Raw genomic sequence first — 72089 nt, 5'->3', positions numbered from 1 at the left:
AAGCCTGAAGCAATTAAAGGGATTAAACCTGTTTTTCAATCTTTTCAGAAAACAGGCGTTATTGTTCCTTTTGAAAATTCACCTGTGCTTACTCCATTGTTTCCTGTTAAAAAGATTAAAGATGCTGGCCAGCCAGATGAATGGCGTTTTGTACAGGACCTCCAAGCGGTGAATGCTGCAGTTCAGCCACATGCTCCTACTGTGCCCAACCCACACACTATTTTGTCTCAAATTACATCAGATGCACAGTTTTTCTCAGTGGTTGACTTGTCGCCAGTGCACCCTGATAGCCCATTTTGGTTTGCTTTTTAGTTTGAAGGGAGATCTTGGACTTTTACCCGGTTATGCCAGGGGTACTGTGAAAGTCCCACTATTTACAATGCTGCCCTCAAAGCTAGTCTGGATTCACTTCAATCAACCACAGGCTCTGCTCTTTTGCAGTATGTGGATGACATCCTTTTATGTAGTCCATCTAAACAACAGTGTGAAAAAGACCAAATGACTCAAATAACTTTCTTGCTTTCAAAATCTTTCCTCTAGTGACGCTGACTTAGAGAGGGATGAAGATAATCATGTTTAATTGTTCATGTTTTGATTGTTTATCATTGGACCCTTTATTACTATGATGCCTGCATTTTAAACTCACGTTGTGTGCAAATGCAGGCTGATGTTTTACAGATAAAGTTATTATTTTCCTTGTTTCTTTTGGGTTGATTAATACAATGGTATTATTATAATCAAAAGGGAGGAATGTAATGGAAAATAATTCTTATATGCATTGTATTGAGTGTTACTGTGTATAACCTGCAAATGACCGAGCTGCAAGGTACCACCCTGCCCTGTTTTCTTAAATTCATCTTTACAATGGTGGGCTTGTTATAATGAGATAGCTGCACTTTAGGGGGGACAGGGTTAGGCTGGTATTTACGAGTGTGTCTGGGTAACCTCAACTGATGGTTGGGGAGGAAAGTTAAAAGAACAATCAATTATACCCAAAAACAGATGACGTGATGAGCGGGCAATATAACTGTGTGTTTTTGCTTCAGTGGTCAGAGCAACTCTGTATTCTGTACTGTGTTGTTCTCTCTTGCAAGATATTATTATTAAAGTCTCTTATCTCCTCACAAGAAAATAACTGACTCCCCAAATGCAAGTGTCAGGACAAACGATCAAACTTCTCCAAGCTTCAGTCTGCAGAGAAGTACAAGACAGGGTTGCTCACTTTCTCCCTCACTTTTTGCTATTTTCATCAAACCTTTAGCAGCTGCTATCAGACAAGATAGAAATATTAAAGACATCCAACCCCAAAATATTGAGCATAAAATAAGTCTTTATGCTGATGATGTATTACTTTTCCTTCAGAACTCACAGACGTCTCTCACTCACACGATCACACATAAATAAATTCTCAGCACTTTCTGACTACTCTATCAATTGGTCTAAGACCACAGTTCTGCCCATTAACTGTAGGGTCCAGAATATACCTGCGATCACTTTACAGTCAGGAAATATTAGATATTTAGGCATAAACATTTCCTCCAGGCTCTCAGAGCTAACAAAGCTAATTTATGTGCAATTATTAAAGACAGTAGAGGACAATCTCTCTCGTTGGAAGTCCTTACCTATATCACTTATGGGGAGAGTTACAACCATTAAAATGATGATACTACCAAAAGTTATCTATTTGTTCTCAATGATCCCCATAAAACCAACCTGCTACTTGGTTTAAGTCACTAGATTCATGCATCTCCAAATTTCTGTGGAAAAACAAACCACCACGTATTAGTTTAAAAACTCTACAGAAGACCAAGGACAGTGGTGGATTAGATTTACCTAATTTTCAGCACTATTCCTTAGCCAATAGGTTACGGTATATATCAAAATGGTTTAAACCTAGCCCAATAGATGAACATGGATAAATATAGAACAAGCATTGTGTGATAATCTGGAAATCTCTGACCTGCCACTTATTAGTCAAAACGTAAAAAATCACAAATGTTTCAAAAGCATTAACATCAGCACCTCTCTGACAGCCTGGTGGGAATTTCTTAAAATAACAAAGTCTTCACTTGTCCCGTGTAAGCTTACACCCATCTGGAACAATCCTGACATCCTGCAAAACAAAAAAATGCTAAACTTTACTCTCTGGAAGATCAAAGGAATCAAACATCTGGAACATATAATCCAAAATGGACATTTTATTTCATTTGATGAGCTCATATCACAACATGAGATAGGCAGCAATAAATTCCTAGAATATCAACAACTTAAGTCTATAATAACAAAGAAATATATCCTCCACCAACCAGACTTACAACTCCCGATTAGGGTAGCAGAATTTCTAAGCATCTGCACCCCAAAACTACTATCAAAAATATATAAATTATTGTCTAAGATAGATGACACAATGTCTCTACCGTCCTCAAAATGGGAGGCAGATTTATCCATCAGTTCTAGTCATAGCTTCTGGCCACAAATATGTTTGAACACCTTCAGAATGACTCAAAATCCTAATTTACAGCTCATACAATACAAAATTCTTCATAGAACACACTATACAGGACAAAGGATGTTCAGGATGGGTCTAACACACTCAAACATCTGCTCACATTGCACAGATAACACACCTGATGATTATGCACACGCTTTGTGGTTTTGTGCGCCTGTCCAGAAGTTCTGGCTTGAAGTCTGTGCGGACCTATCAACATGGCTAAAGTGTAGCATTCCTGCATGCCCCACACTGTGCATACTGGGTGACTTAGACAACATCAACGTGGAATTTAGCTTAGCACACATGATCCTCACAGTGTTATGTATAGCAAAGAAAACTATTCTCATGAACTGGAAAGCGAAGAACAATCTGTGTATTAACCAGTTTAGAAATTTTCTTTTAGATTATATTAGCATGGAAACAATGTCTGCCTCCTCAAAACATCAATTGGCTGAATTTAATTCTCTCTGGTCCCCTCTGATTAGCTTGATCACATAGTGTTGGTGGTGGGTTGCTGTCCCGTCGCTCTGGGCGGTTGGGTGTGTGCTGGGGGGGGCTGTGTGGCTTCGGGCGTCTGGTGGTCTCTCGGGTCGTGGGGACCGGGTTGGTCATTGCTGGGGGGGACTGTGTGTCGGGCTTGGAGGGCAGTTTTGGGGGCTTGCGGGTGGGGCTGTCTTGCGGTGTGGGGCGGGGTCCCTTAGGGGCCTTGGGGTGGTGGCTGCTGGCTCTGTACCGGGTGACCGGGCCGCTCTGGCGTGTGTGGTGGAGCTGGGCCTGGACCTGGTGGCTTGCCGCTGCCTTGCGCCCGGGGCGGGGCCCTGCCTGTGCCTGGGGGGTCTGGGTTGCCCTCGACATGCCACAATATGCGTGGGTTGGTGCAGGTCCTGGTGCCGGCCTTGTTGCTCTGGGAACTCCAAGGTGTCCGCAGGTGGTTATTTTCTTTAGGGTGTTGGGGCGTGCGGTGAGGGGGTATGTGTGGGGGTGTGCTTTTCCCCTGTTGGGGGGGGCCTGGGGGGGCCTGGGTGATGGTGGGTCTCGCTGCTGCGACTGGTGTGACCGGGTGATTTGTTTGTTTGTTTGTTTGATTTTTGTTGTTGTTTGTTTGTTTTTGTAGAGGTCCTCCGGGGTGGGGTTGGGTTGAGTGGGGTGGGGCGGGATGGGTTCCTTCTGGGGGTACAGTAGCTCCCGGAATATGGTGACTGCAGGCCCCGAGCCTGGTGGACATCAGGCCCTCCTGCCCTGTGTTGGGTCCCAGGTAGCGGGGATGCCTATTGCAGCCAGTCTCTGGCTGCCCTCTCCGGGGTGGGAGGGACCAGGAGGATGAATTAATTATTCTGCTAGTTTATATATTGTAAACATAAACAATAAACATTTATAAAACTTCCCTTGGCAAAGCAAATCTGTTTGGCATAAAGGTATTCAGATTACAATTCTGCTGACATAATGCACAATTCCGGATTTTGATATAAAATGAATTCCTTCACTCAAACCAAGTTAAAACTGCTTTTTCCTTCATATTTATCCATGTCTAAATAGCTTTAAACAAAAAAGAACGTTGTACTTTGCAGGATAGGAAAGAACAACACTAAACCTTTAGGAATCTGAGAATAAGCTTATTTTCACGAGTTCTACACAATTTCGGATTTTGATATAAAATGAATTCCTTCACTCAAACCAAGTTAAAACTGCTTTGTCCTTCATATTTATCCATGTCTAAATAGCTTTAAACAAAAACGAACGTAGTACTTTTCAGGATAGGAAACAACAACACTAAATTTTTTCAGGAATCCAAGAATAAGCTTCTTTTCACGAGTTCTACACAATTCCGGATTTTGATATAAAATGAATTCCTTCACTCAAACCAAGTTAAAACTGCTTTGTCCTTCATATTTTTGCATGTCTAAATAGGTTTCAGGCATAAAATTCTTCATATTACCCTGTATGTGAAAGAAGCATACTTGTGATGGAGCAATACACTCCTTTTGGGTAACCTAAACTGATGGTTGGGGAGGAAAGTTAGAAGAACAATCAACTATCAACCAAAGACAGATGACGTGATGAGCGGGCAATATAACTGTGTGTTTTTGCTTCAGTGGTCAGAGCAACTCTGTATTCTGTACTGTGTTGTTCTCTCTTTCAAGATATTATTATTAAAGCCTCTTATCTCCTCAGAAGAAAATAACTGACTCTGTGCGTTACTAAATTTCCACCACAATTTTGGCGTCACGAACAGGATCCCTCGACTGGTGTCTCTGGACCGGATCGCAGTGCATGGCCAGCCTGGACTGAAGTAGCTGTTCCAGCCTCATACCTCCAAGGCCTTTTCTGAGAGAGAGGACTGGCAGGTCCTTTTCTTGAATACCAGCGCTGGGATCATTTTTGAAATATGATAGTCTGAGACGATAGGACTGCTTTTTAGTTTTTATTTGAATAAAAGAGTGTTTCCCGGTTGTGTCATTAGTGAGACAGAGATTTCATGGGTAAGTGAAACTTTTGAAGCAGTCCGAAGAAGTGTGAAGTACTCCGAAGAAGTGTGAGTACAGATTAAGGTCCTCATTGGAGACGTCCTTTGAGTGAAGGAATATATTTCCCCATTCCAAGTCTGAGAATGGGAAACAGTAGGTCTCAGACTTTTGACCCTACCGGGGGACCTAAGCATGATGAAATGAAAAAGACATATGGTCCAGAGGTTTTCCACCTGAAGGTTCTTTTAGTATGTTAGAAATAAGAAAATTAGAAGAAAAGTTTTGCAAATATGAGAAAGAGATGAAGCAAAAAAAAGAAAATTAAGTTTATATAAGAAGTAAGAAAGGTATAGAATTTTGGAAAAAATAAAGTGTATTAAGAGAAAGAAAGGAAAATGTTAAACAAATGCCATGACGGAATGATGATAATAATTTAGTATTAGCTGTGCCGGATCCAGACCTGGACTCCTGCCCTGCAACAACAACAGCCAGCCCTGCCACAAGCCTCTGGCTCTCGGGAAGAAGGGACTTCTTCCATCCTCCCTCGGGAAGAAATTCCATCATTCTCACAACATCAGTTACATAGGTCTGATGATGAGGAAAAGGAAGACGTTTGGTTCTCCAGCGTACCTGCCCAAGAACTTTTAACGCAAGTGACAAAAATCCTTTACCCACAATCTGGACTTCAGAGATCTAAACGTGAGAAAAAACAAAACCAGATTCAAACCATGCCTATGGTTAAAGTTGCAGTTCCCACTGGACCATTACTGGTTTATCGACCCTGGACTGAGACTGACATCATGGAAGCATAACAATGCTTACCAGATCCAGAGATTTCTGGACCCCATTTTGCTGACGAGTTGCGAGATTTCTGCGCGCAATCTGCCCGACTGGGGTTGAATTGCGTCGCATATTGGCAAAAAAGTTCAAACCGACCGACCTCTGCAAAATAGAGGCCAGTATGCTACAACTGGATTTGCGACCTACCAACAGTGAACGAGGACATAATGATAACGCTCAATATGAAGCAGCCATCCAAAGACTGTGTCAAACCATCACCACTCAATTTCCAACCAAAATCAATATATCCCACATTTACACCTGCAAACAGAAACCCGGTGAAGGGACTGATGATTTTGTACACCGCATCCTTGAGGAAGTCAGCAAGCACAGCGGTCATCAGAGACCAAGGGATTTGGGTAATGAATCAGGACCATGGGAGAGTATTGCATGCAATGCAATAATTAAAGGCCTCATGCCAGATGTCGCCACTGAAGTAAAGAACATTTACGTGGGATGGTGTGAGGGTCCTCGTTTGGCTGACGTTCGCCGATATGTTTGCCATGCTCATAACCAAGTTGAGACGCGTAAGACAACCAAAAGGGACAAGTGTGAAAAGGAGCTGCATTTGGCAGCCATGACCATGTATTACGCAGTTGGTGTAAAAAGAGGACGAGGCCGAAGTTGAAAGAGAGGAGGGAGAGGAGGTCGAAATGGGCCACGCCAGAGCTATGATCCGAATATTTGTTTTTACTGTGGCCAGACTGGACACTGGAAGAAGGACTGTCCACAGCTGAAAAGTGATGAAATTGGGCAAAAGGCTGACTGAGGGTGGGAGGCAGGTTCTGGACGTCACGCGGCAGCGGAGCCTCCACTGATGGGTGATAGCACAAACACACTCACACATTTTTCCTGCTCTGTGTAGTGAAGAAACGCTTGCCGACTGTGATTCACGTAGTAAAGTTTTGCATGCTATTTCCGTCCTAGAGCAAAGATATTTCTTTCAGAATATAGGAACTTATGTTCATCAGTAGTGACGTCAGGGGAGTTTGATTGTCCTCCAAAGTTAAGTGGAAACCACGTTTACTGTATGTCTGCCTCAGGCCAGGTTGTGAAGGAGAAAATGACAATGCCCATTGCGTGTTGTCACTCCCGATGAGCTCTCCTTCAAACACTCATTTTTGTTATCAGAGTTGTGTCCCATTAACCTGATGGGCTGTGATCTCATGTGTAAATTAGGCATTATTTTAACTTCTACACCAGAGGGTGTTAAGGTTATGTTACAGCCTGACAAAGTTTTCACAGCAGTGCAGTTTGATTCATCGGCACTTACATATGCTTATGAGTGGAAACTTCCCAGCTCTCCTTTTTCACAACAACTAGTGGAAGAAGCAAAAGCGTTAGTTTCACCCCTTTCTGATTTCATGCAACCTACTGATTTGCACTGCACATCACACATTTCTTCGGGGCCTGACAATGACTATGAGAAGAAGTGAAAAAATATGTGCGCCTACTTTATTGGCTGTGTCGCTCACTCCAGAGCACTTCGATTTTTTTAATGTTTGTGGTACTCGCCCTCACATTTCCTTGGCCAAACGTACACACTGGCAGTGACAAGGTGTGGGAGAGTTTGTTGCTACATGTCAGAAAGAAATGGAGTGGACCGTTTCACCTGCTGATCCAAATTTGATGTTTTCTGAACGATTGTCAGCATACAAAAAAAACATTTTTGAGTACAATGCATTGTCAAAGAACTGTGGACTTAATTCCTACCACAGAATCACATTTTGAAACATGTTTTTTATCTGAAACAGATTTGTCTTCGATACCCATATTGGCTGAAGTGCCCAATGATCTTTGGGCTAAGAGCAAATATGATGTGGGGTTGATAAAAGGCTGTGAACCAGTAATTGTCACCCCTAAATCAGACTTTTGTCCATGTAAAAAACAATACCCTTTTAAGCCTGAAGCAATTAAAGGGATTAAACCTGTTTTTCAATCTTTTCAGAAAACAGGCGTTATTGTTCCTTTTGAAAATTCACCTGTGCTTACTCCATTGTTTCCTGTTAAAAAGATTAAAGATGCTGGCCAGCCAGATGAATGGCGTTTTGTACAGGACCTCCAAGCGGTGAATGCTGCAGTTCAGCCACATGCTCCTACTGTGCCCAACCCACACACTATTTTGTCTCAAATTACATCAGATGCACAGTTTTTCTCAGTGGTTGACTTGTCGCCAGTGCACCCTGATAGCCCATTTTGGTTTGCTTTTTAGTTTGAAGGGAGATCTTGGACTTTTACCCGGTTATGCCAGGGGTACTGTGAAAGTCCCACTATTTACAATGCTGCCCTCAAAGCTAGTCTGGATTAACTTCAATCAACCACAGGCTCTGCTCTTTTTCAGTATGTGGATGACATCCTTTTATGTGGTCCATCTAAACAACAGTGTGAAAAAGACAGTGAATCTGTTGAAACATCTTCCTTCTTATGGCCATAAAGCCAGCCTTTCTAAGTTACAGTTTGTACAGGACGAAGTCACCTTTTTGGGTCATGTGATTTTTAAGGATGGGCGCTCACTTTCTCCTAAACGTGTTGCTGCAGTTCAGATCATTCCTAAACCGGTTACTAAAAAACAGCTTATGTCATTCTTAGGTATAACATCTTACTGCAGGAACTTTATTCCTAACTACTCTTTTCTCGAAGCTCTCTTAGGTGCTCTTATCCATGGTAAAGGCAGCTGCAGTTCTGACATGCAGCTCCAGCCTTTAGTCAGCTTAAGCTGGCTCTTCAAACAGCACCAACACTTGGCATTCCAGATCCTCATAAACCTTTCATACAGGCAGTTGATGAGAAGCATGGTTGTATGACATCTGTTCTTATGCAGGAACATGGGGCAGGCAAAGGCCAGTGGCTCATTTCTCAGCAAAACTGGACTCTGTGACTGCAGGCCTGCCTGGTTGTCTTCGTGCTGTTGCAGCTGCAGAGAAAGCTGTCCTGGCCTCCCAAGATATTGTGGGCTACGCTAATTTGACTGTTTTGGTTCCTCATGCTGTTGCCTTTATTCTTCTCGAGCAGAAAACTTCACATCTTTCAACTGCTCGTTGGCTCAGATACACCTCTGTGATATGCCAAATGTCACTGTTAAACGTTGTACTGTTCTGAATCCTGCTACTTTGCTTCCGACTCCTGAGGATGGGGAGCCTCATGACTGTGAAGCTGTTTTGGAACAAGTTTGTACACCCCGACCTGATCTTTTAGAGACTCCTCTTCCAAACTCTGACATGATTCTTTTTGTAGATGGATCAGCTTTGCGTGATCCAGCCACAGGTACTAACTGTGTTTGGTTTGCAGTATGTTCTTCACATGACACTTTGTTGTCTGGTTCTCTTCCTAAACATTTCTCTGCTCAAACTACTGAGCTTATTGCACTTACTGAAGCTTGTAAGTTGGCAGCTGGTAAGTCTGTCACTATTTACACAGATTCCAGATATGCTTTTGGTGTTGTTCATGACTTTGGTGCGCTGTGGAAACACAGGCATTTCCTTAAATCAGATGGTAAAACTATTCTGAACTCCAAGCAGGTTTCTGATCTTCTTGATGCGATCCTTTTGCCTACAGCAATCTCGGTCTGTAAGTGTGCGGCTCACACTAACTCAGACGATCCTGTTGCTTGTGGCAATGCCAGAGCTGATGCTGCAGCTAAGCAAGCAGCTAAATCTTTTCCTGTTTTCGCTTCCCTCTCTTTGCAGGCAGAAGACTCCCTCACAGATCTCCATGCTTTGCAAACTTTTGCCTCTGCAGATGAAATTTGGTCCTCTGGACGCATTTGGTCCTCTGTGGGTGCAACTCATATGGATGGTGTTTGGATGGGACCTGATGGTAAACCCTGTCTACCTAAACACTTTTTTCCTCATTTTTCAAAATTGACACATGGGTTGGACCATGTGTCAAAAGGGGGGATGCTGAATGCACTCACTGCTCAGTGGTTCACAAAAGGGTTCAGTTCATATGCGCAAAAATACTGTCAGTCATGTATGGTTTGTGCCACACATAATGTAGGAAAGGCATTACACACATCGCAAGTTGCACACCCTCCACCAGAGAAACCTTTTGAACATTTGATGATGGATTTTGTTGAACTCACACCAGCTGAAGGAAAGAAATATGCACTAGTAATAGTGGACGTGTTTAGTAAATGGGTTGAAGTTTTCCCTGCAAAACATGCAAACAGTAATGCAGTGACTAAAGCACTGCTAAACAGAAATCATTCCTAGATGGGGCATTCCAGAGAAGATCAGCAGTGATAATGGCACACATTTTGTAAACACTGCATTGACTGAGGTTGGTAAATTCCTGGGAATAACCTTGCGCACACATTGTGCTTATCATCCACAGAGTGGAGGTGCTGTGGAAAGAGAAAATGGTACATTAAAGTCCAAGTTAGCCAAATGTTGTGAAGAAACAGGTCTGCCATGGACAAAATATTACCTATTGTGCTTACCTACATGAGAATGAGAATCAGAGCTCAAGTGAATCTCAGCCCATTTGAAATTTTATTTGGCAGACCTCCTAACCTGGGATTGGGACCTGTAACCAGACCCCTCCCTTCCACAACTGTTTGTGATGATGCTATGTTGTCTTACTGTCGAAACCTTTCCACTGTTCTATCTCAAGTTTCACAGACAGTAAAAGCAGCCCTTCCAGCCACAGAAAACACACCACTCCAACCAGATGACAGGTGGTGAAGGAACTTCGCAGGAAACATTGGAAGTCCAAACGTTGGCAAGGCCCGTTCCAGGTGCTACTGGTCACTCATACAGCTGTTAAAGTTGCAGAGAGAGCAACCTGGATTCATGCCAGTCACTGTAAGAAGGTACCAGAACCAGTAGATGACTTCCACCCTGACATACATCAGCCTAACCAACACGCCCGGAAGGACAAAGATAAGAGTCAGCAGTAAAAGCTGTACTCCACCGGTGTGTTAAGTGCTAGTAACCTCTGACACCGAAGATTGAAACATCCTTACTGAGACCTGCGATGAAGATGATCATACACATGCTGTGAACCATGGAAGAAACTGTTTGTTGTTTGTATTTTCTTATTTGTAACCAGCATGTGCACATTGTATCTTGATTTCACAGGAAGCAATAATACAGGGCTGCTGTATTTTTCCCTGTGTGAAAGGCCTCATTGTATGTATCTCACCAAATGATTCAAATGACTCAAAGAACTTTTTTGCTTTCAAAATTTTTCCTCTAGTGACGCTGACTTAGAGAGGGATGAAGATAATCATATTTAATTGTTCATGTTTTGATTGTTTATCATTGGACCCTTTATCACTATGATGCCTGCATTTTAAACTCACGTTGTGTGCAAATGCAGGCTGATGTTTTACAGATAAAGTTATTATTTTCCTTGTTTCTTTTGGGTTGATTAATATAATGGTATTATTATAATCAAAAGGGAGGAATGTAATGGAAAATAATTCTTATATGCATTGTATTGAGTGTTACTGTGTATAACCTGCAAATGACCGAGCTGCAAGGTACCACCCTGCCCTGTTTTCTTAAATTCCTCTTTACAATGGTGGGCTTGTTATTATGAGATAGCTGCACTTTAGGGGGGACAGGGTTAGGCTGGTATTTACGAGTGTGTCTGGGTAACCTCAACTAATGGTTGGGGAGGAAAGTTAGAAGAACAATCAATTATACCCAAAAACAGATGACGTGATGAGTGGGCAATATAACTGTGTGTTTTTGCTTCAGTGGTCAGAGCAACTCTGTATTCTGTACTGTGTTGTTCTCTCTTGCAAGATATTATTATTAAAGCCTCTTATCTCCTCAAAAGAAAATAACTGACTCCCCAAGTGCAAGTGTCAGGACAAATGATCAAACTTCTCCAAGCTTCAGTCTGCAGAGAGGTACAAGACAGGGTTGCCCACTTTCGCCCTCACTTTTTGCTATTTTCATCGAACCTTTAGCAGCTGCTATCAGACAAGATAGAAATATTAAAGGCATCCAACCCTAAAATATTGAGCATAAAATAAGTCTTTATGCTGATGATGTATTACTTTTCCTTCAGAACTCACAGACGTCTCTCACTCACACGATCACACTCATAAATAAATTCTCAGCACTTTCTGACTACTCTATCAATTGGTCTAAGACCACAGTTCTGCCCATTAACTATAGGGACCAGAATATACCTGCGATCACTTTACAGTCAGGAAATATTAGATATTTAGGCATAAACATTTCCTCCAGGCTCTCAGGGCTAACAAAGCTAAATTATGTGCAATTATTAAAGACAGTAGAGGACGATCTCTCTCGTTTGAAGTCCTTACCTATATCACTTATGGGGAGAGTTACAACCATTAAAATGATGATACTACCAAAAGTTAACTATTTGTTCTCAATGATCCCCATAAAACCATCTGCTACTTGGTTTAAGTCACTAGGTTCATGCATCTCCAAATTTCTGTGGAAAAACAAACCACCACGTATTAGTTTAAAAACCCTACAGAAGACCAAGGACAGTGGTGGATTAGATTTACCTAATTTTCAGCACTATTCCTTAGCCAATAGGTTACAGTATATATCAAAATGGTTTAAACCTAGCCCAATAGATGAACCATGGATAAATATAGAACAAGCATTGTGTGATAATCTGGAAATCTCTGACCTGCCACTTATTAGTCAAAACGTAAAAAATCACAAATGTTTCAAAAGCATTAACATCAGCACCTCTCTGACAGCCTGGTAGGAATTTCTTAAAATAACAAAGTCTTCACTTGTCCCGTGTAAGCTTACACCCATCTGGAACAATCCTGACATCCTGCAAAACAAAAAAATGCTAAACTTTACTCTCTGGAAGATCAAAGGAATCAAACATCTGGAACATATAATCCAAAATGGACATTTTATTTCATTTGATGAGCTCATATCACAACATGAGATAGGCAGCAATAAATTCCTAGAATATCAACAACTTAAGTCTATAATAACAAAGAAATATATCCTCCACCAACCAGACTTACAACTCCCGATTAGGGTAGTAGAATTTCTAAGCATCTGCACCCCAAAACTACTATCAAAAATATATAAATTATTGTCTAAGATAGATGACACAATGTCTCTACCGTCCTCAAAATGGGAGGCAGATTTATCCATCAGTTCTAGTCATAGCTTCTGGCCACATATATGTTTGAACACCTTCAGAATGACTCAAAATCCTAATTTACAGCTCATACAATACAAAATTCTTCATAGAACACACTATACAGGACAAAGGATGTTCAGGATGGGTCTAACACACTCAAACATCTGCTCACATTGCACAGATAACACACCTGATGATTATGCACACGCTTTGTGGTTTTGTGCGCCTGTCCAGAGGTTCTGGCTTGAAGTCTTTGCGGACCTATCAACATGACTAAAGTGTAGCATTCCTGCATGCCCCACACTGTGCATACTGGGTGACTTAGACAACATCAATGTGGAATTTAGCTTAGCACACATGATCCTCACAGTGTTATGTATAGCAAAGAAAACTATTCTCATGAACTGGAAAGCGAAGAACAATCTGTGTATTAACCAGTTTAGAAATTTTCTTTTAGATTATATTAGCATGGAAACAATGTTTGCTTCCTCAAAACATCAATTGGCTGAATTTAATTCTCTCTGGTCCCTTCTGATTAGCTTGATCACATAGTGGTGGTGGTGGGTTGCTGTCCCGTCGCTCTGGGCGGTTGGGTGTGTGCTGGGGGGGGCTGTGTGGCTTCGGGCGTCTGGTGGTCTCTCGGGTCGTGGGGAAATACAGCAGCCCTGTATTATTGCTTCCTGTGAAATCAAGATACAATGTGCACATGCTGGTTACAAATAAGAAAATACAAACAACAAACAGTTTCTTCCATGGTTCACAGCATGTGTATGATCATCTTCATCGCTGGTCTCAGTAAGGATGTTTCAATCTTCGGTGTCAGAGGTTACTAGCACTTAACACACCGGTGGAGTACAGCTTTTACTGCTGACTCTTATCTTTGTCCTTCCGGGCGTGTTGGTTAGGCTGATGTATGTCAGGGTGGAAGTCATCTACTGGTTCTGGTACCTTCTTACAGTGACTGGCATGAATCCAGGTTGCTCTCTCTGCAACTTTAACAGCTGTGTGAGTGACCAGTAGCACCTGGAACGGGCCTTGCCAACGTTTGGACTTCCAATGTTTCCTGCGAAGTTCCTTCACCACCTGTCATCTGGTTGGAGTGGTGTGTTTTCTGTGGCTGGAAGGGCTGCTTTTACTGCCTGTGAAACTTGAGATAGAACAGTGGAAAGGTTTCGACAGTAAGACAACATAGCATCATCACAAACAGTTGTGGAAGGGAGGGGTCTGGTTACAGGTCCCAATCCCAGGTTAGGAGGTCTGCCAAATAAAATTTCAAATGGGCTGAGATTCACTTGAGCTCTGATTCTCATTCTCATGTAGATAAGCACAATAGGTAATGCTTTTGTCCATGGCAGACCTGTTTCTTCACAACATTTGGCTAACTTGGACTTTAATGTACCATTTTCTCTTTCCACAGCACCTCCACTCTGTGGATGATAAGCACAATGTGTGCGCAAGGTTATTCCCAGGAATTTACCAACCTCAGTCAATGCAGTGTTTACAAAATGTGTGCCATTATCACTGCTGATCTTCTCTGGAATGCCCCATCTAGGAATGATTTCTGTTTAGCAGTGCTTTAGTCACTGCATTACTGTTTGCATGTTTTGCAGGGAAAACTTCAACCCATTTACTAAACACGTCCACTATTACTAGTGCATATTTCTTTCCTTCAGCTGGTGTGAGTTCAACAAAATCCATCATCAAATGTTCAAAAGGTTTCTCTGGTGGAGGGTGTGCAACTTGCGATGTGTGTAATGCCTTTCCTACATTATGTGTGGCACAAACCATACATGACTGACAGTATTTTTGCGCATATGAACTGAACCCTTTTGTGAACCACTGAGCAGTGAGTGCATTCAGCATCCCCCCTTTTGACACATGGTTCAACCCATGTGTCAATTTTGAAAAATGAGGAAAAAAATGTTTAGGTAGACAGGGTTTACCATCAGGTCCCATCCAAACACCATCCGTATGAGTTGCACCCACAGAGGACCAAATGCATCCAGAGGACCAAATTTCATCTGCAGAGGCAAAAGTTTGCAAAGCATGGAGATCTGTGAGGGAGTCTTCTGCCTGCAAAGAGAGGGAAGCGAAAACAGGAAAAAAATTAGCTGCTTGCTTAGCTGCAGCATCAGCTCTGGCATTGCCACAAGCAACAGGATCGTCTGAGTTAGTGTGAGCCGTACACTTACAGACCGAGATTGCTGTAGGCAAAAGGATCGCATCAAGAAGATCAGAAACCTGCTTGGAGTTCAGAATAGTTTTACCATCTGATTTAAGGAAATGCCTGTGTTTCCACAGCGCACCAAAGTCATGAACAACACCAAAAGCATATCTGGAATCTGTGTAAATAGTGACAGACTTACCAGCTGCCAACTTACAAGCTTCAGTAAGTGCAATAAGCTCAGTAGTTTGAGCAGAGAAATGTTTAGGAAGAGAACCAGACAACAAAGTGTCATGTGAAGAACATACTGCAAACCAAACACAGTTAGTACCTGTGGCTGGATCACGCAAAGCTGATCCATCTACAAAAAGAATCATGTCAGAGTTTGGAAGAGGAGTCTCTAAAAGATCAGGTCGGGGTGTACAAACTTGTTCCAAAACAGCTTCACAGTCATGAGGCTCCCCATCCTCAGGAGTCGGAAGCAAAGTAGCAGGATTCAGAACAGTACAACGTTTAACAGTGACATTTGGCATATCACGTAGCACAGAGGTGTATCTGAGCCAACAAGCAGTTGAAAGATGTGAAGTTTTCTGCTCGAGAAGAATAATGGCAACAGCATGAGGAACCAAAACAGTCAAATTAGCGTAGCCCACAATATCTTGGGAGGCCAGGACAGCTTTCTCTGCAGCTGCAACAGCACGAAGACAACCAGGCAGGCCTGCAGCCACAGAGTCCAGTTTTGCTGAGAAATGAGCCACTGGCCTTTGCCTGCCCCATGTTCCTGCATAAGAAAAGATGTCATACAACCATGCTTCTCATCAACTGCCTGTATGAAAGGTTTATGAGGATCTGGAATGCCAAGTGTTGGTGCTGTTTGAAGAGCCAGCTTAAGCTGACTAAAGGCTGATTCAGCCTCAGGAGTCCATGGAACACGATCAGCTGACTGGAGCTGCATGTCAGAACTGCAGCTGCCTTTACCATGGATAAGAGCACCTAAGAGAGCTTCGAGAAAAGAGTAGTTAGGAATAAAGTTCCTGCAGTAAGATGTTATACCTAAGAATGACATAAGCTGTTTTTTAGTAACCGGTTTAGGAATGATCTGAACTGCAGCAACATGTTTAGGAGAAAGTGAGCGCCCATCCTTAGAAATCACATGACCCAAAAAGGTGACTTCGTCCTGTACAAACTGTAACTTAGAAAGGCTGGCTTTATGGCCATAAGAAGGAAGATGTTTCAACAGATTCACTGTCTTTTTCACACTGTTGTTTAGATGGACCACATAAAAGGATGTCATCCACATACTGCAAAAGAGCAGAGCCTGTGGTTGATTGAAGTTAATCCAGACTAGCTTTGAGGGCAGCATTGTAAATAGTGGGACTTTCACAGTACCCCTGGCATAACCGGGTAAAAGTCCAAGATCTCCCTTCAAACTAAAAAGCAAACCAAAATGGGCTATCAGGGTGCACTGGCGACAAGTCAACCACTGAGAAAAACTGTGCATCTGATGTAATTTGAGACAAAATAGTGTGTGGGTTGGGCACAGTAGGAGCATGTGGCTGAACTGCAGCATTCACCGCTTGGAGGTCCTGTACAAAACGCCATTCATCTGGCTGGCCAGCATCTTTAATCTTTTTAACAGGAAACAATGGAGTAAGCACAGGTGAATTTTCAAAAGGAACAATAACGCCTGTTTTCTGAAAAGATTGAAAAACAGGTTTAATCCCTTTAATAGCTTCAGGCTTAAAAGGGTATTGTTTTTTACATGGACAAAAGTCTGATTTAGGGGTGACAATTACTGGTTCACAGCCTTTTATCAACCCCACATCATATTTGCTCTTAGCCCAAAGATCATTGGGCACTTCAGCCAACATGGGTATCGAAGACAAATCTGTTTCAGATAAAAAACATGCTTCAAAATGTGATTCTGTGGTAGGAATTAAGTCCACAGTTCTTTGACAATGCATTGTACTCAAAAATGTTTTTTTGTATGCTGACAATCGTTCAGAAAACATCAAATTTGGATCAGCAGGTGAAACAGTCCACTCCATTTCTTTTTGACATGTAGCAACAAACTCTCCCACACCTTGTCACTGCCAGTGTGTACGTTTGGCCAAGGAAATGTGAGGGCGAGTACCACAAACATTAAAAAAATCAAAGTGCTCTGGAGTCAATAAAGTAGGCGCACATATTTTTTCACTTCTTCTCATAGTCATTGTCAGGCCCCAAAGAAATGTGTGATGTGCAGTGCAAATCAGTAGGTTGCATGAAATCAGAAAGGGGTGAAACTAACGCTTTTGCTTCTTCCACTAGTTGTTGTGAAAAAGGAGAGCTGGGAAGTTTCCACTCATAAGCATATGTAAGTGCCGATGAATCAAACTGCACTGCTGTGAAAAAAGGCTGTAACATAACCTTAACACCCTCTGGTGTAGAAGTTAAAATAATGCCTAATTTACACATGAGATCACAGCCCATCAGGTTAATGGGACACAACTCTGATAACAAAAATGAGTGTTTGAAGGAGAGCTCATCGGGAGTGACAACACGCAATGGGCATTGTCATTTTCTCCTTCACAACCTGGCCTGATGCAGACATACAGTAAACGTGGTTTCCACTTAACTTTGGAGGACAATCAAACTCCCCTGACGTCACTACTGATGAACATAAGTTCCTATATTCTGAGAGAAATATCTTTGCTCTAGGACGGAAATAGCATGCAAAACTTTACTACGTGAATCACAGTCGGCAAGCGTTGCTTCACTACACAGAGCAGGAAGAATGTGTGAGTGTGTTTGTGCTATCACCCATTAGTGGAGGCTCCGCTGCCGCGTGACGTCCAGAACCTGCCTCCCACCCTCAGTCAGCCTTTTGCCCAATTTCATCACTTTTTAGCTGTGGACAGTCCTTCTTCCAGTGTCCAGTCTGGCCACAGTAAAAACAAATATTCGGATCATAGCTCTGGCGTGGCCCATTTCGACCTCCTCTCCCACACGTCCATGTCTTCGACTTCGGCCTCGTCCTCTGTTTACACCAACTGCGTAATACATGGTCATGGTTGCCAAATGCAGCTCCTTTTCACACTTGTCCCTTTTGGTTGTCTTACGCGTCTCAACTTGGTTCTGAGCATGGCGAGCATATCGGCGAACGTCAGCCAAACGAGGACCCTCACACCATCCCACGTAAATGTTCTTTACTTCAGTGGCGACATCTATATAATATTGTCTGGGTCCCGTTAAAACATGTATTTTTCCCATCTAATTCCTTGTTTGCTTTAAAAAGAGTATTCCCCATTTTCTATCCCTTCAGTAGCCAACCAGTTTGTATGGAGTACACTGGAGCAACTTGACTGATCAGTAAAACACTGCTTTTGTTGTCACCGCAAGGCTTCCCCCGTCAGTTGTTTCACTGAGACACTACTGAGTAACTACAACTCAACACAGTTTATACACATAACATTCATATACATACTAACAAACAAACAAACAATAATTTATCGCAATTTTCTCATCTCTGTTTGAACGTACACCCAGGTAAATATTCCTGTAGTCTTCTCATACCGACTATGGACCCATTCATTGTTTAACTTCACTGTTTTGCAAATCCTAATTGAATATTACACATTGACATTGAACTTTACTGGATAAGCAGGTCTTCATTGCATTCAGCAGCCTATATGTGAGCATCTATGTGTAAGCTGTTCTTCTTTGCATTTATCAGCAGCAAGCAATTCTTCACTGCACATGCATATGTAAATAGTAAAACAATTCCAATGTGTTAGCGAAACCTTCTATATCACAGTGGTTTCTAAGATCTATTTTAAGTTCTTTGCCATCAGTGAGATGACATAGTTTACAAAGTGTGTCAAATTATCACTGAAGATCTTTTCAGGAATTTCAAATCTAGAAATGAGTTATTTTACGCGTGATTTTGCTACTGAGAGTGCATCTGCTTGTGCACATGGAAATATTTCAGACCATTTGGTAAAAACCTCTGTTGTCACTGAGCAGAATCGTTTCCCTTAACATTAATTTAGTTCAATGAAATCTACACAATAATGAAATAATGAAATCCAAACAAATATGTTGAAAAAGATACACTGGCTTAGGGAATTATCTTCGTTTTGGTCTTAGATTGCCCTGTGGAATGTATTTTGCACATATTTGACCTGCTAGACAAAACTTTATTCATTTATTTATTCTAAAAAAAAAAATTCAATAATTAGTAAAACCATATGCTGTAAAAACCTTGTTCATTATTGCTTCCATCCCTCCTGTTGAGACATGACATGGTCCGTGGCTCAATACTGCAGCATATTTAAACAAATTCTTTGGCAGTATGGTTTTCCTTCCGGTCATTCATACGAGTCTATTGTAGATGGCAATTGAATAACATCTAATAATGCTAAAATATTTGTAGTTTATACATTTAGCTGTGGATGTCAACATACCTGTTTTTCCAATGCTGTGTTAACACATGTACAGTTGAGAAGGCATACTGACTGTCAGTGTAAACGTTAACAACCTTTTTGTTATTTAATTTACAAGCTTCAGTTAAAGCTACCAATTCGACTGCTTGAACAGAGTAATTTTTTGGTAGTGGTTGTTTTAAGAAAACTTCAGTTTCTGTTACTACTGCAAATCCTGTAGCATTTGTGCCATCAGGGTTTTTTGCTTGACCTGTTGAATAAATATAGTTATTTCTGCATTTTCATAACGTATATCAGTTAAGTCTGGCCAGGGTAAAACACTGATGGTTATTTCTGACATGCAATCATGAGGCTTTCCATCTGTGGGGTAGGTAGCAGTGTGAATGGATTAAGTGTAGCACATCTCTCGACAACAAGGTGTGGCTGTGAAAGAAGAACTGTTATGTAGGAGAGATGTCTGGTAAAGATATTTTGTTAAGTAACCATATCACAGCCACTGCATGAGGTACCTTAAGTTTTAATGGGTGAAATAACACCATTATTGTTGATGCCTGCACTGCCAATGGCTTCTGGCCATTGATTCAAAAGTACGATCTCGTCCCTTTTTCCCCCTTTCAGTGGACACTGGCCCCTAATTACCGCAATTCAGCAGGGGGTCTTTCATTAGGAGTACTGGACTCCCCCGTGCACGGTTTCAGCTCCGACCCTGGAAAGCGGAAAAAACGTTGAGATCTGGTTTGAGGACCCAATTGTTGAGAAAAGTCTCTCAATGAGACTCAGAGTTGCTGGAGTCAGTTAATGCAAATGTTTAATCTTGCAGCAAGTTCAAGAATGTGTGTGTGTATGGGTGTATGTGTGCGAACGTGTGTGAGTTTGTGTGTGTTAGAGTTTAAAGAACCTGTTATCCACAGGCAGGTCTTAACTAGTATGGCACAGGTCCAGCCTGTCTCATCTTTTTTGGAAGGTCCAGCGCTCGGCCGTAACCCTTCTGTCTGTTTGGACTCTCACATACATCCGGTTAATCATAGAAAAACGAGAACAAAACTTTTTAGCCCCTTAAATTCATAAAACAGACATGGTGCAGTTATTTCCATTCTAGAAAATAAGAGTAATCACCACCATTCCTATAAATTCTGGATATTCTAACAATCTGAATCTTTTTTAAATGTTTGATGAAGCCCTTTGCTGTTCTGTTTAGAGACTCAGCTGATCATAAACCAAGTTTTGCTCTTGAACCAAGCTTCTAAACTCTTCACCTTTTTCATTTCTCAGTTAGTATTCACTTTAAAATTGATTAAAAGAAAAATTAAATGAATGCCTATCAACAAATGTGGGATCTAAACTCTAGTGCTTTCTCTAAAATAATTTCCTTTCTCAATTCAGAAATGTGTGTGTGTAAGTCACAACACCCGTGACACCAAAACGGCTTTCTTTTCTCTCTTTTCTCTACACTCTGCACTGTGAGCACACACACCAAATCAGAAAGGCTTTTTTCTCTCTTTTCTACATTATGGACTGTGGGGACAGTCCATAATGTGTGCCAGGGCGTTGTCTCACGTATTAGATTATGCTTAAGATACGAATGGGTTTATCAGTCACATCAGAATCCATACATACTGATCCTCCCGTAATAAAATGGTCGGATCTTATCAAACACACTTTGTTTCTTGTGACAAGTCAGCGAAACAGCGTATACACGTCAAGACACTGAATCAAGTTTGCCACAAGAACTCATAAGTTTGGCAGTATTGCTCTGCCGTCAGCAATCATACACCCATTTTATTTTCATGAGACATGTGCAGGCACCTGTTCATCTACTGTTCTATCACTATGAATTAGTTTATCTATTATCAATAAGGATACTTCTACAACTACTATCAAAGTATGTCCGGACTTCTTATGTTGTCAGTTGCTATATATGAATAAGTGGGTTGCTACTGAAAAGCATTAAGCATGTCACACAGCCCAAACATATAACATTTCAGGACATACCACACAGTTAACAACCACAGTGAAGCGTGTCAAAGCCCAAACATGTAACATTCAACAGGACACTTACACAACACATTCAAATCAAACAGTCAGACAACATACAAGAACATATACCCCAGCCGGCATTGCTCCCTGCCTATTTTCCTACAACTCACTATGTGTGCGCACACCTTTATTCACAAACTCTTCAACTTATACTCTTTTACCGAAGCTGCTACAGCTCGATTGGCCAAATACCCTTAGATCCTATTTCGGTGAATTTGACATCTGCCTTGTATGTAACAGATTAGCGGTTTAGCAGTTTTAATTTAGTTTGAGTGAAGGAATTAATTTTATAGCAAAATCCAAAATCGTGAAGAACTCATGAAAGTAAGCTTATTCTCGGATTCCTGAAACTTTAGATTTGCTCTTTCTTTTACTGCAAAGTACAACGTTGAGCAGCACTAATGAGTTGTTTCTATTTTTGGCAGGCTTTACCTTTGCGGATGAAGCCCTTTCTGTCTGTGCAAAAGAAATCTTGTTACTGTGCAGAGTGACTTCTCTGAGTAGAGTCGCCTTACTTGTTGCGACTGTGCCGATGTTCGAAGCTGGAGTGCAAAGTTGTTGCTTGAATGGTGCTCGCTGGAGCGTGTGGTAGTGTAAAGTTATACCATTTAAAAGGGCTGAAGAGTGCTCAGTGCAGCGGGTGGGCGGAGGTGCAAAGTGACACTATGGCCATAAAAAGAACACCGCTACAAGTGCGCATTGTGCCAGGAAGGGCCCTCGGACGTGAACCAGTGGAAAGTTATCGCTTCTCGGCCTTTTGGCTAAGATCAAGTGTAGTATCTGTTCTTATCAGTTTAATGTCTGATATGTCCTCTATGCGAGGACTACATATTAAATGGATTTTTATCAATAGGAGTTGAAAAAGGAGCTTGCTCCGTTCACTCCAAGCATCGACCCGGTACTGCAGTGCAGCTGGGAACGGTGCGCTCTCCTCTGCTCTTGTGAAAAAGCAAACAGCGGTGCAGGATGGAAGTTTCAGGAAGCCTAAGATGAAACTTTCTTTTAATCTGCTGAGAAAAGAGAGTGAATGCGAAGCAGACTTTAACACGGCTCTGGGAGCGAGCCGAGTGCGGGCTAACCGGGACAATTGCTTGAAAGAAACGCGACACCGAATGAGCAGTCAGAACAAAGCCTCAATACGGTGTTCCTGTGTTGTTTGTGGCTGCCTTGTCTTTTGCACAGAGTAAAAGACAAGGCAGCCATCGAATAGGGCCCGATTGTTCCTACTTGGTCAGCCGAGGAGCAAGGGGGGGAGCAAGCGTCTCAACCAAGCAAAGCTCACCATGGGGAAGGTGGCTATGCCAACTAGCCTGATGCCCTGCTCCCGCAGTGATGGATAATCGTACACTGGTTTCTCTTCATAATGTACAAGTCTTTCGCCTTTTACTAAAGACTTCCGTGGAGAGCAGCACTAATGAATTGTTTCTATTTTTGGCAGGCTTTACCTTTGCGGGTGAAGCCCTTTCTGTCTGTGCAAAAGAAATCTTGTTACTGTGCAGAGTGACTTCTCTGAGTAGAGTCGCCTTACTTGTTGCGACTGTGCCGATGTTGCTTGAATGGTGCTCGCTGGAGCGTGCGGTAGTGTAAAGTTATACCATTTAAAAGGGTTGAAGAGTGCTCAGTGCAGCGGGTGGGCGGAGGTGCAAAGTGACACTATGGCCATAAAACGAACACCGCTACAAGTGCGCATTGTGCCAGGAAGGGCCCTCGGACGTGAACCAGTGGACAGATATCGCTTCTCGGCCTTTTGGCTAAGATCAAGTGTAGTATCTGTACTTATCAGTTTAATATGTGATATGTCTATGCAAGGACTACATATTAAATGGATTTTTATCAATAGGATTTGAAAAAGGAACGGTGCGCTCTCCTCTGCTCTTGTGAAAAAGCAAACAGCGGTGCAGGATGGAAGTTTCTTTTAATCTGCTGAGAAAAGAGAGTGAATGCGAAGCAGACTTTAACACGGCTCTGGTAGCGAGCCGAGTGCGGGCTAACCAGGAGAATTGCTTGAAAGATACGCGACACCGAATGAGCGGTCAGAACAAAATCTCAATACGGTGTTCTTGTGGTGTTTTTATAAAATGCGGTGTAAAAAAAGGTGTGAATGCCCCATAGAAAACTAAAAGGTGGAGCGGAAGTGTTCGGCTGCAAGAAGGTGTGAATGTCCGACTATATTTGGTGAAAAGCAGGTGAAGCAAGGTCTGAATGCCCAACCTTACATCATCAAAAGCAGGAGTGGATGTGTTCGGCTACAAGAAGGTTTGAATGTCCGAGCATAGTTTGTAAAAAGCGGGTAAGAAAAGGTTCGAATGCCCGAACATACACCATCAAAAGAGGGAGCGGAGGTGTTCCGCTGAAAGACGGTGTGAATGTCCGACCATAGTTGGTAAAAAGCGGGTAAGAAAAGGTTCGAATGCCCGAATATATACCATCAAAACGGAAGCGGAGGTGTTCGGCTGTAAGAAGTTGTGAATGTCCGACCAAAGTTTGTAAAAAGCAGTTAAGAAAAGGTTCGAATATCCAACCAAACATAATCAAAAGTGGGAGCAGAGCTGTTCGACTGCAAGTAGGTGTGAATGTCCACCCATAATTCCTGAAAAATGGGTAAGAAAAGGTGCGAATGCCCAACCATACATCATCAAAAGAAGAAGTGGATGTGTTCTGCTACAAGAAGGTTTGAATGTCCGACCATAGTTTGTGAAAAGTGGGTAAGAAAAGGTTCGAATGCCCGAACATACACCATCAAAAGAGGGAGCGGAGGTGTTCCGCCATAAGAAGGTGTGAATGTCCGACCGTAGTTGGTTAAAATACCCGACTGTACACAATCAATAGCGGGAGCGAATGTGTTCGGCTACAAGAAGGTGTGAATGGCCGACCATTTTTTGTAAATAGCGGGTAAGAAAAGGTGCGAATGCCCGACAATGTATGATCAAAAGAGGGAGCGGAGGTTTTCGGCTAAAAGAAGGTCTGAATTTCCAACCATAATTTGTAAAAACCGGGGAAGAAAAGGCTCGAAAGCCCGACTATACACCATCAAAAGCGGGAGCAGAGGGGTTCAGCTGCAAGAAGGTCTGAATGTCCATCAATAATTGCTAGAAAAAATGAAAGAAAATTTTCGAATATCAAACTGCACATGATCATATGCGGGAGAGGAGGTGTTCAGCTGCAAGAAGGTGTGAATGTCCACCCATAATTCCTGAAAAATGGGTAAAAAAAGGTGCGAATGCCCAACCATACATCATCAAAAGCATGTGTGAATGTCAGATCATAATTTGCAAAAACCTGATTGTGTGCAGCTGAACACCTCTGCTCCCGCTTTTGATGGTGTATAGTCGGGCTTTCGAGGCTTTTCTTCAACGGTGTTTACAAATTATGGTTGGAAATTCAGACCTTGCAGCCGAACACCTCCGCTCCCTCTTTTGATCATACATTGTCGGGCATTCGCACCTTGTCTTACCCGCATTTTACAAACCATGGTCGGACTTTCACACCTTCTTGTAGCTGAACAACTCCGCTCCCGCTATTGATTGTGTACAGTCGGGTATTTTAACCTTTTCTTACCCGCTTTTTACCAATTATGGTCGGACATTCACACCGTCTTACAGCGGAACACCTCCGCTCCCTCTTTTGATGGTGTATGTTCGGGCATTCAAAACTTTTTCTTACCCACTTTTCACAAACTATGGTCGGACATTCAAACCTTCTTGTAGCAGAACACATCCACTTCTTCTTTTGATGATGTATGGTTGGGCATTCGCACCTTTTCTTACCCATTTTTCAGGAATTATGGGTGGACATTCACACCTACTTGCAGTCGAACAGCTCTGCTCCCACTTTTGATTATGTTTGGTTGGATATTCGCACCTTTTCTTAACTGCTTTTTACAAACTTTGGTCGGACGTTCACAACTTCTTACAGCCGAACACCTCCGCTTCCGCTTTTGATGGTATATATTCGGGCATTCGAACCTTTTCTTACCCGCTTTTTACCAACTATGGTCGGACATTCACACCGTCTTTCAGCGGAACACCTCCGCTCCCTCTTTTGATGGTGTATGTTCGGGCATTCGCACCTTTTATTACCCACTTTTTACAAACTATGGTCGTACATTCAAACCTTCTTGTAGCCGAAAACCTCCACTCCCTCTTTTGATCATACTTTGTCGGGCATTCGCACCTTTTCTTACCCGCTTTTTACAAACTATGCTCGGACATTCAAACCTTCTTGTAGCCAAACACATCCACTCCTGCTTTTGTTGATGTATGGTTGGGCATTCGAACCTACTTGTTGCCCGCTTTTCATTAATTATGGGTGGACATTCACACCTTGTCGCAGCCAAACACCTCCGCTACCTGTTTTGATCATGTATGGTTGGACATTCGCACCTTTTCTCACCCGCTTTTTGCAAACTATGGTCGGCCATTCACAGCTTCCTCTCCACCATACTTGTATGGTGGGATATTCACACCCACTTGCATCCGAAGACCTCCGCCCCCACTTTTGTTGATATTTAGTCGGTCATTCACACCTTACCCGTTTTCTTGCCGCCAAACACCTCTGATCTCGCTTTTGATGATGTAAGATTGGGCATTCAGACCTTGCTTTTCCTGCTTTTCACCAACTATATATATAACATTCACACCTTCTTGCAGCCGAACACTTCCGCTCCACCTTTTAGGTATCTATCACACCTTTTTTTTCACCGCATTTTATAGATTATGGTTGGAAATTCTCAACCACTCATCCGAAGACCTCTCCTCCCGCTTTTGTTAATATATTTGAACTTTAGTCAGACATTCACACCTACTTGCAGCCGAACACCACCTCTCTAGCTTTTGATGATGTATGGTCCGGCATTCTTACCGTTTCTAACACATTTTTCAGCAATTGTGGTAGGACATTCACACCTTCTTGCAGCTGAACACCTCTCCCACTTATGATCATGTGCGGATTGATTTTCGAAAATTTTCTTTCAGGTTTTCTAGCAATTAAAAATGGACATTTAGACCTTCTTGCAGCTGAACACCTCCGCTACCGCTTTTGATCATACATTGTCAGGCATTCGCACCTTGTCTTACCCGCTTTTTACAAAATTTAGTCGAACATTCACACCTTTTTGCAGCCGAACACAGTTTTTTGCAGCCGAATTTGGGCATTCGAACCTTTTCATACCCACTTTTTACCAACTATGGTCGGACATTCACACCGTCTTACAGCGGATCACCTCCGCTCCCTCTTTTGATGGTGTATGTTCAGGCATTCGAACCTTTTCTTACCCGCTTTTTACAAACTATGCTCGTACATTCAAACCTTCTTGTAGCCGAACACATCCACTCCTGCTTTTGATGATGTATGGTTGGGCATTCGAACCTACTTGTTGCCCGCTTTTCATTAATTATGGGTGGACATTCACACCTTGTCGCAGCCAAACACCTCCGCTCCCTGTTTTGATCATGTATGGTTGGACATTCGCACCTTTTCTCACCCGCTTTTTGCAAACTATGGTCGGCCATTCACAGCTTCCTCTCCACCATACTTGTATGGTGGGATATTCACACCCACTTGCATCCGAAGACCTCCGCCCCCACTTTTGTTGATATTTAGCCGATCATTCGCACCTTACCCGCTTTTGGCAAACTATGGCCTTCTTGCAGCCAAAAACCTCTGATCTCGCTTTTGATGATGTAAGGTTGGGCATTCAGACCTTGCTTCACCTGCTTTTCACCAAATATAGTCGGACATTCACACCTTCTTGCAGCCGAACACTTCCGCTCCACCTTTTAGTTTTCTATGGGGCATTCACACCTTTTTTTACACCGCATTTTATAAAAACACCACAGGAACACCGTATTGAGGCTTTGTTCTGACCGCTCATTCGGTGTCGCGTTTCTTTCAAGCAATTCTCCTGGTTAGCCCGCACTCGGCTCGCTCCCAGAGCCGTGTTAAAGTCTGCTTCGCATTCACTCTCTTTTCTCAGCAGATTAAAAGAAACTTCCATCCTGCACCGCTGTTTGCTTTTTCACAAGAGCAGAGGAGAGCGCACCGTTCCCAGCGGCACTGCAGTACCGGGTCGATGCTTGGAGTGAACGGAGCAAGCTCCTTTTTCAATTCCTATTGATAAAAATCCATTTAATATGTAGTCCTCGCATAGACATATCACATATTAAACTGATAAGTACAGATTTTTTTTTTTTTTTTTTTTTTTTTTTTTTTTATTACAAAACTTCCAAGAAACATTTAGAACAACATGACAAACCAATCAAAGCAATGCTTTACATGTCCGACACAAAAACCATACAAACATAAGAAACAACCACAAAGAAACACTACCCGCTCATGAAAATAAAGTCTTCCATCGCTCTCTTGCAGCGTGATACCCGTACTTTTCCTCCTCCATTCTTCTCATGCGTCCAATCTCTGCCCTCACCCTTGCCACCACCCTTCCCACCTGCCAGTCCACATTGTTTTTAATCAACGCCATCCTTGCATCCCACAGCGCCACCTTTCCCATAGACAGAACCAACCATAACAGAAAACCCTCCCTACCTTTCCCCCTTAAACCCAAGCCCAGCATTATCATGTCATACTTTAAAGACCCCAATCTTGGAAAAAAAAGAACCAACTCAACCCACACTTTTGTTGCAAACCCACATTCCCAAAACACATGCTCAATTGTCTCATCAGCCCCACACCCCTCCCTTGGGCACAAACTCCCCCGTGTCAACCCGTGTCTATTTAAAACTTCCCTGACTGGCAACCTCCTGTGTAAGGCGAGCCAATTTATATCCCTCGCCCTGTTTGTGAGACCTTTCTGCTGTGTGAAAACCCACCCTTGTTGCCCCACCCCATACACCCCCACCGGCCCCCTTTTTTCCACCAGAGCCCTGTACAGGCGCCGGTGACTGAAGCACAGGTCCCCCTCCTGACACTCTGGGTGCTTTTTCCCCCAGCATACCACCTGCCTATAATACGGGGGTAAGACATCCCCCTTTGGCTTTCGATTGTCCCATAACACCAATCTCCTGAAGGGGAATGACAACCAAAACAGCAAAAGTGCCTGAAAATGATGGCCACTGGTCTGTTGCACAGACCTGCACAAAAAGGAAAAGAAAACCACATCCAACTTAAGTGGGATGTCCGGCACACCCCTCCCTCCCATCCGAACTTCCTGGTACATCCACTCCCTTCTCACATATTCATACCCCCCCCATACAAAGGAAAAAACATCTCTCATGAAACTTCTCCTATATTGAGGAGGTAAAGGAAAAACATACGCTAGGTATACCAAAAATGGCAAAATATCAGCCTTCAAAACCAGCACTCTACCACTTAAGGAAAGTTGCCGGGATTTCCACAGCCCCATCCGCGAACGGGCTGCAGCCAGACGCCTTCCCCAATTTAATTCTGCACTCCCCTCTCCCTGAAACTCTACCCCCAGGACTCTCACTGGGCCCTGGCACTGGGGCAGACCAGCTAGGCCTCCCACCCTACCAGCCCATGGTCCAAAAAACTTAATGGTGGACTTCCCTAAGTTCACTTTGGCCCCCGACACTATCGAAAAACTCTCCACCACTTCCAACAGCCGTGTGACCGACCTCTCTGTTGTCAAAAAAAAGGTCATGTCATCCGCATACTGCATCACTGTCAACTTGTCTGGACCTGCTCCAGGAAGGTGCAGACCCACCACACCCGGGTCCCCCCGCACCACCGCACCCAGCGGCTCCATGTAAGCCACAAAGAGCAGCGGGGAGAGTGGGCATCCCTGCCTCACCCCAGTTCTCTGTGCCACCACTGTACCCAAGTGCCCGTTCACCATAACTCTGCTCCCCACCCCCTTGTACATGATCTCCAACCACTCTATGAAACGGGGCCCAAATCCCATCCTCTCCAAAACTGCAAAAAGAAACCTGTGGTTCACCCTGTCAAACGCTTTCTCCATATCTAACCCCACCAAACTCATATTGATCCCCCGCTCCTCCACCCAATGAATACAGTCCCTCACCAATCCCAGATTCCACTGTATTAGCCTTCCCTCCACCCCACACGTCTGATCCTCATGGATTACATGAGGTAGAGCCTTCCGAAGACGACCAACTAGGACTCGAGCCACAATTTTGTAGTCCACACAGAGCAACGTGATCGGCCTATAGCTTTCCATTCGCTCCCTGTCCCCTTTCTTATACAAGAGAGATATGACCCCCTCCCTCATTGTTTTCCCTAAGCCCCTCCCTTCCAAAACAGATTTAACCACCTCCCACACATCCCTCCCCAAAATCCCCCAAAAAAACAAAAAAAATTCCTTGGGCAGCCCATCAATCCCAGGCACCTTGCCTGATGGCAGCCCCTTCATGGCCTCCTCCACCTCTGCCATGGTCACCGGGCCCTCCATCCCCTCAACTATATCTCCAGGAACCCTTCTCTGCAGAGACCCTAAAAACCTTCCCAGGCCATCCTCACCCACAGCCCCCTCCCCAAAAACTTCCCCAAAAAACAGAGAAGCTACCTCCACCATCTCCAGTGGGTCTGTCACAGAACCCCCACCTTTCCCACGCAGCTGCGGGATACATGCCCTTGCCTGGGCTGTCTTAACCTGCTTGAAAAAGTAAGCACTGCAGCGTTCCCCCAACTCAAACTTCTCCTTTCTACACCGAAATAAAAACACCCTAGCCCTCTCCCTAAAATAAATCCCTAACTTACCCTTTACCGCTTCAACTGCCTCCCTATCCAGCGTCTCCCCCTTATTCCCTGCTGTCACCAAAAATTGTAGTCTCCTCTGTAAGTGCACAAACTCCCTTCTCCTCTCCCGTGCTCTCACTGTGCTATATGAGATCGCCAATAGGCGAGTATTGTGTTTTACCCCCTCCCACCAGTCCACCACTGATCCGAAACAAGGCTTAAGCTGTTCCCACACCCCATAATGGAAAGAAAAACTTTTCCGGAAAGCCTTTTCCTTCAAGATTTCACAATTTAGCCTCCAAAACCCCCTCCCAAAAAGGGGTGCCTCCACCTCAAAGGTCACCTGGAGTTGGCCGTGATCTGTGAACCAGAGGGGCGACACTGCAGCATCTTTCACCTCCACCACCTTTGGCAAAAAAACAAAATCTATCCTACTGCGTGAACCCCTAGAATTTGACCATGTGAATCCTTCCCCTGACCTATCCACCACCCTGAAACTATCCTGTAAATTAAAGTCCATCACTACATCCCTCAAATAAGGCAAACTAAAATCCCCAATGCCTTCAAAAGAGACATTAAAATCCCCCCCCACAACCAAAACCCTGTTGGTAACACAAACATCAGGCAACGCCAAAAAAAGATCCCTCCGTCCCTGTGGTTCTGCTGGGGCATAAACAGTGATGAACCGAAAATAGACCCCCCTCCAGTCCGCATCAACCACTAGTACCCTCCCCTGTACCACAGAAAAACTCCCCGACACATGAAAATCCCTATCCCCAAATAAAATACCCACCCCACAAGAGTGAACCCCTCCCACCCCCCACCTTGAAATCCCCCTCTTCCATCCATCAGAGAAGACCCTTACATCTCCCCCATCCCTTAAATGAACCTCCTGTAAAAAACAAACCTGGAAAGGGACCTGGGCCAAATAATGAAAAATCCCCCCCCTCTTCCCCTTATCTCTCATCCCCCTCACATTGACTGTTAAAACTGTAAAGGTCCCTTTCAGGCCTTCTCTTTCTCTCCCAGTAGGCCCTCGGAACCACTCCCCACAGACCCCCCCGATCCGTAGACCTCGCACTCCTCAAGGTAGGCCACACTGCTGGGCGACCTGGCCTCAAAAACAGAGCGTGACGAGCTCAGGGGTGAAACAGCCCCCCCCTCCCCTGGCCCAGTCCCCCCATCTATGTTATCAGCCCTCGCACCATCTTGGGTGCCCCCGGAGGCCCCGCCCTCCCCTTCCGCACCCCTGCTTACTCCTTGATGCCTCTCGGAGGCTGCAGGTACCCCCTCCATTACATCAGACCCCCTGCAGGAACCCTTCGGCCCCAAGTCCACACCCAATGACCCCGAATGTCCTGGTGAAGTCGAAGGCACCTCTCCTTCACACGCACTGTCCATCGACTGAACGGCACCCTCTCGCTGTTTCTTCCTCCTCCTTCTTCCCTTCACCTGTGTTTCAGCACGGACCGCTTCAGCTGAGGACTCTGTGTAGTCCTCACCTGAAGAGACCCTCTGCCTCCTCACTCCACCAATCGCTGCCATCACCATCTCCACCGTCTCCTCCTCCGAACTCGCCGCACAATCTGCCCAGGATCCTGTCAGCGGCAGACAGTCTCCAAAGCTCACCATAACACTCACACCTTCACGATCACCTCCCAAGTCCGATGGGTCTGCCGCTCCTTCGACGTTGCCCTTCCCTGGGACATCTCCATCTGCCATGAGCCTTTCCCCAGCCGGCGAGGCTGCGGCCGCCTCCGCAATCCGGACAGCAGCCCCCGTCCCAAGGCCCATCTTTGCCTCGTGGACCTCCTGACGCAACTCCACCTGCGGCCTCTGCTTCCGGATCTCCAAACCTCCAGCCACTGTGGCGTATGTGCGGGTACGTTTGGGGCAGTCCCGAAGCAGGTGCCCCGCATCCCCGCACCCATGACAGTGCCGGGGTGCATCACAGGTGGCAGCACCGTGCCCACTTCCCCCACAGTTCCGGCAGCAAACTTGGACGCAGCCTGTCGCCAGGTGTCCAAACCTGCGACATTGTCTGCAAAACAGTGGCTGCCCGGAGTAAAAAAGAAATCCCCTGTCCGCCCCAATTGAAAAGTATGCAGGGGGGTGCTTTAATCCGTCCATGCTGTCTGGATCCTCCCCCAACAGCACCCTGAACTGCCTCCGACCTGTCCAGATCCCAAAACTGTCCCGCAGATATTTCGGCTGCATGTCCACTTTCCCGTACCTCCTGAGGAACCCAGCCACTGCCTCGTCCCCGACGTATGGGTTGTAAACGTGGATAGTCACAATCCTCAAATTCCTCTGGCAAAGAGGCACCACTCTGAACCTGGAAAAGGGCTCCATCTCTGCCTTTTCCTGAAATGTTGCTTGGATCTGATCGTACTGCTGCTGGCTGTTCAAAGTGAGATCATATCCCCCATCGGCTGTGTTCCATTGCAAACAGAAAATCTGTGCCGGATCAACTTTCAAACCTGCGACGATGACAGTTCTGACGAACCACTCCCGATCTCCAAAATGACTTTTCTTGTCTTTTAAAACAAACCTCAAAGAATTTCGCAGACCAGCATAAAATGCTGTCTGGGATGGATGTTTAATGACCATTTTTCCTCCAAAAAAAAAAAAAAACGATACACCTAAATCATCCAGGCTCCTTACATCGCTTGGCTCTGGTAACTTAAACCACTTACTGCACTTGATCTTAGCCAAAAGGCCGAGAAGCGATATCTGTCCACTGGTTCACGTCCGAGGGCCCTTCCTGGCACAATGCGCACTTGTAGCAGTGTTCGTTTTATGGCCATAGTGTCACTTTGCACCTCCGCCCACCCGCTGCACTGAGCACTCTTCAACCCTTTTAAATGGTATAACTTTACACTACCGCACGCTCCAGCGAGCACCATTCAAGCAACATCGGCACAGTCGCAACAAGTAAGGCGACTCTACTCAGAGAAGTCACTCTGCACAGTAACAAGATTTCTTTTGCACAGACAGAAAGGGCTTCACCCGCAAAGGTAAAGCCTGCCAAAAATAGAAACAATTCATTAGTGCTGCTCTCCACGGAAGTCTTTAGTAAAAGGCGAAGGACTTGTACATTATGAAGAGAAACCAGTGTACGATTATCCATCACTGCGGGAGCAGGGCATCAGGCTAGTTGGCATAGCCACCTTCCCCATGGTGAGCTTTGCTTGGTTGAGATGCTTGCTCCCCCCCCTTGCTCCTCGGCTGACCAAGTAGGAACAATCGGGCCCTATTTGATGGCTGCCTTGTCTTTTACTCTGTGCAAAAGACAAGGCAGCCACAAACAACACGGGAACACCGTATTGAGGCTTTGTTCTGACTGCTCATTCGGTGTCGCGTTTCTTTCAAGCAATTCTCCCGGTTAGCCCGCACTCGGCTCGCTCCCAGAGCCGTGTTAAAGTCTGCTTCGCATTCACTCTCTTTTCTCAGCAGATTAAAAGAAAGTTTCATCTTAGGCTCCCTGAAACTTCCATCCTGCACCGCTGTTTGCTTTTTCACAAGAGCAGAGGAGAGCGCACCGTTCCCAGCTGCACTGCAGTACCGGGTCGATGCTTGGAGTGGACGGAGCAAGCTCCTTTTTCAACTCCTATTGATAAAAATCCATTTAATATGTAGTCCTCGCATAGAGGACATATCAGACATTAAACTGATAAGAACAGATATTACACTTGATCTTAGCCAAAAGGCCGAGAAGCGATAACTGTCCACTGGTTCACGTCCGAGGGCCCTTCCTGGCACAATGCGCACTTGTAGCGGTGTTCTTTTTATGGCCATAGTGTCACTTTGCACCTCCGCCCACCCGCTGCACTGAGCACTCTTCAGCCCTTTTAAATGGTATAACTTTACACTACCACACGCTCCAGTGAGCACCATTCAAGCAACAACTTTGCACTCCAGCTTCGAACATCGGCACAGTCGCAACAAGTAAGGCGACTCTACTCAGAGAAGTCACTCTGCACAGTAACAAGATTTCTTTTGCACAGACAGAAAGGGCTTCATCCGCGAAGGTAAAGCCTGCCAAAAATAGAAACAACTCATTAGTGCTGCTCAACGTTGTACTTTGCAGTAAAAGAAAGAGCAAATCTAAAGTTTCAGGAATCCGAGAATAAGCTTACTTTCATGAGTTCTTCACGATTTCGGATTTTGCTATAAAATGAATTCCTTCACTCAAACTAAATTAAAACTGCTAAACCGCTAATCTGTTACATACAAGGCAGATGTCAAATTCACCGAAATAGGATCTAAGGGTATTTGGCTTATCGAGCTGTAGCAGCTTCGGTAAAAGAGTATAAGTTGAAGAGTTTGTGAATAAAGGTGTGCGCACACATAGTGAGTTGTAGGAAAATAGGCAGGGAGCAATGCCGGCTGGGGTATATGTTCTTGTATGTTGTCTGACTGTTTGATTTGAATGTGTTGTGTAAGTGTCCTGTTGAATGTTACATGTTTGGGCTTTGACACGCTTCACTGTGGTTGTTAACTGTGTGGTGTGTCCTGAAATGTTATATGTTTGGGCTGTGTGACATGCTTAATGCTTTTCAGTAGCAACCCACTTATTCATATATAGCAACTGACAACATAAGAAGTCCGGACATACTTTGATAGTAGTTGTAGAAGTATCCTTATTGATAATAGATAAACTAATTCATAGTGATAGAACAGTAGATGAACAGGTGCCTGCACATGTCTCATGAAAATAAAATGGGTGTATGATTGCTGACGGCAGAGCAATACTGCCAAACTTATGAGTTCTTGTGGCAAACTTGATTCAGTGTCTTGACGTGTATACGCTGTTTCGCTGACTTGTCACAAGAAACAAAGTGTGTTTGATAAGATCCGACCATTTTATTATTGGAGGATCAGTATGTATGGATTCTGATGTGACTGATAAACCCATTCGTATCTTAAGCATAATCTAATACGTGAGACAACGCCCTGGCACACAATCAAAAAAAAAAGAGAGAGAGCGGTTTTGTGTCCCCACAGTCCTTTCTGATTTGGTGTGTGTGCTCACAGTGCAGAGTGTAGAGAAAAGAGAGAAAAGAAAGCCGTTTTGGTGTCACGGGTGTTGTGACTTACACACACACATTTCTGAATTGAGAAAATAAATTATTTTAGAGAAAGCACTAGAGTTTAGATCCCACATTTGTTGATAGGCATTCATTTAATTTTTCTTTTAATCAGTTTTAAAGTGAATACTAACTGAGAAATGAAAAAGGTGAAGAGTTTAGAAGCTTGGTTCAAGAGCAAAACTTGGTTTATGATCAGCTGAGTCTCTAAACAGAACAGCAAAGGGCTTCATCGAACATTTAAAAAAGATTCAGATTGTTAGAATATCCAGAATTTATAGGAATGGTGGTGATTACTCTTATTTTCTAGAATGGAAATAACTGCACCATGTCTGTTTTATGAATTTAAGGGGCTAAAAAGTTTTGTTCTCATTTTTCTATGATTAACCGAATGTATGTGAGAGTCCAAACAGACAGAAGGGTTACGTCCGAGCGCTGGACCTTCCAAAAAAGATGAGACAGGCTGGACCTGTGCCATACTAGTTAAGACCTGCCTGTGGATAACAGGTTCTTTAAACTCTCACACACACAAACTCACACACGTTCACACACATACACCCATACACACACACATTCTTGAACTTGCTGCAAGATTAAACATTTGCATTAACTGACTCCAGCAACTCTGAGTCTCATTGAGAGACTTTTCTCAACAATTGGGTCCTCAAACCAGATCTCAACGTTTTTTCCGCTTTCCAGGGTCGGAGCTGAAACCGTGCACGGGGGAGTCCAGTACTCCTAATGAAAGACCCCCTGCTGAATTGCGGTAATTAGGGGCCAGTGTCCACTGAAAGGGGGAAAAAGGGACGAGATCGTACTTTTGAATCAATGGCCAGAAGCCATTGGCAGTGCAGGCATCAACAATAATGGTGTTATTTCACCCATTAACACTTAAGGTACCTCATGCAGTGGCTGTGATATGGTTACTTAACAAAATATCTTTACCAGACATCTCTCCTACATAACAGTTCTTCTTTCACAGCCACACCTTGTTGTCGAGAGATGTGCTACACTTAATCCATCCACACTGCTACCTACCCCACAGATGGAAAGCCTCATGATTGCATGTCAGAAATAACCATCAGTGTTTTACCCAGGCCAGACTTAACTGATATACGTTATGAAAATGCAGAAATAACTATATTTATTCAACAGGTCAAGCAAAAAACCCTGATGGCACAAATGCTACAGGATTTGCAGTAGTAACAGAAACTGAAGTTTTCTTAAAACAACCACTACCAAAAAATTACTCTGTTCAAGCAGTCGAATTGGTAGCTTTAACTGAAGCTTGTAAATTAAATAACGAAAAGGTTGTTAACGTTTACACTGACAGTCAGTATGCCTTCTCAACTGTACATGTGTTAACACAGCATTGGAAAAACAGGTATGTTGACATCCACAGCTAAATGTATAAACTACAAATATTTTAGCATTATTAGATGTTATTCAATTGCCATCTACAATAGACTTGTATGAATGACCGGAAGGAAAACCATACTGCCAAAGAATTTGTTTAAATATGCTGCAGTATTGAGCCACGGACCATGTCATGTCTCAACAGGAGGGATGGAAGCAATAATGAACAAGGTTTTTACAGCATATGGTTTTACTAATTATTGAATTTTTTTTTTTAGAATAAATAAATGAATAAAGTTTTGTCTAGCAGGTCAAATATGTGCAAAATACATTCCACAGGGCAATCTAAGACCAAAACGAAGATAATTCCCTAAGCCAGTGTATCTTTTTCAACATATTTGTTTGGATTTCATTATTTCATTATTGTGTAGATTTCATTGAACTAAATTAATGTTAAGGGAAACGATTCTGCTCAGTGACAACAGAGGTTTTTACCAAATGGTCTGAAATATTTCCATGTGCACAAGCAGATGCACTCTCAGTAGCAAAATCACGCGTAAAATAACTCATTTCTAGATTTGAAATTCCTGAAAAGATCTTCAGTGATAATTTGACACACTTTGTAAACTATGTCATCTCACTGATGGCAAAGAACTTAAAATAGATCTTAGAAACCACTGTGATATAGAAGGTTTCGCTATCACATTGGAATTGTTTTACTATTTACATATGCATGTGCAGTGAAGAATTGCTTGCTGCTGATAAATGCAAAGAAGAACAGCTTACACATAGATGCTCACATATAGGCTGCTGAATGCAATGAAGACCTGCTTATCCAGTAAAGTTCAATGTCAATGTGTAATATTCAATTAGGATTTGCAAAACAGTGAAGTTAAACAATGAATGGGTCCATAGTCGGTATGAGAAGACTACAGGAATATTTACCTGGGTGTACGTTCAAACAGAGATGAGAAAATTGCGATAAATTATTGTTTGTTTGTTTGTTAGTATGTATATGAATGTTATGTGTATAAACTGTGTTGAGTTGTAGTTACTCAGTAGTGTCTCAGTGAAACAACCGACGGGGGAAGCCTTGCGGTGACAACAAAAGCAGTGTTTTACTGATCAGTCAAGTTGCTCCAGTGTACTCCATACAAACTGGTTGGCTACTGAAGGGATAGAAAATGGGGAATACTTGTTTTAAAGCAAACAAGGAATTAGATGGGAAAAACACATGTTTTAACGGGACCCAGAAAATATTATATAGATGTCGCCACTGAAGTAAAGAACATTTACGTGGGATGGTGTGAGGGTCCTCGTTTGGCTGACGTTCGCCGATATGCTCGCCATGCTCAGAACCAAGTTGAGACGCGTAAGACAACCAAAAGGGACAAGTGTGAAAAGGAGCTGGATTTGGCAGCCATGACCATGTATTACGCAGTTGGTGTAAACAGAGGACGAGGCCGAAGTCGAAGACGTGGACGTGTGGGAGAGGAGATCGAAATGGGCCACGCCAGAGCTATGATCCGAATATTTGTTTTTACTGTGGCCAGACTGGACACTGGAAGAAGGACTGTCCACAGCTGAAAAGTGATGAAATTGGGCAAAAGACTGACTGAGGGTGGGAGGCAGGTTCTGGACGTCACGCGGCAGCGGAGCCTCCACTAATGGGTGATAGCACAAACACACTCACACATTTTTCCTGCTCTGTGTAGTGAAGAAACGCTTGCCGAATGTGATTCACGTAGTAAAGTTTTGCATGCTATTTCCGTCCTAGAGCAAAGATATTTCTCTCAGAATATAGGAACTTATGTTCATCAGTAGTGACGTCAGGGGAGTTTGATTGTCCTCCAAAGTTAAGTGGAAACCACGTTTACTGTATGTCTGCATCAGGCCAGGTTGTGAAGGAGAAAATGACAATGCCCATTGCGTGTTGTCACTCCGGATGAGCTCTCCTTCAAACACTCATTTTTGTTATCAGAGTTGTGTCCCATTAACCTGATGGGCTGTGATCTCATGTGTAAATTAGGCATTATTTTAACTTCTACACCAGAGGGTGTTAAGGTTATGTTACAGCCTGACAAAGTTTTCACAGCAGTGCAGTTTGATTCATCGGCACTTACATATGCTTATGAGTGGAAACGTCCCAGCTCTCCTTTTTCACAACAACTAGTGGAAGAAGCAAAAGTGTTAGTTTCACCCCTTTCTGATTTCATGCAACCTACTGATTTGCACTGCACATCACACATTTCTTTGGGGCCTGACAATGACTATGAGAAGAAGTGAAAAAATATGTGCGCCTACTTTATTGGCTGTGTCGCTCACTCCAGAGCACTTCGATTTTTTTAATGTTTGTGGTACTCGCCCTCACATTTCCTTGGCCAAACGTACACACTGGCAGTGACAAGGTGTGGGAGAGTTTGTTGCTACATGTCAGAAATAAATGGAGTGGACCGTTTCACCTGCTGATCCAAATTTGATGTTTTCTGAACGATTGTCAGCATACAAAAAAACATTTTTGAGTACAATGCATTGTCAAAGAACTGTGGACTTAATTCCTACCACAGAATCACATTTTGAAGCATGTTTTTTATCTGAAACAGATTTGTCTTCGATACCCATGTTGGCTGAAGTATCCAATGATCTTTGGGCTAAGAGCAAATATGATGTGGGGTTGATAAAAGGCTGTGAACCAGTAATTGTCACCCCTAAATCAGACTTTTGTCCATGTAAAAAACAATACCCTTTTAAACCTGAAGCAATTAAAGGGATTAAACCTGTTTTTCAATCTTTTCAGAAAACAGGCGTTATTGTTCCTTTTGAAAATTCACCTGTGCTTACTCCATTGTTTCCTGTTAAAAAGATTAAAGATGCTGGCCAGCCAGATGAATGGCGTTTTGTACAGGACCTCCAAGCGGTGAATGCTGCAGTTCAGCCACATGCTCCTACTGTGCCCAACCCACACACTATTTTGTCTCAAATTACATCAGATGCACAGTTTTTCTCAGTGGTTGACTTGTCGCCAGTGCACCCTCATAGCCCATTTTGGTTTGCTTTTTAGTTTGAAGGGAGATCTTGGACTTTTACCCGGTTATGCCAGGGGTACTGTGAAAGTCCCACTATTTACAATGCTGCCCTCAAAGCGAGTCTGGATTAACTTCAATCAACCACAGGCTCTGCTCTTTTGCAGTATGTGGATGACATCCTTTTATGTAGTCCATCTAAACAACAGTGTGAAAAAGACAGTGAATCTGTTTAAACATCTTCATTCTTATGGCCATAAAGCCAGCCTTTCTAATTTACAGTTTGTACAGGACGAAGTCACCTTTTTGGGTCATGTGATTTCTAAGGATGGGCGCTCACTTTCTCCTAAACGTGTTGCTGCAGTTCAGATCATTCCTAAACCGGTTACTAAAAAACAGCTTATGTCATTCTTAGGTATAACATCTTACTGCAGGAACTTTATTCCTAACTACTCTTTTCTCGAAGCTCTCTTAGGTGCTCTTATCCATGGTAAAGGCCTCCAGTCAGCTGATCGTGTTCCATGGACTCCTGAGGCTGAATCAGCCTTTAGTCAGCTTAAGCTGGCTCTTCAAACAGCACCAACACTTGGCATTCCAGATCCTCATAAACCTTTCATACAGGCAGTTGATGAGAAGCATGACATCTGTTCTTATGCAGGAACATGGGGCAGGCAAAGGCCAGTGGCTCATTTCTCAGCAAAACTGGACTCTGTGGCTGCAGGCCTGCCTGGTTGTCTTCGTGTTGTTGCAGCTGCAGAGAAAGCTGTCCTGGCCTCCCAAGATATTGTGGGCTACGCTAATTTGACTGTTTTGGTTCCTCATGCTGTTGCCATTATTCTTCTCGAGCAGAAAACTTCACATCTTTCAACTGCTCGTTGGCTCAGATACACCTCTGTGATATGCCAAATGTCACTGTTAAACGTTGTACTGTTCTGAATCCTGCTACTTTGCTTCCGACTCCTGAGGATGGGGAGCCTCATGACTGTGAAGCTGTTTTGGAACAAGTTTGTACACCCCGACCTGATCTTTTAGAGACTCCTCTTCCAAACTCTGACATGATTCTTTTTGTAGATGGATCAGCTTTGCGTGATCCAGCCACAGGTACTAACTGTGTTTGGTTTGCAGTATGTTCTTCACATGACACTTTGTTGTCTGGTTCTCTTCCTAAACATTTCTCTGCTCAAACTACTGAGCTTATTGCACTTACTGAAGCTTGTAAGTTGGCAGCTGGTAAGTCTGTCACTATTTACACAGATTCCAGATATGCTTTTGGTGTTGTTCATGACTTTGGTGCGCTGTGGAAACACAGGCATTTCCTTAAATCAGATGGTAAAACTATTCTGAACTCCAAGCAGGTTTCTGATCTTCTTGATGTGATCCTTTTGCCTACAGCAATCTCGGTCTGTAAGTGTGCGGCTCACACTAACTCAGACGATCCTGTTGCTTGTGGCAATGCCAGAGCTGATGCTGCAGCTAAGCAAGCAGCTAAATCTTTTCCTGTTTTCGCTTCCCTCTCTTTGCAGGCAGAAGACTCCCTCACAGATCTCCATGCTTTGCAAACTTTTGCCTCTGCAGATGAAATTTGGTCCTCTGGACGCATTTGGTCCTCTGTGGGTGCAACTCATATGGATGGTGTTTGGATGGGACCTGATGGTAAACCCTGTCTACCTAAACATTTTTTTCCTCATTTTTCAAAATTGACACATGGGTTGGACCATGTGTCAAAAGGGGGGATGCTGAATGCACTCACTGCTCAGTGGTTCACAAAAGGGTTCAGTTCATATGCGCAAAAATACTGTCAGTCATGTATGGTTTGTGCCACACATAATGTAGGAAAGGCATTACACACATCGCAAGTTGCACAGCCTCCACCAGAGAAACCTTTTGAACATTTGATGATGGATTTTGTTGAACTCACACCAGCTGAAGGAAAGAAATATGCACTAGTAATAGTGGACGTGTTTAGTAAATGGGTTGAAGTTTTCCCTGCAAAACACGCAAACAGTAATGCAGTGACTAAAGCACTGCTAAACAGAAATCATTCCTAGATGGGGCATTCCAGAGAAGATCAGCAGTGATAATGGCACACATTTTGTAAACACTGCATTGACTGAGGTTGGTAAATTCCTGGGAATAACCTTGCGCACACATTGTGCTTATCATCCACAGAGTGGAGGTGCTGTGGAAAGAGAAAATGGTACATTAAAGTCCAAGTGAGCCAAATGTTGTGAAGAAACAGGTCTGCCATGGACAAAAGTATTACCTATTGTGCTTACCTACATGAGAATGAGAATCAGAGCTCAAGTGAATCTCAGCCCATTTGAAATTTTATTTGGCAGACCTCCTAACCTGGGATTGGGACCTGTAACCAGACCCCTCCCTTCCACAACTGTTTGTGATGATGCTATGTTGTCTTACTGTCGAAACCTTTCCACTGTTCTATCTCAAGTTTCACAGACAGTAAAAGCAGCCCTTCCAGCCACAGAAAACACACCACTCCAACCAGATGACAGGTGGTGAAGGAACTTCGCAGGAAACATTGGAAGTCCAAACGTTGGCAAGGCCCGTTCCAGGTGCTACTGGTCACTCATACAGCTGTTAAAGTTGCAGAGAGAGCAACCTGGATTCATGCCAGTCACTGTAAGAAGGTACCAGAACCAGTAGATGACTTCCACCCTGACATACATCAGCCTAACCAACACGCCCGGAAGGACAAAGATAAGAGTCAGCAGTAAAAGCTGTACTCCACCGGTGTGTTAAGTGCTAGTAACCTCTGACACCGAAGATTGAAACATCCTTACTGAGACCAGCGATGAAGATGATCATACACATGCTGTGAACCATGGAAGAAACTGTTTGTTGTTTGTATTTTCTTATTTGTAACCAGCATGTGCACATTGTATCTTGATTTCACAGGAAGCAATAATACAGGGCTGCTGTATTTCCCCACGACCCGAGAGACCACCAGACGCCCGAAGCCACACAGCCCCCCCCAGCACACACCCAACCGCCCAGAGCGACGGGACAGCAACCCACCACCACCACTATGTGATCAAGCTAATCAGAAGGGACCAGAGAGAATTAAATTCAGCCAATTGATGTTTTGAGGAAGCAGACATTGTTTCCATGCTAATATAATCTAAAAGAAAATTTCTAAACTGGTTAATACACAGATTGTTCTTCGCTTTCCAGTTCATGAGAATAGTTTTCTTTGCTATACATAACACTGTGAGGATCATGTGTGCTAAGCTAAATTCCACATTGATGTTGTCTAAGTCACCCAGTATGCACAGTGTGGGGCATGCAGGAATGCTACACTTTAGTCATGTTGATAGGTCCGCAAAGACTTCAAGCCAGAACCTCTGGACAGGCGCACAAAACCACAAAGCGTGTGCATAATCATCAGGTGTGTTATCTGTGCAATGTGAGCAGATGTTTGAGTGTGTTAGACCCATCCTGAACATCCTTTGTCCTGTATAGTGTGTTCTATGAAGAATTTTGTATTGTATGAGCTGTAAATTAGGATTTTGAGTCATTCTGAAGGTGTTCAAACATATATGTGGCCAGAAGCTATGACTAGAACTGATGGATAAATCTGCCTCCCATTTTGAGGACGGTAGAGACATTGTGTCATCTATCTTAGACAATAATTTATATATTTTTGATAGTAGTTTTGGGGTGCAGATGCTTAGAAATTCTACTACCCTAATCGGGAGTTGTAAGTCTGGTTGGTGGAGGATATATTTCTTTGTTATTATAGACTTAAGTTGTTGATATTCTAGGAATTTATTGCTGCCTATCTCATGTTGTGATATGAGCTCATCAAATTAAATAAAATGTCCATTTTGGATTATATGTTCCAGATGTTTGATTCCTTTGATCTTCCACAGAGTAAAGTTTAGCATTTTTTTGTTTTGCAGGATGTCAGGATTGTTCCAGATGGGTGTAAGCTTACACGGGACAAGTGAAGACTTTGTTATTTTAAGAAATTCCCACCAGGCTGTCAGAGAGGTGCTGATGTTAATGCTCTTGAAACATTTGTGATTTTTTACGTTTTGACTAATAAGTGGCAGGTCAGAGATTTCCAGATTATCACACAATGCTTGTTCTATATTTATCCATGGTTCATCTATTGGGCTAGGTTTAAACCATTTTGATATATACTGTAACCTATTGGCTAAGGAATAGTGCTGAAAATTAGGTAAATCTAATCCACCACTGTCCTTGGTCTTCTGTAGGGTTTTTAAACTAATACGTGGTGGTTTGTTTTTCCACAGAAATTTGGAGATGCATGAACCTAGTGACTTAAACCAAGTAGCAGATGGTTTTATGGGGATCATTGAGAACAAATAGTTAACTTTTGGTAGTATCATCATTTTAATGGTTGTAACTCTCCCCATAAGTGATATAGGTAAGGACTTCAAACGAGAGAGATCGTCCTCTACTGTCTTTAATAATTGCACATAATTTAGCTTTGTTAGCTCTGAGAGCCTGGAGGAAATGTTTATGCCTAAATATCTAATATTTCCTGACTGTAAAGTGATCGCAGGTATATTCTGGTCCCTATAGTTAATGGGCAGAACTGTGGTCTTAGACCAATTGATAGAGTAGTCAGAAAGTGCTGAGAATTTATTTATGAGTGTGATCGTGTGAGTGAGAGACGTCTGTGAGTTCTGAAGGAAAAGTAATACATCATCAGCATAAAGACTTATTTTATGCTCAATATTTTGGGGTTGGACGCCTTTAATATTTCTATCTTGTCTGATAGCAGCTGCTAAAGGTTCGATGAAAATAGCAAAAAGTGAGGGCGAAAGGGGGCAACCCTGTCTTGTACCTCTCTGCAGACTGAAGCTTGGAGAAGTTTGATCATTTGTCCTGACACTTGCACTTGGGGAGTCAGTTATTTTCTTTTGAGGAGATAAGAGGCTTTAATAATAATATCTTGCAAGAGAGAACAACACAGTACAGAATACAGAGTTGCTCTGACCACTGAAGCAAAAACACACAGTTATATTGCCCACTCATCACGTCATCTGTTTTTGGGTATAGTTGATTGTTCTTCTAACTTTCCTCCCCAACCATTAGTTGAGGTTACCCAGACACACTCGTAAATACCAGCCTAACCCTGTCCCCCCTAAAGTGCAGCTATCTCATAATAACAAGCCCACCATTGTAAAGAGGAATTTAAGAAAACAGGGCAGGGTGGTACCTTGCAGCTCAGTCATTTGCAGGTTATACACAGTAACACTCAATACAATGCATATAAGAATTATTTTCCATTACATTCCTCCCTTTTGATTATAATAATACCATTATATTAATCAACCCAAAAGAAACAAGGAAAATAATAACTTTATCTGTAAAACATCAGCCTGCATTTGCACACAACGTGAGTTTAAAATGCAGGCATCATAGTGATAAAGGGTCCAATGATAAACAATCAAAACATGAACAATTAAATATGATTATCTTCATCCCTCTCTAAGTCAGCGTCACTAGAGGAAAAATTTTGAAAGCAAAAAAGTTCTTTGAGTCATTTGAATCATTTGGTGAGATACATACAATGAGGCCTTTCACACAGGGAAAAATACAGCAGCCCTGTATTATTGCTTCCTGTGAAATCAAGATACAATGTGCACATGCTGGTTACAAATAAGAAAATACAAACAACAAACAGTTTCTTCCATGGTTCACAGCATGTGTATGATCATCTTCATCGCAGGTCTCAGTAAGGATGTTTCAATCTTCGGTGTCAGAGGTTACTAGCACTTAACACACCGGTGGAGTACAGCTTTTACTGCTGACTCTTATCTTTGTCCTTCCGGGCGTGTTGGTTAGGCTGATGTATGTCAGGGTGGAAGTCATCTACTGGTTGTGGTACCTTCTTACAGTGACTGGCATGAATCCACGTTGCTCTCTCTGCAACTTTAACAGCTGTGTGAGTGACCAGTAGCACCTGGAACGGGCCTTGCCAACGTTTGGACTTCCAATGTTTCCTGCGAAGTTCCTTCACCACCTGTCATCTGGTTGGAGTGGTGTGTTTTCTGTGGCTGGAAGGGCTGCTTTTACTGTCTGTGAAACTTGAGATAGAACAGTGGAAAGGTTTCGACAGTAAGACAACATTAGGGGTAAGCACAATAGGTAATGCTTTTGTCCATGGCAGACCTGTTTCTTCACAACATTTGGCTAACTTGGACTTTAATGTACCATTTTCTCTTTCCACAGCACCTCCACTCTGTGGATGATAAGCACAATGTGTGCGCAAGGTTATTCCCAGGAATTTACCAACCTCAGTCAATGCAGTGTTTACAAAATGTGTGCCATTATCACTGCTGATCTTCTCTGGAATGCCCCATCTAGGAATGATTTCTGTTTAGCAGTGCTTTAGTCACTGCATTACTGTTTGCATGTTTTGCAGGGAAAACTTCAACCCATTTACTAAACACGTCCACTATTACTAGTGCATATTTCTTTCCTTCAGCTGGTGTGAGTTCAACAAAATCCATCATCAAATGTTCAAAAGGTTTCTCTGGTGGAGGGTGTGCAACTTGCGATGTGTGTAATGCCTTTCCTACATTATGTGTGGCACAAACCATACATGACTGACAGTATTTTTGCGCATATGAACTGAACCCTTTTGTGAACCACTGAGCAGTGAGTGCATTCAGCATCCCCCCTTTTGACACATGGTCCAACCCATGTGTCAATTTTGAAAAATGAGGAAAAAAGTGTTTAGGTAGACAGGGTTTACCATCAGGTCCCATCCAAACACCATCCATATGAGTTGCACCCACAGAGGACCAAATGCGTCCAGAGGACCAAATTTCATCTGCAGAGGCAAAAGTTTGCAAAGCATGGAGATCTGTGAGGGAGTCTTCTGCCTGCAAAGAGAGGGAAGCGAAAACAGGAAAAGATTTAGCTGCTTGCTTAGCTGCAGCATCAGCTCTGGCATTGCCACAAGCAACAGGATCGTCTGAGTTAGTGTGAGCCGCACACTTACAGACCGAGATTGCTGTAGGCAAAAGGATCGCATCAAGAAGATCAGAAACCTGCTTGGAGTTCAGAATAGTTTTACCATCTGATTTAAGGAAATGCCTGTGTTTCCACAGCGCACCAAAGTCATGAACAACACCAAAAGCATATCTGGAATCTGTGTAAATAGTGACAGACTTACCAGCTGCCAACTTACAAGCTTCAGTAAGTGCAATAAGCTCAGTAGTTTGAGCAGAGAAATGTTTAGGAAGAGAACCAGACAACAAAGTGTCATGTGAAGAACATACTGCAAACCAAACACAGTTAGTACCTGTGGCTGGATCACGCAAAGCTGATCCATCTACAAAAAGAATCATGTCAGAGTTTGGAAGAGGAGTCTCTAAAAGATCAGGTCGGGGTGTACAAACTTGTTCCAAAACAGCTTCACAGTCATGAGGCTCCCCATCCTCAGGAGTCGGAAGCAAAGTAGCAGGATTCAGAACAGTACAACGTTTAACAGTGACATTTGGCATATCACAGAGGTGTATCTGAGCCAACGAGCAGTTGAAAGATGTGAAGTTTTCTGCTCGAGAAGAATAATGGCAACAGCATGAGGAACCAAAACAGTCAAATTAGCGTAGCCCACAATATCTTGGGAGGCCAGGACAGCTTTCTCTGCAGCTGCAACAGCACGAAGACAACCAGGCAGGCCTGCAGCCACAGAGTCCAGTTTTGCTGAGAAATGAGCCACTGGCCTTTGCCTGCCCCATGTTCCTGCATAAGAACAGATGTCATACAACCATGCTTCTCATCAACTGCCTGTATGAAAGGTTTATGAGGATCTGGAATGCCAAGTGTTGGTGCTGTTTGAAGAGCCAGCTTAAGCTGACTAAAGGCTGATTCAGCCTCAGGAGTCCATGGAACACGATCAGCTGACTGGAGCTGCATGTCAGAACTGCAGCTGCCTTTACCATGGATAAGAGCACCTAAGAGAGCTTCGAGAAAAGAGTAGTTAGGAATAAAGTTCCTGCAGTAAGATGTTATACCTAAGAATGACATAAGCTGTTTTTTAGTAACCGGTTTAGGAATGATCTGAACTGCAGCAACACGTTTAGGAGAAAGTGAGCGCCCGTCCTTAGAAATCACATGACCCAAAAAGGCGACTTCGTCCTGTACAAACTGTAACTTAGAAAGGCTGGCTTTATGGCCATAAGAAGGAAGATGTTTCAACAGATTCACTGTCTTTTTCACACTGTTGTTTAGATGGACCACATAAAAGGATGTCATCCACATACTGCAAAAGAGCAGAGCCTGTGGTTGATTGAAGTTAATCCAGACTAGCTTTGAGGGCAGCATTGTAAATAGTGGGACTTTCACAGTACCCCTGGCATAACCGGGTAAAAGTCCAAGATCTCCCTTCAAACTAAAAAGCAAACCAAAATGGGCTATGAGGGTGCACTGGCGACAAGTCAACCACTGAGAAAAACTGTGCATCTGATGTAATTTGAGACAAAATAGTGTGTGGGTTGGGCACAGTAGGAGCATGTGGCTGAACTGCAGCATTCACCGCTTGGAGGTCCTGTACAAAACGCCATTCATCTGGCTGGCCAGCATCTTTAATCTTTTTAACAGGAAACAATGGAGTAAGCACAGGTGAATTTTCAAAAGGAACAATAACGCCTGTTTTCTGAAAAGATTGAAAAACAGGTTTAATCCCTTTAATTGCTTCAGGCTTAAAAGGGTATTGTTTTTTACATGGACAAAAGTTTGATTTAGGGGTGACAATTACTGGTTCACAGCCTTTTATCAACCCCACATCATATTTGCTCTTAGCCCAAAGATCATTGGGCACTTCAGCCAACATGGGTATCGAAGACAAATCTGTTTCAGATAAAAAACATGCTTCAAAATGTGATTCTGTGGTAGGAATTAAGTCCACAGTTCTTTGACAATGCATTGTACTCAAAAATGTTTTTTTGTATGCTGACAATCGTTCAGAAAACATCAAATTTGGATCAGCAGGTGAAACGGTCCACTCCATTTCTTTCTGACATGTAGCAACAAACTCTCCCACACCTTGTCACTGCCTGTGTGTACGTTTGGCCAAGGAAATGTGAGGGCGAGTACCACAAACATTAAAAAAATCGAAGTGCTCTGGAGTGAGCGACACAGCCAATAAAGTAGGCGCACATATTTTTTCACTTCTTCTCATAGTCATTGTCAGGCCCCAAAGAAATGTGTGATGTGCAGTGCAAATCAGTAGGTTGCATGAAATCAGAAAGGGGTGAAACTAACACTTTTGCTTCTTCCACTAGTTGTTGTGAAAAAGGAGAGCTGGGAAGTTTCCACTCATAAGCATATGTAAGTGCCGATGAATCAAACTGCACTGCTGTGAAAACTTTGTCAGGCTGTAACATAACCTTAACACCCTCTGGTGTAGAAGTTAAAATAATGCCTAATTTACACATGCGATCACAGCCCATCAGGTTAATGGGACACAACTCTGATAACAAAAATGAGTGTTTGAAGGAGAGCTCATCGGGAGTGACAACACGCAATGGGCATTGTCATTTTCTCCTTCACAACCTGGCCTGAGGCAGACATACAGTAAACGTGGTTTCCACTTAACTTTGGAGGACAATCAAACTCCCCTGACGTCACTACTGATGAACATAAGTTCCCATATTCTGAGAGAAATATCTTTGCTCTAGGACGGAAATAGCATGCAAAACTTTACTACGTGAATCACAGTCGGCAAGCGTTTCTTCACTACACAGAGCAGGAAAAATGTGTGAGTGTGTTTGTGCTATCACCCATTAGTGGAGGCTCCGCTGCCGCGTGACGTCCAGAACCTGCCTCCCACCCTCAGTCAGCCTTTTGCCCAATTTCATCACTTTTCAGCTGTGGACAGTCCTTCTTCCAGTGTCCAGTCTGGCCACAGTAAAAACAAATATTCGGATCATAGCTCTGATCCCACACGTCCACGTCTTCGACTTCGGCCTCGTCCTCTGTTTACACCAACTGCGTAATACATGGTCATGGCTGCCAAATGCAGCTCCTTTTCACACTTGTCCCTTTTGGTTGTCTTACGCGTCTCAACTTGGTTATGAGCATGGCGAGCATATCGGCGAACGTCAGCCAAACGAGGACCCTCACACCATCCCACGTAAATGTTCTTTACTTCAGTGGCGACATCTGGCATGAGGCCTTTAATTATTGCATTGCATGCAATACTCTCCCATGGTCCTGATTCATTACCCAAATCCCTTGGTCTCTGATGACCGCTGTGCTTGCTGACTTCCTCAAGGATGCGGTGTATAAAATCATCAGTCCCTTCACCGGGTTTCTGTTTGCAGGTGTAAATGTGGGACATATTGATTTTGGTTGGAAATTGAGTGGTGATGGCTTGACACAGTCTTTGGTTGGCTGCTTCATATTGAGCGTTATCATTATGTCCTCGTTCACTGTTGGTAGGTCGCAAATCCAGTTGTAGCATACTGGCCTCTATTTTGCAGAGGTCGGACGGTTTGAACTTTTTTGCTAATATGCGACGCAATTCAACCCCAGTCGGGCAGAATTGTGCGCAGAAATCTCGCAACTCGTCAGCAAAATGGGGTCCAGAAATCTCTGGATCTGGTAAGCATTGTTATGCTTCCATGATGTCAGTCTCAGTCCAGGGTCGATAAACCAGTAATGGTCCAGTGGGAACTGCAACTTTAACCATAGGCATGGTTTGAATCTGGTTTTGTTTTTTCTCACGTTTAGATCTCTGAAGTCCAGATTGTGGGTAAAGGATTTTTGTCACTTGCGTTAAAAGTTCTTGGGCAGGTACGCTGGAGAACCAAACGTCTTCCTTTTCCTCATCATCAGACCTATGTAGCTGATGTTGTGAGAATGATGGAATTTCTTCCCGAGGGAGGATGGAAGAAGTCCCTTCTTCCCGAGAGCCAGAGGCTTGTGGCAGGGCTGGCTGTTGTTGTTGCAGGCGTCGTGGAGGGCAGGAGTCCAGGTCTGGATCCGGCACAGCTAATACTAAATTATTATCATCATTCCGTCATGGCATTTGTTTAACATTTTCCTTTCTTTCTCTTAATACACTTTATTTTTTCCAAAATTCTATACCTTTCTTACTTCTTATTTAAACTTAATTTTCTTTTTTTTTTCTTCATCTCTTTCTCATATTTGCAAAACTTTTCTTCTAATTTTCTTATTTCTAACATACTAAAAGAACCTTCTGGTGGAAAACCTCTGGACCATATGTCTTTTTCATTTCATCATGCTTAGGTCCCCCGGTAGGGTCAAAAGTCTGAGACCTACTGTTTCCAATTCTCAGACTTGGAATGGGGAAATATATTCCTTCACTCAAAGGACGTCTCCAATGAGGACCTTAATCTGTACTCACACTTCTTCGGAGTACTTCACACTTCTTCGGACTGCTTCAAAAGTTTCACTTACCCATGAAATCTCTGTCTCACTAATGACACAACCGGGAAACCCTCTTTTATTCAAATAAAAACTAAAAAGCAGTCCTATCGTCTCAGACTATCATATTTCAAAAATGATCGCGCTGGTATTCAAGAAAAGGACCTGCCAGTCCTCTCTCTCAGAAAAGGCCTTGGAGGTATGAGGCTGGAACAGCTACTTCAGTCCAGGCTGGCCATGCACTGCGATCCGGTCCAGAGACACCAGTCGAGGGATCCTGTTTGTGACGCCAAAATTGTGGTGGAAATTTAGTAACGCACAGAGTCAGTTATTTTCTTCTGAGGAGATAAGAGGCTTTAATAATAATATCTTGAAAGAGAGAACAACACAGTACAGTATACAGAGTTGCTCTGAAGCAAAAACACAGTTATATTGCCCGCTCATCACGTCATCTGTCTTTGGTTGATAGTTGATTGTTCTTCTAACTTTCCTCCCCAACCATCAGTTTAGGTTACCCAAAAGGAGTGTATTGCTCCATCACAAGTATGCTTCTTTCACATACAGGGTAATATGAAGAATTTTATGCCTGAAACCTATTTAGACATGCAAAAATATGAAGGACAAAGCAGTTTTAACTTGGTTTGAGTGAAGGAATTCATTTTATATCAAAATCCGGAATTGTGTAGAACTCGTGAAAAGAAGCTTATTCTTGGATTCCTGAAAAAATTTAGTGTTGTTGTTTCCTATCCTGAAAAGTACTACGTTCGTTTTTGTTTAAAGGTATTTAGACATGGATAAATATGAAGGACAAAGCAGTTTTAACTTGGTTTGAGTGAAGGAATTAATTTTATATCAAAATCCGATATTGTGTAGAACTCGTCAAACGACGCTTATTCTCGGATTCCTTAAAAGGTTTAGTGTTGTTCTTTCCTATCCTGCAAAGTACAACGTTCTTTTTTGTTTAAAGCTATTTGGACATGGATAAATATGAAGGACAAAGCAGTTTTAACTTGGTTTGAGTGAAGGAATTCATTTTATATCAAAATCCGAAATTGTGTAGAACTCGTGAAAATAAGCTTATTCTCGGATTCCTAAAGGTTTAGTGTTGTTGTTTCCTATCCTGCAAAGTACAACGTTCTTTTTTGTTTAAAGCTATTTAGACATGGATAAATATTAAGGAAAAGCAGTTTTAACTTGGTTTGAGTGAAGGAATTCATTTTCTATCAAAATCCGGAATTGTGCATTATGGCAGCAGAATTGTAGTCTGAATACCTTTATGCCAAACAGATTTGCTTTGCCAAGGGAAGTTTTATAATTGTTTATTGTTTATGTTTACAATATATAAACTAGCAGAATAATTAATTCATCCTCCTGGTCCCTCCCACCCCGGAGAGGGCAGCCAGAGACTGGCTGCAATAGGCATCCCCGCTACCTGGGACCCAACACAGGGCAGGAGGGCCTGATGTCCACCAGGCTCGGGGCCTGCAGTCACCATATTCCGGGAGCTACTGTACCCCCAGAAGGAACCCATCCCACCCCACCCCACTCAACCCAACCCCACCCCGGAGGACCTCTACAAAAACAAACAAACAACAACAAAAATCAAACAAACAAACAAACAAATCACCCGGTTACACCAGTCGCAGCAGCCCGGGCCTGAGACCCACAATCACCCAGGCCCCCCCCAACAGGGGAAAAGCACACCCCCATACAGACCCCCTCCTCCTCACCGCACGCCCCAACACCCTAAAAAAAATAACCACCTGCGGACACCTTGGAGTTCCCAGAGCAACAAGGCCGGCACCAGGACCTGCACCAACCCACGCATGCTGTGGCATGTCCAGGGCAACCCAGACCCCCCAGGCACAGGCAGGGCCCCGCCCCGGGCACAAGGCAGCGGCAAGCCACCAGGTCCAGGCCCAGCTCCACCACCCACGCCAGAGCGGCCCCGTCACCCGGTACAGAGCCAGCAGCCACCACCCCAAGGCCCCTAAGGGACCCCGCCCCACACCGCAAGACAGCCCCACCCGCAAGCCCCCAAAACTGCCCTCCAAGCCCGACACACAGTCCCCCCAGCAATGACCAACCGCCCAGAGCGACGGGACAGCAACCCACCACCAACACTATGTGATCAAGCTAATCAGAGGGGACCAGAGAGAATTAAATTCAGCCAATTGATGTTTTGAGGAGGCAGACATTGTTTCCATGCTAATATAATCTAAAAGAAAATTTCTAAACTGGTTAATACACAGATTGTTCTTCGCTTTCCAGTTCATGAGAATAGTTTTCTTTGCTATACATAACACTGTGAGGATCATGTGTGCTAAGCTAAATTCCACGTTGATGTTGTCTAAGTCACCCAGTATGCACAGTGTGGGGCATGCAGGAATGCTACACTTTAGCCATGTTGATAGGTCCGCACAGACTTCAAGCCAGAACTTCTGGACAGGCGCACAAAACCACAAAGCGTGTGCATAATCATCAGGTGTGTTATCTGTGCAATGTGAGCAGATGTTTGAGTGTGTTAGACCCATCCTGAACATCCTTTGTCCTGTATAGTGTGTTCTATGAAGAATTTTGTATTGTATGAGCTGTAAATTAGGATTTCGAGTCATTGTGAAGGTGTTCAAACATATTTGTGGCCAGAAGCTATGACTAGAACTGATGGATAAATCTGCCTCCCATTTTGAGGACGGTAGAGACATTGTGTCATCTATCTTAGACAATAATTTATATATTTTTGATAGTAGTTTTGGGGTGCAGATGCTTAGAAATTCTGCTTCCCTAATCGGGAGTTGTAAGTCTGGTTGGTGGAGGATATATTTCTTTGTTATTATAGACTTAAGTTGTTGATATTCTAGGAATTTATTGCTGCCTATCTCATGTTGTGATATGAGCTCATCAAATGAAATAAAATGTCCATTTTGGATTATATGTTCCAGATGTTTGATTCCTTTGATCTTCCACAGAGTAAAGTTTAGCATTTTTTTGTTTTGCAGGATGTCAGGATTGTTCCAGATGGGTGTAAGCTTACACGGGACAAGTGAAGACTTTGTTATTTTAAGAAATTCCCACCAGGCTGTCAGAGAGGTGCTGATGTTAATGCTTTTGAAACATTTGTGATTTTTCACGTTTTGACTAATAAGTGGCAGGTCAGAGATTTCCAGATTATCACACAATGCTTGTTCTATACTTATCCATGTTCATGTATTGGGCTAGGTTTAAACCATTTTGATATATACTGTAACCTATTGGCTAAGGAATAGTGCTGAAAATTAGGTAAATCTAATCCACCCTGTCCTTGGTCTTCTGTAGGGTTTTTAAACTAATACGTGGTGGTTTGTTTTTCCACAGAAATTTAGAGATGCATGAATCTAGTGACTTAAACCAAGTAGCAGGTGGTTTTATGGGGATCATTGAGAACAAATAGTTAACTTTTGGTAGTATCATCATTTTAATGGTTGTAACTCTCCCCATAAGTGATATAGGTAAGGACTTCAAACGAGAGAGATCGTCCTCTACTGTCTTTAATAATTGCACATAATTTAGCTTTGTTAGCTCTGAGAGCCTGGAGGAAATGTTTATGCCTAAATATCTAATATTTCCTGACTGTAAAGTGATCGCAGGTATATTCTGGTCCCTATAGTTAATGGGCAGAACTGTGGTCTTAGACCAATTGATAGAGTAGTCAGAAAGTGCTGAGAATTTATTTATGAGTGTGATCGTGTGAGTGAGAGACGTCTGTGAGTTCTGAAGGAAAAGTAATACATCATCAGCATAAAGACTTATTTTATGCTCAATATTTTGGGGTTGGATGCCTTTAATATTTCTATCTTGTCTGATAGCAGCTGCTAAAGGTTCGATGAAAATAGCAAAAAGTGAGGGCGAAAGTGGGCAACCCTGTCTTGTACCTCTCTGCAGACTGAAGCTTGGAGAAGTTTGATCATTTGTCCTGACACTTGCACTTGGGGAGTCAGTTATTTTCTTTTGAGGAGATAAGAGGCTTTAATAATAATATCTTGCAAGAGAGAACAACACAGTACAGAATACAGAGTTGCTCTGACCACTGAAGCAAAAACACACAGTTATATTGCCCACTCATCACGTCATCTGTTTTTGGGTATAGTTGATTGTTCTTCTAACTTTCCTCCCCAACCATTAGTTGAGGTTACCCAGACACACTCGTAAATACCAGCCTAACCCTGTCCCCCCTAAAGTGCAGCTATCTCATATTAACAAGCCCACCATTGTAAAGAGGAATTTAAGAAAACAGGGCAGGGTGGTACCTTGCAGCTCAGTCATTTGCAGGTTATACACAGTAACACTCAATACAATGCATATAAGAATTATTTTCCATTACATTCCTCCCTTTTGATTATAATAATACCATTATATTAATCAACCCAAAAGAAACAAGGAAAATAATAACTTTATCTGTAAAACATCAGCCTGCATTTGCACACAACGTGAGTTTAAAATGCAGGCATCATAGTGATAAAGGGTCCAAAGATAAACAATCAAAACATGAACAATTAAATATGATTATCTTCATCCCTCTCTAAGTCAGCGTCACTAGAGGAAAAATTTTGAAAGCAAGAAAGTTATTTGAGTCATTTGGTCTTTTTCACACTGTTGTTTAGATGGACTACATAAAAGGATGTCATCCACATACTGCAAAAGAGCAGAGCCTGTGGTTGATTGAAGTTAATCCAGACTAGCTTTGAGGGCAGCATTGTAAATAGTGGGACTTTCACAGTACCCCTGGCATAACCGGGTAAAAGTCCAAGATCTCCCTTCAAACTAAAAAGCAAACCAAAATGGGCTATCAGGGTGCACTGGCGACAAGTCAACCACTGAGAAAAACTGTGCATCTGATGTAATTTGAGACAAAATAGTGTGTGGGTTGGGCACAGTAGGAGCATGTGGCTGAACTGCAGTATTCACCGCTTGGAGGTCCTGTACAAAACGCCATTCATCTGGCTGGCCAGCATCTTTAATCTTTTTAACAGGAAACAATGGAGTAAGCACAGGTGAATTTTCAAAAGGAACAATAACGCCTGTTTTCTGAAAAGATTGAAAAACAGGTTTAATCCCTTTAATTGCTTCAGGCTTAAAAGGGTATTGTTTTTTACATGGACAAAAGTCTGATTTAGGGGTGACAATTACTGGTTCACAGCCTTTTATCAACCCCACATCATATTTGCTCTTAGCCCAAAGATCATTGGGCACTTCAGCCAACATGGGTATCGAAGACAAATCTGTTTCAGATAAAAAAACATGCTTCAAAATGTGATTCTGTGGTAGGAATTAAGTCCACAGTTCTTTGACAATGCATTGTACTCAAAAATGTTTTTTTTTGTATGCTGACAATCGTTCAGAAAACATCAAATTTGGATCAGCAGGTGAAACGGTCCACTCCATTTCTTTCTGACATGTAGCAACAAACTCTCCCACACCTTGTCACTGCCAGTGTGTACGTTTGGCCAAGGAAATGTGAGGGCGAGTACCACAAACATTAAAAAAATCGAAGTGCTCTGGAGTGAGCGACACAGCCAATAAAGTAGGCGCACATATTTTTTCACTTCTTCTCATAGTCATTGTCAGGCCCCGAAGAAATGTGTGATGTGCAGTGCAAATCAGTAGGTTGCATGAAATCAGAAAGGGGTGAAACTAACGCTTTTGCTTCTTCCACTAGTTGTTGTGAAAAAGGAGAGCTGGGAAGTTTCCACTCATAAGCATATGTAAGTGCCGATGAATCAAACTGCACTGCTGTGAAAACTTTGTCAGGCTGTAACATAACCTTAACACCCTCTGGTGTAGAAGTTAAAATAATGCCTAATTTACACATGAGATCACAGCCCATCAGGTTAATGGGACACAACTCTGATAACAAAAATGAGTGTTTGAAGGAGAGCTCATCGGGAGTGACAACACGCAATGGGCATTGTCATTTTCTCCTTCACAACCTGGCCTGAGGCAGACATACAGTAAACGTGGTTTCCACTTAACTTTGGAGGACAATCAAACTCCCCTGACGTCACTACTGATGAACATAAGTTCCTATATTCTGAAAGAAATATCTTTGCTCTAGGACGGAAATAGCATGCAAAACTTTACTACGTGAATCACAGTCGGCAAGCGTTTCTTCACTACACAGAGCAGGAAAAATGTGTGAGTGTGTTTGTGCTATCACCCATCAGTGGAGGCTCCGCTGCCGCGTGACGTCCAGAACCTGCCTCCCACCCTCAGTCAGCCTTTTGCCCAATTTCATCACTTTTCAGCTGTGGACAGTCCTTCTTCCAGTGTCCAGTCTGGCCACAGTAAAAACAAATATTCGGATCATAGCTCTGGCGTGGCCCATTTCGACCTCCTCTCCCACACGTCCACGTCTTCAACTTCGGCCTCGTCCTCTTTTTACACCAACTGCGTAATACATGGTCATGGCTGCCAAATGCAGATCCTTTTCACACTTGTCCCTTTTGGTTGTCTTACGCGTCTCAACTTGGTTATGAGCATGGCAAACATATCGGCGAACGTCAGCCAAACGAGGACCCTCACACCATCCGACGTAAATGTTCTTTACTTCAGTGGCGACATCTGGCATGAGGCCTTTAATTATTGCATTGCATGCAATACTCTCCCATGGTCCTGATTCATTACCCAAATCCCTTGGTCTCTGATGACCGCTGTGCTTGCTGACTTCCTCAAGGATGCAGTGTACAAAATCATCAGTCCCTTCACCGGGTTTCTGTTTGCAGGTGTAAATGTGGGACATATTGATTTTGGTTGGAAATTGAGTGGTGATGGCTTGACACAGTCTTTGGATGGCTGCTTCATATTGAGCGTTATCATTATGTCCTCGTTCACTGTTGGTAGGTCGCAAATCCAGTTGTAGCATACTGGCCTCTATTTTGCAGAGGTCGGTCGGTTTGAACTTTTTTGCCAATATGCGACGCAATTCAACCCCAGTCGGGCAGATTGTGTGCAGAAATCTCGCAACTCGTCAGCAAAATGGGGTCCAGAAATCTCTGGATCTGGTAAGCATTGTTATGCTTCCATGATGTCAGTCTCAGTCCAGGGTCGATAAACCAGTAATGGTCCAGTGGGAACTGCAACTTTAACCATAGGCATGGATTGAATCTGGTTTTGTTTTTTCTCACGTTTAGATCTCTGAAGTCCAGATTGTGGGTAAAGGATTTTTGTCACTTGCGTTAAAAGTTCTTCGGACTGCTTCAAAAGTTTCACTTACCCATGAAATCTCTGTCTCACTAATGACACAACCGGGAAACACTCTTTTATTCAAATAAAAACTAAAAAGCAGTCCTATCGTCTCAGACTATCATATTTCAAAAATGATCCCAGCACTGGTATTCAAGAAAAGGACCTGCCAGTCCTCTCTCTCAGAAAAGGCCTTGGAGGTATGAGGCTGGAACAGCTACTTCAGTCCAGGCTGGCCATGCACTGCGATCCGGTCCAGAGACACCAGTCGAGGGATCCTGTTCGTGACGCCAAAATTGTGGTGGAAATTTAGTAACGCACAGAGTCAGTTATTTTCTTCTGAGGAGATAAGAGGCTTTAATAATAATATCTTGAAAGAGAGAACAACACAGTACAGAATACAGAGTTGCTCTGACCACTGAAGCAAAAACACACAGTTATATTGCCCGCTCATCACGTCATCTGTCTTTGGTTGATAGTTGATTGTTCTTCTAACTTTCCTCCCCAACCATCAGTTTAGGTTACCCAAAAGGAGTGTATTGCTCCATCACAAGTATGCTTCTTTCACATACAGGGTAATATGAAGAATTTTATGCCTGAAACCTATTTAGACATGCAAAAATATGAAGGACAAAGCAGTTTTAACTTGGTTTGAGTGAAGGAATTCATTTTATAACAAAATCTGAAATTGTGTAGAACTCGTCAAAATAAGTTTATTCTCGGATTCCTAAAGGTTTAGTGTTGTTCTTTCCTATCCTGCAAAGTACAACGTTCTTTTTTGTTTAAAGCTATTTAGACATGGATAAATATGAAGGACAAAGCCGTTTTAACTTGGTTTGAGTGAAGGAATTAATTTTATATCAAAATCCGGAATTGTGTAGAACTCGTGAAAAGAAGCTTATTCTTGGATTCCTGAAAAAATTTAGTGTTGTTGTTTCCTATCCTGAAAAGTACTACGTTCGTTTTTGTTTAAAGCTATTTAGACATGGATAAATATGAAGGACAAAGCAGTTTTAACTTGGTTTGAGTGAAGGAATTCATTTTATATCAAAATCCGAAATTGTGTAGAACTCGTGAAAATAAGCTTATTCTCGGATTCCTAAAGGTTTAGTGTTGTTCTTTCCTATCCTGCAAAGTACAACGTTCTTTTTTGTTTAAAGCTATTTAGACATGGATAAATATGAAGGAAAAAGCAGTTTTAACTTGGTTTGAGTGAAGGAATTCATTTTATATCAAAATCCGGAATTGTGCATTATGTCAGCAGAATTGTAGTCTGAATACATTTATGCCAAACAGATTTGCTTTGCCAAGGGAAGTTTTATAAATGTTTATTGTTTATGTTTACAATATATAAACTAGCAGAATAATTCATTCATCCTCCTGGTCCCTCCCACCCCGGAGAGGGCAGCCAGAGACTGGCTGCAATAGGCATCCCCGCTACCTGGGACCCAACACAGGGCAGGAGGGCCTGATGTCCACCAGGCTCGGGGCCTGCAGTCACCATATTCCGGGAGCTACTGTACCCCCAGAAGGAACCCATCCCGCCCCACCCCACTCAACCCAACCCCACCCCGGAGGACCTCTACAAAAACAAACAAACAACAACAAAAATCAAACAAACAAACAAACAAATCACCCGGTCACACCAGTCGCAGCAGCGAGACCCACCATCACCCAGGCCCCCCCCAACAGGGGAAAAGCACACCCCCACACAGACCCCCTCCCCCTCACCGCACGCCCCAACACCCTAAAAAAAATAACCACCTGCGGACACCTTGGAGTTCCCAGAGCAACAAGGCCGGCACCAGGACCTGCACCAACCCACGCATACTGTGGCATGTCCAGGGCAACCCAGACCCCCCAGGCACAGGCAGGGCCCCGCCCCGGGCACAAGGCAGCGGCAAGCCACCAGGTCCAGGCCCAGCTCTACCACCCACGCCAGAGCGGCCCGGTCACCCGGTACAGAGCCAGCAGCCACCACCCCAAGGCCCCTAAGGGACCCCGCCCCACACCGCAAGACAGCCCCACCCGCAAGCCCCCAAAACTGCCCTCCAAGCCCGACACACAGTCCCCCCCAGCAATGACCAACCCGCTCCCCACGACCCGAGAGACCACCAGACGCCCGAAGCCACACAGCCCCCCCCAGCACACACCCAACCGCCCAGAGCGACGGGACAGCAACCCACCACCAACACTATGTGATCAAGCTAATCAGAGGGGACCAGAGAGAATTAAATTCAGCCAATTGATGTTTTGAGGAGGCAGACATTGTTTCCATGCTAATATAATCTAAAAGAAAATTTCTAAACTGGTTAATACACAGATTGTTCTTCGCTTTCCAGTTCATGAGAATAGTTTTCTTTGCTATACATAACACTGTGAGGATCATGTGTGCTAAGCTAAATTCCACGTTGATGTTGTCTAAGTCACCCAGTATGCACAGTGTGGGGCATGCAGGAATGCTACACTTTAGCCATGTTGATAGGTCCGCACAGACTTCAAGCCAGAACTTCTGGACAGGCGCACAAAACCACAAAGCGTGTGCATAATCATCAGGTGTGTTATCTGTGCAATGTGAGCAGATGTTTGAGTGTGTTAGACCCATCCTGAACATCCTTTGTCCTGTATAGTGTGTTCTATGAAGAATTTTGTATTGTGTGAGCTGTAAATTAGGATTTTGAGTCATTCTGAAGGTGTTCAAACATATTTGTGGCCAGAAGCTATAACTAGAACTGATGGATAAATCTGCCTCCCATTTTGAGGACGGTAGAGACATTGTGTCATCTATCTTAGACAATAATTTATATATTTTTGATAGTAGTTTTGGGGTGCAGATGCTTAGAAATTCTGCTACCCTAATCGGGAGTTGTAAGTCTGGTTGGTGGAGGATATATTTCTTTGTTATTATAGACTTAAGTTGTTGATTTTCTAGGAATTTATTGCTGCCTATCTCATGTTGTGATATGAGCTCATCAAATGAAATAAAATGTCCATTTTGGATTATATGTTCAAGATGTTTGATTCCTTTGATCTTCCACAGAGTAAAGTTTAGCATTTTTTTGTTTTGCAGGATGTCAGGATTGTTCCAGATGGGTGTAAGCTTACACGGGACAAGTGAAGACTTTGTTATTTTAAGAAATTCCCACCAGGCTGTCAGAGAGGTGCTGATGTTAATGCTTTTGAAACATTTGTGATTTTTTACGCTTTGACAGGTCAGAGATTTCCAGATTATCACACAATGCTTGTTCTATATTTATCCATGTTCATCTATTGGGCTAGGTTTAAACCATTTTGATATATACCGTAACCTATTGGCTAAGGAATAGTGCTGAAAATTAGGTAAATCTAATCCACCACTGTCCTTGGTCTTCTGTAGGGTTTTTAAACTAATACGTGGTGGTTTGTTTTTCCACAGAAATTTGGAGATGCATGAATCTAGTGACTTAAACCAAGTAGCAGGTTGGTTTTATGGGGATCATTGAGAACAAATAGTTAACTTTTGGTAGTATCATCATTTTAATGGTTGTAACTCTCCCCATAAGTGATATAGGTAAGGACTTCCAACGAGAGAGATTGTCCTCTACTGTCATTAATAATTGCACATAAATTAGCTTTGTTAGCTCTGAGAGCCTGGAGGAAATGTTTATGCCTAAATATCTAATATTTCCTGACTGTAAAGTGATCGCAGGTATATTCTGGACCCTACAGATAATGGGCAGAACTGTGGTCTTAGACAAATTGATAGAGTAGTCAGAAAGTGCTGAGAATTTATTTATGAGTGTGATCGTGTGAGTGAGAGACGTCTGTGAGTTCTGAAGGAAAAGTAATACATCATCAGCATAAAGACTTATTTTATGCTCAATATTTTGGGGTTGGATGTCTTTAATATTTCTATCTTGTCTGATAGCAGCTGCTAAAGGTTTGATGAAAATAGCAAAAAGTGAGGGAGAAAGTGAGCAACCCTGTCTTGTACCTCTCTGCAGACTGAAGCTTGGAGAAGTTTGATCATTTGTCCTGACACTTGCATTTGGGGAGTCAGTTATTTTCTTGTGAGGAGATAAGAGGCTTTAATAATAATATCTTGCAAGAGAGAACAACACAGTACAGAATACAGAGTTGCTCTGACCACTGAAGCAAAAACACACAGTTATATTGCCCGCTCATCACGTCATCTGTTTTTGGGTATAATTGATTGTTCTTCTAACTTTCCTCCCCAACCATCAGTTGAGGTTACCCAGACACACTCGTAAATACCAGCCTAACCCTGTCCCCCCTAAAGTGCAGCTATCTCATTATAACAAGCCCACCATTGTAAAGAGGAATTTAAGAAAACAGGGCAGGGTGGTACCTTGCAGCTCGGTCATTTGCAGGTTATACACAGTAACACTCAATACAATGCATATAAGAATTATTTTCCATTACATTCCTCCCTTTTGATTATAATAATACCATTATATTAATCAACCCAAAAGAAACAAGGAAAATAATAACTTTATCTGTAAAACATCAGCCTGCATTTGCACACAACGTGAGTTTAAAATGCAGGCATCATAGTAATAAAGGGTCCAATGATAAACAATCAAAACATGAACAATTAAACATGATTATCTTCATCCCTTTCTAAGTCAGCGTCACTAGAGGAAAAATTTTGAAAGCAAGAAAGTTATTTGAGTCATTTGGTCTTTTTCACACTGTTGTTTAGATGGACTACATAAAAGGATGTCATCCACATACTGAAAAAGAGCAGAGCCTGTGGTTGATTGAAGTTAATCCAGACTAGCTTTGAGGGCAGCATTGTAAATAGTGGGACTTTCACAGTACCCCTGGCATAACCGGGTAAAAGTCCAAGATCTCCCTTCAAACTAAAAAGCAAACCAAAATGGGCTATCAGGGTGCACTGGCGACAAGTCAACCACTGAGAAAAACTGTGCATCTGATGTAATTTGAGACAAAATAGTGTGTGGGTTGGGCACAGTAGGAGCATGTGGCTGAACTGCAGCATTCACCGCTTGGAGGTCCTGTACAAAACGCCATTCATCTGGCTGGCCAGCATCTTTAATCTTTTTAACAGGAAACAATGGAGTAAGCACAGGTGAATTTTCAAAAGGAACAATAACGCCTGTTTTCTGAAAAGATTGAAAAACAGGTTTAATCCCTTTAATTGCTTCAGGCTTAAAAGGGTATTGTTTTTTACATGGACAAAAGTCTGATTTAGGGGTGACAATTACTGGTTCACAGCCTTTTATCAACCCCACATCATATTTGCTCTTAGCCCAAAGATCATTGGGCACTTCAGCCAACATGGGTATCGAAGACAAATCTGTTTCAGATAAAAAACATGCTTCAAAATGTGATTCTGTGGTAGGAATTAAGTCCACAGTTCTTTGACAATGCATTGTACTCAAAAATGTTTTTTTGTATGCTGACAATCGTTCAGAAAACATCAAATTTGGATCAGCAGGTGAAACAGTCCACTCCATTTCTTTCTGACATGTAGCAACAAACTCTCCCACACCTTGTCACTGCCAGTGTGTACGTTTGGCCAAGGAAATGTGAGGGCGAGTACCACAAACATAAAAAAAATCGAAGTGCTCTGGAGTGAGCGACACAGCCAATAAAGTAGGCGCACATATTTTTTCACTTCTTCTCATAGTCATTGTCAGGCCCCAAAGAAATGTGTGATGTGCAGTGCAAATCAGTAGGTTGCATGAAATCAGAAAGGGGTGAAACTAACGCTTTTGCTTCTTCCACTAGTTGTTGTGAAAAAGGAGAGCTGGGAAGTTTCCACTCATAAGTGTGCCGATTAATCAAACTGCACTGCTGTGAAAACTTTGTCAGGCTGTAACATAACCTTAACACCCTCTGGTGTAGAAGTTAAAATAATGCCTAATTTACACATGAGATCACAGCCCATCAGGTTAATGGGACACAACTCTGATAACAAAAATGAGTGTTTGAAGGAGAGCTCATCGGGAGTGACAACACGCAATGGGCATTGTCATTTTCTCCTTCACAACCTGGCCTGATGCAGACATACAGTAAACGTGGTTTCCACTTAACTTTGGAGGACAATCAAACTCCCCTGACGTCACTACTGATGAACATAAGTTCCTATATTCTGAGAGAAATATCTTTGCTCCCGGACTGAAATAGCATGCAAAACTTTACTACGTGAATCACAGTCGGCAAGCGTTGCTTCACTACACAGAGCAGGAAAAATGTGTGAGTGTGTTTGTGCTATCACCCATTAGTGGAGGCTCAGCTGCCGCGTGACGTCCAGAACCTGCCTCCCACCCTCAGTCAGCCTTTTGCCCAATTTCATCACTTTTTAGCTGTGGACAGTCCTTCTTCCAGTGTCCAGTCTGGCCACAGTAAAAACAAATATTCGGATCATAGCTCTGGCGTGGCCCATTTCGACCTCCTCTCCCACACGTCCACGTCTTCGACTTCGGCCTCGTCCTCTGTTTACACCCACTGCGTAATACATGGTCATGGTTGCCAAATGCAGCTCCTTTTCACACTTGTCCCTTTTGGTTGTCTTACGCGTCTCAACTTGGTTCTGAGCATGGCGAGCATATCGGCGAACGTCAGCCAAACGAGGACCCTCACACCATCCCACGTAAATGTTCTTTACTTCAGTGGCGACATCTATATAATATTTTCTGGGTCCCGTTAAAACATGTATTTTTCCCATCTAATTCCTTTTTTGCTTTAAAACAAGTATTCCCCATTTTCTATCCCTTCAGTAGCCAACCAGTTTGTATGGAGTACACTGGAGCAACTTGACTGATCAGTAAAACACTGCTTTTGTTGTCACCGCAAGGCTTCCCCCGTCGGTTGTTTCACTGAGACACTACTGAGTAATTACAACTCAACACAGTTTATACACATAACATTCATATACATACTAACAAACAAACAAACAATAATTTATCGCAATTTTCTCATCTCTGTTTGAACGTACACCCAGGTAAATATTCCTGTAGTCTTCTCATACCGACTATGGACCCATTCATTGTTTAACTTCACTGTTTTGCAAATCCTAATTGAATATTACACATTGACATTGAAATTTAGTGGTTAAGCAGGTCTTCATTGCATTCAGCAGCCTATATGTGAGCATCTATGTGTAAGCTGTTCTTCTTTGCATTTATCAGCAGCAAGCAATTCTTCACTGCACATGCATATGTAAATAGTAAAACAATTCCAATGTGTTAGCGAAACCTTCTATATCACAGTGGTTTCTAAGATCTATTTTAAGTTCTTTGCCATCAGTGAGATGACATAGTTTACAAAGTGTGTCAAATTATCACTGAAGATCTTTTCAGGAATTTCAAATCTAGAAATTAGTTATTTTACGCGTGATTTTGCTACTGAGAGTGCATCTGCTTGTGCACATGGAAATATTTCAGACCATTTGGTAAAAACCTCTGTTGTCACTGAGCAGAATCGTTTCCCTTAACATTAATTTAGTTCAATGAAATCTACACAATAATGAAATAATGAAATCCAAACAAATATGTTGAAAAAGATACACTGGCTTAGGGAATTATCTTCGTTTTGGTCTTAGATTGCCCTGTGGAATGTATTTTGCACATATTTGACCTGCTAGACAAAACTTTATTCATTTATTTATTCTAAAAAAAAAAATTCAATAATTAGTAAAACCATATGCTGTAAAAACCTTGTTCATTATTGCTTCCATCCCTCCTGTTGAGACATGACATGGTCCGTGGCTCAATACTGCAGCATATTTAAACAAATTCTTTGGCAGTATGGTTTTCCTTCCGGTCATTCATACGAGTCTATTGTAGATGGCAATTGAATAACATCTAATAATGCTAAAATATTTGTAGTTTATACATTTAGCTGTGGATGTCAACATACCTGTTTTTCCAATGCTGTGTTAACACATGTACAGTTGAGAAGGCATACTGACTGTCAGTGTAAACGTTAACAACCTTTTTGTTATTTAATTTACAAGCTTCAGTTAAAGCTACCAATTCGACTGCTTGAACAGAGTAATTTTTTGGTAGTGGTTGTTTTAAGAAAACTTCAGTTTCTGTTACTACTGCAAATCCTGTAGCATTTGTGCCATCAGGGTTTTTTGCTTGACCTGTTGAATAAATATAGTTATTTCTGCATTTTCATAACGTATATCAGTTAAGTCTGGCCTGGGTAAAACACTGATGGTTATTTCTGACATGCAATCATGAGGCTTTCCATCTGTGGGGTAGGTAGCAGTGTGGATGGATTAAGTGTAGCACATCTCTCGACAACAAGGTGTGGCTGTGAAAGAAGAACTGTTATGTAGGAGAGATGTCTGGTAAAGATATTTTGTTAAGTAACCATATCACAGCCACTGCATGAGGTACCTTAAGTGTTAATGGGTGAAATAACACCATTATTGTTGATGCCTGCACTGCCAATGGCTTCTGGCCATTGATTCAAAAGTACGATCTCGTCCCTTTTTCCCCCTTTCAGTGGACACTGGCCCCTAATTACCGCAATTCAGCAGGGGGTCTTTCATTAGGAGTACTGGACTCCCCTGTGCACGGTTTCAGCTCCGACCCTGGAAAGCGGAAAAAACGTTGAGATCTGGTTTGAGGACCCAATTGTTGAGAAAAGTCTCTCAATGAGACTCAGAGTTGCTGGAGTCAGTTAATGCAAATGTTTAATCTTGCAGCAAGTTCAAGAATGTGTGTGTATGGGTGTATGTGTGCGAACGTGTGTGAGTTTGTGTGTGTGAGAGTTTAAAGAACCTGTTATCCACAGGCAGGTCTTAACTAGTATGGCACAGGTCCAGCCTGTCTCATCTTTTTTGGAAGGTCCAGCGCTCGGCCGTAACCCTTCTGTCTGTTTGGACTCTCACATACATTCGGTTAATCATAGAAAAACGAGAACAAAACTTTTTAGCCCCTTAAATTCATAAAACAGACATGGTGCAGTTATTTCCATTCTAGAAAATAAGAGTAATCACCACCATTCCTATAAATTCTGGATATTCTAACAATCTGAATCTTTTTTAAATGTTCGATGAAGCCCTTTGCTGTTCTGTTTAGAGACTCAGCTGATCATAAACCAAGTTTTGCTCTTGAACCAAGCTTCTAAACTCTTCACCTTTTTCATTTCTCAGTTAGTATTCACTTTAAAACTGATTAAAAGAAAAATTAAATGAATGCCTATCAGCAAATGTGGGATCTAAACTCTAGTGTTTTCTCTAAAATAATTTCCTTTCTCAATTCAGAAATGTGTGTGTGTAAGTCACAACACCCATGACACCAAAACGGCTTTCTTTTCTCTCTTTTCTCTACACTCTGCACTGTGAGCACACACACCAAATCAGAAAGGCTTTTTTCTCTCTTTTCTACATTATGGACTGTGGGGACACAAAACCGCTCTCTCTCTTTTTTTTTTTGATTGTGTGCCAGGGCGTTGTCTCACGTATTAGATTATGCTTAAGATACGAATGGGTTTATCAGTCACATCAGAATCCATACATACTGATCCTCCCGTAATAAAATGGTCGGATCTTATCAAACATACTTTGTTTCTTGTGACAAGTCAGCGAAACAGCGTATACACGTCAAGACACTGAATCAAGTTTGCCACAAGAACTCATAAGTTTGGCAGTATTGCTCTGCCGTCAGCAATCATACACCCATTTTATTTTCATGAGACATGTGCAGGCACCTGTTCATCCACTGTTCTATCACTATGAATTAGTTTATCTATTATCAATAAGGATACTTCTACAACTACTATCAAAGTATGTCCGGACTTCTTATGTTGTCAGTTGCTATATATGAATAAGTGGGTTGCTACTGAAAAGCATTAAGCATGTCACACAGCCCAAACATATAACATTTCAGGACACACCACACAGTTAACAACCACAGTGAAGCGTGTCAAAGCCCAAACATGTAACATTCAACAGGACACTTACACAACACATTCAAATCAAACAGTCAGACAACATACAAGAACATATACCCCAGCCGGCATTGCTCCCTGCCTATTTTCCTACAACTCACTATGTGTGCGCACACCTTTATTCACAAACTCTTCAACTTATACTCTTTTACCGAAGCTGCTACAGCTCGATTGGCCAAATACCCTTAGATCCTATTTCGGTGAATTTGACATCTGCCTTGTATGTAACAGATTAGCGGTTTAGCAGTTTTAATTTAGTTTGAGTGAAGGAATTCATTTTATAGCAAAATCCGAAATCGTGAAGAACTCATGAAAGTAAGCTTATTCTCGGATTCCTGAAACTTTAGATTTGCTCTTTCTTTTACTGCAAAGTACAACGTTGAGCAGCACTAATGAGTTGTTTCTATTTTTGGCAGGCTTTACCTTTGCGGATGAAGCCCTTTCTGTCTGTGCAAAAGAAATCTTGTTACTGTGCAGAGTGACTTCTCTGAGTAGAGTCGCCTTACTTGTTGCGACTGTGCCGATGTTCGAAGCTGGAGTGCAAAGTTGTTGCTTGAATGGTGCTCGCTGGAGCGTGTGGTAGTGTAAAGTTATACCATTTAAAAGGGCTGAAGAGTGCTCAGTGCAGCGGGTGGGCGGAGGTGCAAAGTGACACTATGGCCATAAAAAGAACACCGCTACAAGTGCGCATTGTGCCAGGAAGGGCCCTCGGACGTGAACCAGTGGACAGTTATCGCTTCTCGGCCTTTTGGCTAAGATCAAGTGTAGTATCTGTTCTTATCAGTTTAATGTCTGATATGTCCTCTTTGCGAGGACTACATATTAAATGGATTTTTATCAATAGGAGCTGAAAAAGGAGCTTGCTCCGTTCGCTCCAAGCATCAACCCGGTACTGCAGTGCCGCTGGGAATGGTGCGCTCTCCTCTGCTCTTGTGAAAAAGCAAACAGCGGTGCAGGATGGAAGTTTCTTTTAATCTGCTGAGAAAAAAGAGTGAATGCGAAGCAGACTTTAACACGGCTCTGGGAGCGAGCCGAGTGCGGGCTAACCGGGAGAATTGCTTGAAAGAAACGCGACACCGAATGAGCAGTCAGAACAAAGCCTCAATACGGTGTTCCCGTGTTGTTTGTGGCTGCCTTGTCTTTTGCACAGAGTAAAAGACAAGGCAGCCATCGAATAGGGCCCGATTGTTCCTACTTGGTCAGCCGAGGAGCAAGGGGGGGGAGCAAGCGTCTCAACCAAGCAAAGCTCACCATGGGGAAGGTGGCTATGCCAACTAGCCTGATGCCCTGCTCCCGCAGTGATGGATAATCGTACACTGGTTTCTCTTCATAATGTACAAGTCTTTCGCCTTTTTACTAAAGAGTTCTGTGGAGAGCAGCACTAATGAGTTGTTTCTATTTTTGGCAGGCTTTACCTTTGCGGGTGAAGCCCTTTCTGTCTGTGCAAAAGAAATCTTGTTACTGTGCAGAGTGACTTCTCTGAGTAGAGTCGCCTTACTTGTTGCGACTGTGCCGATGTTGCTTGAATGGTGCTCGCTGGAGCGTGCGGTAGTGTAAAGTTATACCATTTAAAAGGGTTGAAGAGTGCTCAGTGCAGCGGGTGGGCGGAGGTGCAAAGTGTGACTATGGCCATAAAAAGAACACCGCTACAAGTGCGCATTGTGCCAGGAAGGGCCCTCGGACGTGAACCAGTGGACAGATATCGCTTCTCGGCCTTTTGGCTAAGATCAAGTGTAGTATCTGTACTTATCAGTTTAATATGTGATATGTCTATGCGAGGACTACATATTAAATGGATTTTTATCAATAGGAGCTGAAAAAGGAGCTTGCTCAGTTCGCTCCAAGCATCGACCCGGTACTGCAGTGCCGCTGGGAATGGTGCGCTCTCCTCTGCTCTTGTGAAAAAGCAATTCTTTTAATCTGCTGAGAAAAGAGAGTGAATGCGAAGCAGACTTTAACACGGCTCTGGGAGCGAGCCGAGTGCGGGCTAACCAGGAGAATTGCTTGAAAGAAACGCGACACCGAATGAGCGGTCAGAACAAAGCCTCAATACGGTGTTCCCGTGGTGTTTTTATAAAATGCGGTGTAAAAAAAGGTGTGAATGCCCCATAGAAAACTAAAAGGTGGAGCGGAAGTGTTCGGCTGCAAGAAGGTGTGAATGTCCGACTATATTTGGTGAAAAGCAGGTGAAGCAAGGTCTGAATGCCCAACCTTACATCATCAAAAGCGAGATCAGAGGTTTTTGGCTGCAAGAAGGCCATAGTGGCCAAAAGCGGGTAAGGTGCGAATGATCGGCTAAATATCAACAAAAGTGGGGGCGGAGGTCTTCGGATGCAAGTGGGTGTGAATATCCCACCATACAAGTATGGTGGAGAGGAAGCTGTGAATGGCCGACCATAGTTTGCAAAAAGCGGGTGAGAAAAGGTGCGAATGTCCAACCATACATGATCAAAACAGGGAGCGGAGGTGTTTGGCTGCGACAAGGTGTGAATGTCCACCCATAATTAATGAAAAGCGGGCAACAAGTAGGTTCGAATGCCCAACCATACATCAACAAAAGCAGGAGTGGATGTGTTTGGCTACACGAAGGTTTGAATGTCCGAGCATAGTTTGTAAAAGGCGGGTAAGAAAAGGTTTGAATGCCCGACAAAGTATGATCAAAAGAGGGAGTGGAGGTTTTTGGCTACAAGAAGGTTTGAATGTACGACCATAGTTTGTAAAAAGCGGGTAAGAAAAGGTGCGAATGCCCGAACATACACCATCAAAAGAGGGAGCGGAGGTGTTCTGCTGAAAGACGGTGTGAATGTCCGACCATAGTTGGTAAAAAGCGGGTAAGAAAAGGTTCGAATGCCCGAATATATACCATCAAAAGCGGAAGCGGAGGTGTTCGGCTGTAAGAAGTTGTGAACGTCCGACCAAAGTTTGTAAAAAGCAGTTAAGAAAAGGTTCGAATATCCAACCAAACATAATCAAAAGTGGGAGCAGAGCTGTTCGACTGCAAGTAGGTGTGAATGTCCACCCATAATTCCTGAAAAATGGGTAAGAAAAGGTGCGAATGCCCAACCATAATTCATCAAAAGAAGAAGTGGATGTGTTCTGCTACAAGAAGGTTTGAATGTCCGACCATAGTTTGTAAAAAGTGGGTAAGAAAAAGTTCGAATGCCCGAACATACACCATCAAAAGAGGGAGCGGAGGTGTTCCGCTGTAAGATGCTGCGAATGTCCGACCATAGTTGGTAAAAAGCGGGTAAGAAAAGGTTAAAAAACCCGACTGTACACAATCAATAGCGGAAGCGGAGTTGTTTGGCTACAATAAGGTGTGAAAGTCCACCAATTATTACTGAAAAATGGGTAAGAAAAGGTGTGAATGCCCAACTATACATCATTAAAAGCAGAAGTGGATGTGTTCGGCCACAAGAAGGTTTGAATGTCCGACCATAGTTTGTAAAAGGCGGGTAAGAAAAGGTTTGAATGCCCGTACATACACAATCAAAAGAGGAAGCGGACGTGTTTCGCTGCAAGAAGGTGTGAATGTCCGAGCATAGTTTGTAAAAAGTGGGTAAGAAAAGGTTCGAATGCCAGAACATACACCATCAAAAGAGGGAGCGGAGGTGTTCCGCTGTAAGAAGGTGTGAATGTCCGACCATAGTTGGTAAAAAGCGGGTAAGAAAAGGTTCGAATGCCAAAATATACACCATCAAAAGCGGAAGCTGATGTGTTCGGCTGCAAGTAGGTGTGAATGTCAGATCATAATTTGCAAAAAGCTGATGAGAAAGGTGTGAATGACCGACAATAATTGCTGAAAAATGTGTTAGAAAAGGTAAGAATGCCGGACCATTCATCATCAAAAGCGGGAGAAGAGGTGTTCGGCTGCAAGAAGCTGTGA

At 42.9% G+C, this 72089-nt stretch overlaps 8 non-coding genes and 2 pseudogenes across 8 annotated transcripts; 6 read left to right on the top strand and 4 right to left on the bottom strand.

Annotated features, from left to right (window-relative positions):
• The first annotated feature begins 22257 nt into the window (after positions 1-22257).
• Positions 22258-22448, top strand: LOC140280562 (U2 spliceosomal RNA). Its single transcript, XR_011909513.1, has one exon. It is a non-coding gene; the product is annotated as a U2 spliceosomal RNA (small nuclear RNA).
• Positions 22449-22858: 410 nt separating this feature from the next.
• Positions 22859-22972, top strand: LOC140280733 (U5 spliceosomal RNA). The gene has a single exon (XR_011909663.1). It is a non-coding gene; the product is annotated as a U5 spliceosomal RNA (small nuclear RNA).
• Positions 22973-23247: 275 nt separating this feature from the next.
• Positions 23248-23433, top strand: LOC140280559 (U2 spliceosomal RNA). The gene has a single exon (XR_011909511.1). It is a non-coding gene; the product is annotated as a U2 spliceosomal RNA (small nuclear RNA).
• Positions 23434-27545: 4112 nt separating this feature from the next.
• Positions 27546-27754, bottom strand: LOC140280570 (U2 spliceosomal RNA; annotated as a pseudogene).
• Positions 27755-32744: 4990 nt separating this feature from the next.
• LOC140280571 (U2 spliceosomal RNA) lies at positions 32745-32920 on the bottom strand (annotated as a pseudogene).
• A 275-nt stretch (positions 32921-33195) lies between these two features.
• Positions 33196-33309, bottom strand: LOC140280769 (U5 spliceosomal RNA). The gene has a single exon (XR_011909696.1). It is a non-coding gene; the product is annotated as a U5 spliceosomal RNA (small nuclear RNA).
• A 411-nt stretch (positions 33310-33720) lies between these two features.
• Positions 33721-33911, bottom strand: LOC140280811 (U2 spliceosomal RNA). Its single transcript, XR_011909729.1, has one exon. It is a non-coding gene; the product is annotated as a U2 spliceosomal RNA (small nuclear RNA).
• A 35024-nt stretch (positions 33912-68935) lies between these two features.
• LOC140280799 (U2 spliceosomal RNA) lies at positions 68936-69126 on the top strand. The gene has a single exon (XR_011909718.1). It is a non-coding gene; the product is annotated as a U2 spliceosomal RNA (small nuclear RNA).
• A 388-nt stretch (positions 69127-69514) lies between these two features.
• Positions 69515-69629, top strand: LOC140280774 (U5 spliceosomal RNA). Its single transcript, XR_011909701.1, has one exon. It is a non-coding gene; the product is annotated as a U5 spliceosomal RNA (small nuclear RNA).
• Positions 69630-69904: 275 nt separating this feature from the next.
• On the top strand, positions 69905-70092 carry LOC140280480 (U2 spliceosomal RNA). The gene has a single exon (XR_011909443.1). It is a non-coding gene; the product is annotated as a U2 spliceosomal RNA (small nuclear RNA).
• The last annotated feature ends 1997 nt before the right edge of the window (positions 70093-72089 follow it).

The sequence above is a fragment of the Leuresthes tenuis genome, unplaced genomic scaffold, assembly GCF_036924035.1.
Source record: "Leuresthes tenuis unplaced genomic scaffold, fLeuTen1.0.hap1 SCAF_21, whole genome shotgun sequence".
NCBI lineage: Eukaryota > Metazoa > Chordata > Actinopteri > Atheriniformes > Atherinopsidae > Leuresthes > Leuresthes tenuis.
Note: the sequence above shows the minus strand (reverse complement) of the source record. Positions and strands in the feature narration are given on the sequence as shown.